The sequence below is a fragment of the Corvus moneduloides genome, chromosome 6 (assembly GCF_009650955.1).
Source record: "Corvus moneduloides isolate bCorMon1 chromosome 6, bCorMon1.pri, whole genome shotgun sequence".
NCBI lineage: Eukaryota > Metazoa > Chordata > Aves > Passeriformes > Corvidae > Corvus > Corvus moneduloides.
The window spans coordinates 13038284-13110372 of record NC_045481.1 but is presented as its reverse complement, the minus strand read 5'-3'; positions in this window follow the sequence as shown (position 1 = coordinate 13110372).

Here is a 72089-nt window from a genome sequence, read left to right as displayed (position 1 = left end):
CAGCTTGAAAATAGTCATATAAAAAAAAGTTTGATATGTATTAATTTCAAGCAAAATAAACTTCTCCTCAATGTCCATATGTGTAAGTTCCATCAGTATTACTCATCCGCATAAACCAAGTGAAGAACAGACTTCTTAGAGTCAATTGTATTTTCACATTTGAAGCCAGAACTACAGTCTTCCATTATTATGTTTATGGCTTACGTCTTTTTTTAGAGAGCAGGCACCACTAAGACCTTCACACAGCATGGGTGGGGTGATCCCTGAGCTGATATTCTGCAATCCACATTCTGCAGAAGGCAGAGGGGGAATGTCTGTCCCTCTGAGTCTCCCTCCCTGAAGAGCTGGGGGGTCTTTTCAAAAGGCTCTCACTCTGAACCGGTTACTTGTTTAAGCACTGGTGGGGCTTCGGATCTCCAATGTATCCAAGAAGGAAACTGCAGTGAGATGGGAGGACAAGGAGTGGAGTCTGGCACAAATGAAGTACTGGGGCTGGGACCAGGAAATTGCTCCCACTAAGGAGTTTTCAAAGGAGTTCACCTGGGTGAAAATGGTCTTTGAGGTACAAATGGTTCACACCCCAACTTGTGGCTATAATCAGTTGTGCCAGAGGAACAGCCAAAACCAGCTGCTCCATGATGTCTCATTAGATCTGCCATTTTACACACAGCAGCCAAAGACAAAACAGGCAGTTGCTTGGCAGAAGCCTGAGGCTGCTTGGCACCACAGCACAAGCATGCTCTTAGCTCCGGCTGTGGCCAACCCCAGGCACAGAGAGAAGGAGAAAGAGAGGAGGAGGAGGAGGAGGCGGCGCCAACAGGCAATGCCAAGCTTCATTATTGCAACAAGATTTACAGGTTGTGGGTTAGCTTTCTAAGCAGGTAACAATGCCTGAAATGATAGAGACGGACACACAGCATATCTGAATCTCTCAGGAATGCTGCAAGGTCTCGAGAGCCATAAGCAAAAGGAATTGTGTCGTATTCGTGCTACTCTCAAGTCTGGCAGTGGGCTCCCATCCCTGCGTGTTTCTGTGAAAACAGAGGCCTAGCAAGCCAGCCTTTCAGTGCTTCACAGCACAGAGAAGGATTTTGAGTGGTTTAATTGAAAGATTAGCGACAATCACCCCAAGCTCCAGTTCAGATTCACACACCCACCATGACTGAGTTCCACAGTAGCTATATATTTCCATTTACTGTTACTCTATCAAAATGCATTTATGCAAAATAACCATTGTAAAGGAAGCAGGCAGTCTAAGAGGGAGGCCTTATTGTATGGGTAGTCTTTCTCTTGCAGTGTATGTTTCAAATGTGAATTTGAAATGGATCTTCCACTTTGAGATGAAGGTTCCAACTTGATGATACACCCTAACTTTAGTAACTATGTCGAAGAAGACAATTCTAATCCCTTCAAAATAATATCTCAGAACTCTCACTTCAGATCCCTGTGGTCCCTCACAGTGAAGTCACAAAAATGCAGATCCTGCTAAAAGAATTAATATATTTCATTTAATAAAGTGAAGTTTGTGGGTTTTTTATACTATACTGCCTTGGCATCTTACCTGCTTTTTCAATACAGCTGGTAATGGTCCTAAGATCACTCACAACTTCTGGACATTCTGGACGGTATCCACCTGCACTAGAATGAAGAGTAAAAATGCTTGTAATTGGAAGCCTCAAATTTATCTTCCCCTGAGACTTTTGCTTGGTTATTGGGCTCCATTGTGGCCCATCTCTGACATGCAAGAGCGGACTGCTCTGTGTAGTAGAGCTGTTGGAATCAGGATGGTGACTCTGCATGCCAGACAATTCCATCAGGAACAGTATGCCTTGTTCAATCCCTTTACCTACACAGGGAACACTTAAATTCTCAAATCTACCCGTTGCTTGCCCAGTCAGTTCACTTTTTCCAGTGAAGATTTTATAAGGGTGATATTATAAATTTAACTGCATGCTCAGCCATTCCCAGTCACCCTTGGACACAAGAGATTTTGGATCACCACTGCCATCTAAGCCTCCCCTTTAGGGCAACAAGCTGAAGCATTTCCGCAGGCCCCAGGAGTAGTCCTATGACCAAACTGAACTGAGCAGACCCTGCAAGTAAACGTTTAACTCTCATCTGTGCTTTAGGAAAAAATCTCTTGGAAAATCTGCCCTACAGCTGCTTGGGACAAACTGCAGAATGCCCACATTGTACCTCTGAGAAGAAAATACAGACCTCTGAGCACTTTGCCAAATAAGTGGTGGCTGTGCTTGTGGAGGACATGTTTATACAAGAAATTATGAAAAGTGCACAATAATGTCTAAAAGAAATAAGCCCTCAAGGGTGCAGCTCTTCTTAGAGGAGAAAAGCTAAAAAAGAATTGTAGTTTGCAGTGTGTATCCTTAGTTTTATGCTGTACCTTTGAATGTGTTGAGGTTTTGGAGGTTCCTTATTCTTACAGGAAAATATATTCAAAACTTAGTCCTCTTAAGGTATTTATTTTTTTTTCTGGTGCTGGGCAGAAAAAAAAACCCAACAAAGTAAAAGAAATGCATTCATGTCTAAACCATAATCCTTGCAGTGAAGGCAAATTGGGCACTCTCCAAACAATGCCAAGTATGAGGAAGCAAAGATGGCTCACCCCCCTCCCCCCCCCCAATGTTTTAAGGTCTTTTTCCCCCTCATAATATTAAACTAAGTCTTACAACTAATCTGATGGGATTTCAGGCTGAGGCAGCATACTCCAAGCACCTCAGCAGCAGTGATGGAAATCTGTATAACCCTTACAGGTACAGAAAGTGACACCATCCCTTCAGAGAGCATGTTAGCCATGCATCATGAACCTGTACTCCAGAAGCACATGCTCTGTATGGAGAGGGAGGATGGATAGGAAGTGAACGCACTTTCAGGGTAGTGTAACACAACCCTCTCCTCTGCCGTTCCCTTCTGCTGGCATCAGGGTGGATGTAATTCTTCTCATGCATTATTGATAGGCCCAAAAGCCTGCCAAGCTTGCCTGCTTTTTTGTGACAGACAAAGGAGGGTACACGGATGGCACCTCTCACTGCTCGGGGCTCTGCTTTCATTAAGAACATTTTCTGCCTGTTCTCCAAGGGCACCCTCTGTCAGAGACTGCCACGCAATAAAAAAAATACGGCTTTGAAGTCCAGTGAATAGAAACAAAATGAATTAGCGTTCAGGTGTTCGTGCAACCTGATTACAAAGGCCCAATTCAGTGGCGTCCTTCACACCTTTTCACATGTCCCTGCATAATCTCTACACATCTTTTAGGCTCTCTGCCTTTCTAGTCCCCCTCCTCCCTGTTCCCCCCCATCCCTTTATTTCCTAATGCTTGCAGGTCCTCCAGGAAGACACAAGCACTTACAGTTGTTGAGTGATTAAATATTTATAATCAGGGCAATGAGTGAGGTGTTGAATAATAAATGCTAAGGTTGAGGCGGCCTTAGATAATTTCTGCAGATTTCTTCATCCACAGCCTCTTTGATTCTAAGGCAAAATCCTTTTAATTAACAATAATTTCTTTTCTTTCTTTACTTTTTCTTTTCTTTCTTTTCTTTTCTTTTCTTTTCTTTTTTCTTTTCTTCTTCTTCTTCTTTCTCCTTTTTTTTTTCCTTTAGCAGCTGTGACAGGCAATAGTCCTTTTTCACTGTTTTTTTCATGAACCTTAACCCTGAGAAAGTGCTAGAGCTGTTATTATAACCTTAGATAGAAATGCATAAAATTTACATTGGTTGTTGCTTGCTCACATGTGGCTTTTATATCATGATGTGACTCTTGGGGATGTCCTGTCCAGGGCTAGGAGTTGGACTCAATACTTGTGGGTCACTCCCAATTCAACATATTCTGTGATTCTGTGATATATATAAGACACGTACATAAAAATATCTATTTACCTATATTCACTCAAACTCCTCTACATCAACTAGTATTTATTTAAGAAATGAAAGTCTGTAATAAATGGTCAGTCAGCTGTTAGGGACAGTTACAACATGTCGTGATGGGGAAGATAAGTGACTTATATAAAGCTTCTTTAAAGAGCTGTCATTGTAGCTAACACCACACTTTACAGAACAGACAGAACAGCTAGTTTATCCAGAGGTTTCTCTTGATTTGAACTAGGAATGAATTTAGTGTTTAACATATTTCTTTCCTCTCTTTAATTTCCCTAACTAACAGCATTGGAGCTTGGGATTTTTTGCATTTTATTTCCTTAGAAAATACACTTTAAAAACAAGAGTGCTGGTTTCTAGTGTCAAGTGATAATTTCAGTTTGAGGGAAGGAAAGTCCTTCTTCTCTAAGAAATATTGCAGACACTTGTGGTATGGAGAAAAAGCCTGTAAAAATGATGTCTCATGAGATCAGAAGTCCTGCAGCAGGTAAGAACCTTTTTCCTTCCCTTCTTTCCTTCCAATTACATTCAGTCTCATGACTATGCAGGAGACTGATTTGTCATTTCTGAATGCTAGATTTGGTGTAGAACTGCTAGTATAGCACAGACAAAGCAAAATACAAAGCAATGACTCTTGTGATCCAGGGTTCACAGAGGCTAATGTGAAATGACCAAAAGTAGGAAAAATGCATTCAGCAATAGGATTTGGAAAAATAGCAAAAAGATATCTGACAGTTAGAAGCTTTGAAGCATTTCAGTGTCAAAGATGACTTAACCTGGAGTATAAAACTAACAAAGAAACATTAGGAACCCCACAGTCTGCCTCCAATCATGTCACTCTGATGTCTATATCACTTAACTCCTCTCAAAATGAATGTTACTGTATTTCTATATGTGATGACACTGTTTTGAAACTTGGTAAACAAACGTTCTATAGTATTCTAAGATCTTAAAAAGGAACTTGAAAACATTCAAAAGGCAAGGCAATGTTAAGGTTTCTGTCTGATACTCCTTCCCTCTCACATTTTTCCCCTGCTCCAAGGTGCACCCTTTTCCACAGCTCACAGCTCCTTCAGGAAACATCCATCTACTCCACCACAGTCCTCCCCACAGGCTGCAGTGTGGCTATCTGCTCCACCATGGAGTACCTCATCTTTGTTCTCTTCCTCCTCCTCCTCCTCCTCCTGACCTTGGTGTTCCCTCTGCTTATTATCGCTCTTTTTGTTCCCTGCTCTTTCTCCCTCTGTGCAACACTTGCTGCCATTTCTTAAACATGCTTTCCCAGAGCACCACTTTGGCTGATGGGTGCAGCTGTGTTCTGTGATGGGGCTGTTGGAACCAGCTCTTTGGCAGAGGGCAGCCCCAGCCTCTTCTCATGGAGGCCACCCTGCCAACCCCTGCTGCTGGCACAGACACCCAAAATAAGATTAAAATTTTAGCAAAAAATTAATTTTTCTGAATGTGTAATCTAACATGCTGTAGGTGGATGCTGATGAGGAATATATCTACTGATGCATTCTGTTGTTTGACTTTTCAGCTATAAATACATATCAAGAGAAATTAAGCTGTCCACTTAAGCTCAGTCACTGAAATACAAAAGGGAATAGGGTTTGAGTTTAAATCAAAACATTTTCACACTGGTGACTCACTCTGTAATGCAAACAATACAGCTGCTCTGGTCATATTATCTCATATTATCATATTATCTATCTTTATATCAAGTAATTTGAAATAATATTACATCCAAAAGAAAGCAGAAGTTGGTATTGATATTTCAAGGAGGAAAATGGGGACATCCTGGCAGTCTAAGAAGGTCACCAGGGATGAAAATATTTGCTCTATTTACATGTGCAGCTTCAAACACAGGTACAGTGCAACAACAGAAGCAGTAAACTGAGCTTTCTGGAGGACTTTTTCCTTGTTCTTGTTTTTGAATACTCTTCATGTTGTAATCTTATCCTCCTACCCAGCTTCATGCTGCATGGCTAATTCATCTTCCTGTTGCACCTCACCAGGCTTCAAGAACTCAGTCTTTAATAAATTCATGTGCTTAGTTATGTGCATGGACCATTTATATCCAGAAGGATGAGAGGAAAATATGGATCCTGTATGAAGAAATTTCCAGAAACCTATTTGGACTGTAAACTCTCCAGAGCAGCATGCATCTTGGTACTGTTCTCTACGGCTTCTGTCCTCATCATATGTTTACAATAGATGCCACAAAATTAATTTTTTTCAAATTAATTTGATTTCTCACACCTTTTTGGTATTTACAGAGGGAGAAAATATCATCCCTAAGTCAATTCTCTTAAGTGAACTCAAGCCTTTAACCTTTGTTTTCTTGGAGTTTTCTATTATTCACTTCTCATAGCATTTTCTGTTTCCAGAACTGGGTGCTTTACTAGAGATACTGCGTCAACTTTTAGTTGTAAAATGCTGCAAACTCACCAGTTTCAGGAGAGTTGCTTGTGATTTTCACTGATCAATAGGGATAAAAAGTGAGTATGAAGAAAAGGTCCCATTTACACTTCAGACCGTTACACCACCTGTTCTTATCTTGGTATGTATAAGGCATTACAGGGTTAAGGCTGTGTTACCATGGTAGAAAGAAAGGAGGCCTCAAGGTGCACAAGATTTATTCCTCCCTCAAAACATAGTCTTTTGCCTCAAGTGACCTATTACTCTTACAAGTGAGCCCAGTTTTGAAACAGATAAAATGCTTACAAGTAATTTTTTCTCCTGAAGAGGACCATTTGGACTGTATATGTTGGATAGCTTCCTGTGCACAGAGTGAGTAATGGGAAAGATTTCATAAAAGTGTTTGGGCTTGTAAGGAGACAGCACAGAACAGACAGGCCTTGTAACTAGACAAGATCTTAGTCCTCTGCCTCATTCAGCCACTGAATTAATAGAAAATTAGAACTACTTCTTCCCTCTCCCCTACACTCATAACTTTCTGGAGTAGAAGCTGCCACTTTACGTGCATCTCCTACCAGCAAGGGTCAGATCTCAGTTAGGGCTTCTTGATGATATCATAACACAAAAATATAATGATGAGGATGATAATAATAATGGTAATGGTAAGAGACAAGAAAGTCATTCAGAACTATGTTGTGAACATCTCAAAGTCAAGAGTGATCTCCAGATTTAAAAATTAGTCCCACTTTATGGAGAGGAAGTGATTCCATGTGAATAAATAAGTTATGTCAGGGTTTGAACACAAATTCTGCATGAATATTTGACTCCTAATAGTGTTCATTCATGTGATACTTCATGCTCCTCAGTTTCCCTTTGTCAGGCTCATCCTTATGTAAGCTTTCAGGCACCCTGAGATGATGCATCATAGAATTAGCAGAAGTGTGCATGCCACAACTAGAGCAATGGATGGGAAAAGGTTGCCTAGCATTGCCTCCTAATTTCGTTTCCTCTCCCCACCAAGGGGTAATTGCCAAACCACCAACAGCTAAATAGATCCATCAACAGATGCCAAGGCTGCTGCTAGGTTTCAGTCTTGTCTTTCCCAGTAGGGGCCACTACAGAGCATCAAATAGCAAGGATGACTGGGAAGAGAAAATGAGTACAGTATTACAGAAGGAACCAGGTAAATATGAAAAATGCTTCACTGGAAGATTAATCCTTCCTGTAGTCCATCGTTAAAGTAATAAAAGGTTTATGATTCATTTCTTACATTATAATGGAGGAGGCAATTAGTAATTACTGGATTTATAGTATTTGTTGTGTTAACTCAGCCAATAAAATACACAGCAAAACTGTTTTTCTGAAGCACATTCATTGCAAAGTAATGTTCTTGAAGCATTAAAAATGCAATCTAGTGCACTGCACTTCATGTATTATTACAGAAAGAAGGATGGTTCTCCAACATACACTGAGATATTAAGAACTCAAATATTTTCATTTTTTTCCTATACTATTTTTTTTTCCCAAAGGGAGTTTAAACAATCTGAGTAATCTCCAGTAATAAGATTTAGCACAAAACCCTACATGTGCTTAATGTCTATTGTTAAAAAACTAAGCTCCCTTTCTCAAACTTCCACATCTTTCCCCTTAATGTACAATCAAGTTTGTGTCTTTTCTTCACATGGGAAAATGGTCAGAATCACACAATCTTCACTGGCTACTGGAATTTCCTTTGTATCTGCCCTAATAATACTTTCTGCTTCCACTAAAGTATTTCCTTAAAGTAGTATTTGCTTCAGTAGTATTTTTGTCCTGCTGTGAATTGGAATTCCCTTATTATGTATTGGTCAGTTGTACAGATTTACATTCTGGAACTGCTACAAAGTAAATCTTATATTAAAACAGCTTTTAATATATAGCAAAAATTTAACCTGAATTAACAAAAAATGAAAGTATTATTTCTGTTACATTCTTGTATCTTACCTATATGTGCCTTGGAGTTCAAGATCTTGGAAAGTGATTGCTTTATAATGTTCCATGTTTAGTTATTGGGCTTCTGTCCATAAGCTAAATTAAACATGTAGAATAATAGAAAACACATGAATTTCCATCCAAAAAACACAATCATCTTTCACTTTAGCCAAAGGAAAGTATACAATAAACACCACTCATCTAGAGGGACCTTACAGCCAGGGATGGAAAGAGGTGAAGTTTGAGGAAACCCTCCAATTTAAGCAAGGCATTTTTCTAAATCTTGACTGTAAGGGTAACCCCCATGAAATTCAGGATTTCCAGTTCCCCTGCTAACACATTTTCCTATACATTCCCTAAATGTTTTCATTTGCAAAAATAGGATTGACTTTCCGTCCACTGAAAAAAGCCTAGCCACATAATCCTCGATCATCAAGGCAGGAACAGCCTTGTAATGCAATTTTCTTCTGAAAGTTTTAAAAACTGAATTCAGAATTAAACTGTCATGCGTAGCACTCCTCAGGGGTTCCTGGAAAACCATTTTCCCAATTGAGTATGCAACTCTGTGAAACCAAAAAGGGAAGCAGTCAATCTTGTCAGCTGTTTCTAGTCAAAAAAGTTTTTGACAAAGCAGAATTATTCTTAGAAATAAGTTTCTGCTATGGAATTAAGTTCACTAGAGTAAAAGCTGTTGGACAATTAAAAATTGTCAAAATTATTGAAATAAAATTTCTTTATTCATCTGAACATTTTTTTAACTTTGTTGTCTCCAGAGTTTTCATCAGTAGTACTGTTTTTCAGATTCTATGTTAATAAAAGCAAACTGTAATCTGAACTTTTTGGGGAAGACAATAAAAGCTTACATCCTCCAATACTAGTGACGGATCTACTGCAAATGCATTATTTGCTATGTTGGAGAAAATCTTATATAAGCAGCATGTAAAAAACCCTGAACAATAATAAGTTATCTAGCATGCTCTTTATCACTGCTTCCTTAACATGAAGAAGAGTCTGTGTGCCTTAAAGCTTGTTGTTTTTTAACCAACCATATCAGTTGATCTAATAAAAGATAATGACTCTACAAACCTTCTCTTAAAAACATTTCACACAGTCTAGCTAGAGACAGAGAGGGGAAAATTAAGTTCACAAGCCTTGCTTGCGAAGTCCCATTGAAAGGACGATGAATTTGTCTGGATGCAATATGTAATAAACAACCCTGTGAAAAAAAAAGGCAGAAGCTTGCACAGCATCTGCTTTGCAAACTTAAATAACTTGGCCATTTAAGTTGTTTTGTTTGGTCTATTACATATGGCAAAATGATCCAATTGATGCACTCAATACCATCAGTATTTCATTTTTAAAAACTAATCTGTTCTCTTCCCTTCCCCTTCTCATGTTGATGGAGGATCGGTTTAATATCTGGATTGCTGGCAGTGCACTTGAGTGCTGGTGAGTCAGATAGATGGGAATGCTCCCTCTGAGTCAGTGTGGAGCCAGCCTCCCAGCATGGTGCTTGGGGACACTCTGGTGCTTGAGCTGCAATCATTTAGATCAGAGAAAACCAAAGCCCTCAACAGTTGCGGTCACTTGAAATCAGATGGAAAAAACAGAGATATTACGCCAGTATCCTCAGCAAACTCAGAAGAAGACAATAAATTGCATGAGGCCAGATCTGCTCACATTCTGCCAAGAACCTTGATGAGATAAAGATAGTGTTTGTTTTCTATCCTTAAATAGTCAAGCTCATTATTTTTATTATTAAAAGAAATTGTAAAAGTTGCTATATTACACACAAGAAGTGATTGCATTTCAGTGCTGCACAAAGTGATTCTGGTACATACGTATAAGCTGTAGGTTTGCATGTGACAAGGAATAAATCAGTCCTAGCTGTGCTTTTGCATAGACTTCAATGGAGTTTAGAGCTGTCCTAGACTTTTTAAATTATCTATAATTCATCTGGAAGAAAAAAAAAAGGAATTTAATCACAAATGAATTCTTTTAGAAAAAAAAAACCACTGTGCTACCAGTTCTTCCCTTGGCCTGTAAGCTCTTTGCAAGCAGGGCCCAGATTCTTATTCTGTGTTCACCCGGTGCATAGCACAGTCAGCTCCTCTGGGTTTTTGAATGATGTATTTCAACAGTGATAACCCTGATGACAATGATGTCCATGATAATAAATTCAACACTTTTCAGTGAATAACACATATAATTATTACACTCCATTTCTGCTTATTATTCAAGTATTTTTAGTTTCCCTTAGCAAAAGTTCATGTCACTGACAATGCATCCAATTAAATATACAAAAATGAACATCTGCAAAATTTCAAGTACCAAGAAAGCTCTGATACTTTCTTGCTTCAAGAAAGAAAGGGGACAGACTGACAGGGAAGATTTTCTCTTTTTTTTATTCTGAAACACTACTACTCTTGTAACCACCATCCCCCTTATTCACATAGTTGCATAGTTAGTTGGCAATTTACTAGGGAATCATCATGTGCACAGAAAACCATCTGAGAAACAAACTCAATTCAGTGAAAGGGAGAACACTAACATTTCAAAGTGATCTGAGTTGCACAGGTCAGGGGAAAAAGATTATGGTACTCAAAGTAAAACAAATAAACTTTTAGCTTCACACTGTTTCAAAATGGAAAGCATGTTTCCTGATACGTGAAGTTCAAATGAAACTATCCATAAAGTAAATGATGAGATCCTGACCTGAGAACTCACGTGACAGGATAGAACTCAATGCAAAATTAAAAGGAATGAGTTCTCCACCCACCAACTTCAGCAGCGCTTCTAGGCACCATAATAATTAATTGAGCCTTGATATTTCATCAGCCGTTGATTACAGAGTGGAGCTGAGTGGAGCATTTCACAAAGAAAGTGAGACAATGTTGCAACAAAGTCAGGAAAAAAATATCACTTTTCACACAGCATTGTTTTGTGAATTTTGACATTCGATTTCACTTAGCTGAATGAAGAATAGAGTGAGAGAAGGTGAGCATGCCAGAGTGAGAGGGAGAGACAAGGCTCAGACAGCACACCATTCTCTAAGTGGTTCACATGTTTAATAGCTGAAGAGATGGGAGCAGATTCTCCATTTGACCAAAATTTTGTTTCATGCAAAGGAGAGACCTTTTGGGGAAACAACCAACACTCCCAGATGTTTTGACTAGACTCAAGACACTGACTCCCAGCCCAGAGCAGTAGGAAGACTGATCCACATCTCTCAGGTTGGTCAAGCCCCCCCAGTGAAATGTTGAACAGCTAAGCATATGTGTTACAAACACTGAAGTATAGCCCTTGAAATCCGGTGACTTGTTTTGGAGAGAAAGCCTTGCCCAAGGGCAGCTGCACCAGGATATGGTGCCAAGATGTCTCTGCTATGGGCAGAGACACACACTTGTGTGGCAGCTCAGAAGCCAGTGGAGAGATGGTTTATAAAGGGAGTTGAGACATAAAAATGTTCATTTTTATGACTGCCAACATTCACCTCAGCACTGCTCAAGTCCCTCAATATCGCATGTCTTTCCAGGAGCAAACCCTCTTCTGGTTGAAGACTTTTGACACTGATTTTAGTGTAAGCTTTAAGGAGTTTTGGAGGGTTTTGTGTGAAGGGCGTTTTTGTCCAGACACTCAATTTAGGAAATTTCTCCATTCCTCAATGGATCCTTTGTGAGGGGGTGTGGGTGTGGGTGTAATTTCCAAGAATCACAGAATATTCTGAGTTGAAAGGGACCCTCAAGGATCATCAAGTCCAATTCTTAAGTGAATGGCCCATACGGGGGTCAAGGCCACAACCTTGGCATTATTAGCACTGGGCTCTAACCAACTTTGTTTATATTTGCTTAAGTATCAGGGAAAAAACAAACATCCATGTTTTAGCTATTTTTGATTGTGTAAATTCTGTATGTACAAATGCAGCGAAATGCATTACCCTCATATAGCAAACTTTTTATTCAACAACATGATGTAAATAGCTATTTTTGTTCTTTTTGCTAGGACTAGGAGTGCTTTGGATGAAAGAGGGTGGGGGGGAGGAAATACTGGCATGTGTGAAATGTAGGAGAGGAAATGTAAGAAGAGAGAGATCAGAACATGACACATAATAGGGCTACAGAAAGAGCAGCTGATAAAAAAAAAGATAAGCATTGAAGAGGAAATTAAAAGACAAGAAGTTATCCACTTGGAATTGATCAAGAAACAAGAGCATGTATGCCTGTAGTAACATCTCCATCTCCCATTGGCAGTTCCTCCAAGATCCAGGGTGTTCCCTGAGTCCTGGCTGACATCCAGCTTGGGTAATTATATTCTACTTACATAAAATTCCCCTTGCAGTTTCAATTGGACACCACTTTGCATCCCAGACTGTTCTGCAGTGTGGTTATGCCTGCTTCACAGCAGAGATGGCTGCATTTCAGCAGGGAGCAAAGTTATCTTTTTATATAGTTCATATACTATGTTATAAAGCACCTGGGACCCTTCTGCATCAAGCATGCTGTACACATTATGTTATCAGTAGTATTCAAGTTATTAGGAGAAATGGTATACAGTCATCATTTATCTACTGAGACAGTAAATTCTCTGTTAAGTAGGGTCTAAGCTAAATCACAGTGCCATAGTAGTGCTCAGATGGAATTGAATGGCACAGTTATAAAAGTAATTGAACAAACCAGTATGGCTACAGCTCGGGAAAGTAAATCAAAGGCCTAGATCCTCAGCTTAAGCAAAATAGATTCATAGAAGGTCAACTATTTACACCAGTGGGGAATTTACCTCAAAAAAACAGGCTGGCAAAGAGACACTGACCATCCCTCCCAAAGTTTTAATGCTTTCCCACTCAGTGGGAGCAAGCAGGGAAGTGCTGATGAACTGTGTTTAAGCAATAGTTGCAGACTTCGGGGAGGTTCTGAGGCCAAAAGATTAGAGAAAGGGGAAAAATGTGCACACACACATGCACACACACACAAGGGAAGAGCCAGTGAAAGACAAAGCAGAGATTCAGAATGTAACCAGGTCATTGCAAAAATGACCCACAAGACTCAGCTGACACAGGTGAAGGAGACAGAAGAGGGGAATTGTGCTGTTGCCCAGTAGCTTGAAAAGAAATCTGACTGCTTATTAGTTTGTTTTTTTGGTGTGTTTGTTTTTGGGTTTTTTATGTTTAGATCAAAAGGGCAGTAAGTAATTCAATCCATGTGTTTACACAGAGAACAGTATTAGCATGAGGATGCGTGGAAGCCACATGGGAATATCTGCTAAATGAGACTACACTCAAAACAGCCATTCAGCAGTCTTGCAAAACCCATTGTATGGAGGAGAGTTGACCACTGCATAATTCAACTAAGTGAAAGACAAAGCCATTGAGTGACTGAGTACAGCAGCTTGTGAGGCACAGACAAGTTTGCTGTGCAACTGGTCTAACCTGTTACTTTTACGATCACCTCCACATCCAGAGTTTGGAGATGAAGCATGATAGGTTCCACAATGAAGAGTGTGACAGAAAAAGGTAATCAATTAGTGTGAAAGGTAATCAATGTACAAAAAGCAGATCATTCAGCTTCCAGAATTTCAGAGAAGTGTATTTAAAATATAAAAAATTGTAAATTGTTTTTTTCTTTATCATGCTTTTGGGCTACTGAAGTGGCACTGGCACTCCATTCACTATGTCTTCTTGTAAAATGTAACATGAAAAGGACTGTATAGTGAGAGACAGACATCTTTCAGAGCATGATTTTTCTGCTGAAGAAAGCTCATTTGAATCTGCAAAGTAGACATATGAGAGGAGCCAAAAATTATCCTTAGTGAAGTTAGAGATAAGGAATTGTTGAGGCACAGCATCACCAGCCAGTCAAGGCAGGTGATTGTCCTGCTCTGCTCTGCATTGGAGTATCCTAACCTTGAATATTGTCTCCCCAGGCTCCCCAGGGCAGTGACCACAACCCGAAGTCTGACAGAGTTCTAGAAGCCTTTGGACAATACTCTCAGGCTCATGAGTGTAAGTCTTGGGGTGTCCTATGTAGGGCCAGGAGTTGGACTTTGATGATCCTGATGGGTCCCTTCCAACTCAACATATTCTATGATTCTGTGGGGTTCTGTGGAATACATTATTATAGACACTGTTTCAAAAACCTTGCCAAGGTACAGGTAAAAATTCTATTCTGCGCCAGTATTTGGCATCTTCTAAAGGAGAAGGAATGTCAGCTGAGAAGGTGATGAGTTTAGCTCCTACTGTCTTTTGATTGACCATCCAGTCCTGCTGCAAACTTCAGAAGATAGCAAGATTATTAAAAAGTCAGGTGAAACAGATTCAAACAACTAAAATCAAAGTGCAGAGAACATACTGAATACCGTCAAAGAGTGATAGATTTAAATGTGAAATACTGCTAGATAGCATAATTTCTTTCAAAATAGGAGAAACTTTAAAGTACAACAGCAGCTACTTCATACTGGGAAAAAAAGAAGACTTTTTCAGAAACAACTAAAGATAATTGGGAATAAAGCTTAAGAAAATGGGTCAAGGAATATTTTTATTATTATTTTGTACATACTGTGAAATATTTTGTTGAATTACAGGACCACATATCTGAAAATCTTACTGAAGCATCAGAGACTAGGTTTAATTCTTTATTGTGGGCCTGCTAATGCTCTTCAGAATTAAGCTAAATTACTGCGTATTTCAAGCCTCATATTTTTGACAAATGTCTAAGACTTCTTGATCTTTACCATGTATTTCACACTGGTTCACAAGTGAACTTTTCAAAAAATTAGCTTTTGATTTTGTGCCTTGCATTTTGTCAATGGGATTCTTGTGAGCTTTGGGTTAGCAACTTTAAGCCTCTGCTTCACAGAGGCTAATTAAATTAAATCAACTGAGTGAAAAGGCAGCCTCTCAGGTCTGCAGTAGAACAGGAGCCAATCCCAGAGGGATGAGGAAGGGTAAGGCAGCAGCATGCAAGCTTTTCCCCTTCCCCCTTCCTATTTGTGGAAGCTGTCCTAAGCACTGTCCAGGAGGCTGTCAGCTGAAACTGGCGTCTGCCATCAGCTAACACTGGGCACATGAAAATGAGCCAAAAAGACAACAGAAGGAGAATGGAAGTGCCAATGTCCTCAAAATTCTGGCGCTGAATGGAAATAAAATCTCCTTTATCTACCTCAATAATTTGTTTGATTAAGGGGATGGGATTTATCCCCATTCATTGGGGACTGGTGAGAAAGCTGCTGGGAGATGACTTTTGAAATCATGTGTGCCATTGATTGCAGCTCCCAGTCTGTGGGCAGCAACTACTGTATTATCCCCCGATTAGTAGAATGGCCTCACTATAGTAAAGTCTGTGAAGCTGGGAAAGCTTAGGGTAATTTCTACTTGTATCTGCCACAAGGTTGCAATCAGCAGACATAATTTGGGGTCATAGTAGTTATCATGTCAGGTACAGGTGGAAGTTTAGAAAACTCACCTTCACAGGACTATTTTTTCATACTGCAATATGAGCCCACAGGTTAAAAGTTTAAGTGTCCAAGTCAGCATTCACAGTTGGAACTGCAAATTATTTACCGTATTGCATAAACATGGCAGTAACCTTTCCTCTCTGAATGTGATGTAGTCTTGTGCTAAGTGGCTGAAAACCTGGATGCATTGAGCTCAAGGAAGGAAATAGCTCTGCAGGGAGAAGTAACGTGTGTTAATAAACTGGTTATTGACATAAAGAGAAGGGGGTGTTTCAAAAATCTTAAATCTTTCCAAGCGCACAGGCTCTTCTTCAGGACCAAATTTCGTGTTCTTGATGCCTTAAGAGGCCTCCCACAAACAATGACTAGACAGGAGTAAAGGATTAAAAGAGGTATTTATTTGAAAGGCCTTCAAAGGTGTACCCTGGGGAGCCTGAAGCTATTCTCAATATGGAACCCAAGATGGACCCCAGGTCACGAGTTCTTCACTCTTTTACAGGTTTGGTTCATTTGCATAGCAGGGTTCATTCTCCAATTAAAGCTTCAGTTTTCCCCTCAGCTTGCCCCCCCCCCTTAGCGGCTCTTTGGTTTATACTTTTGGCCTAGGACAGTCTTGGTGTCCTTGGAAAGCAGGGCCGGAGAGGCTTTGTTATGTCTACCTAGCATGAGAAAGCAGAAATTAACAGGCTATGAGAAACTTCAGTCACACACCAAGCAGTACAGAATTTGAAAAATATAAAAGTTAAAACCTAAGGCATCATTCCTACACTCCTTAAACTCAATGGGAGCTTTAGCATGAGCTCATTCATCTCTCACATTTAAATTGCAAATAGAGAGGATATAAGATTCATCCTAAAGGAAATGAAATTCCCTACCATTAGAGAAATGATGGTGTTGTTCTAAATAAAGCCTCGAGTGCTGAAGCATCTTGACCCAAAGTGGGTGTAGAGTTCAGAGAAGGCAAGTCAGAACACTCTTTAGTATTGGTTTACCCACCTGTTAAACAGGTCTAACAGTCAACCTCAGGAAAACAGAGAGGGTTAATTAACATATCTGATGTTCTCTGAGATTCAAGAGAAGAGAAAGAATACAGTGCAAAACACTATTCTTATTTTTGTCATTTTGGTGATCCATCATCCCGCAGCTCTGTGGGGACAGGAACTACTGTCTGATTCAGCAGGCAAACACATGCAAAAGCCACTGAGATTTGCCTTTGTTGTGGGCTGTCAAATGTGTTTTTATTTTTATTTAATTATTGGCCTTTATTGGGAGTGAGTTCCGATTCAGAGTGCTTTCATGGGACATCATATGATGAGGTGGTACCAAGGGAAGTGCTGCAAAGTAGGTCAGGTACCACAAATGTAACCAGACAAGTCACTCAGGGGAAGTTCAGCTGTTTCAAATAAGTCAGAGACTACAGCCTGGAAGACAGCGATTAAAGCTTAGAAGCCTTTACTGAAGCCACAGCACGATAGGCCTGAATCACTCCAGCATTCAGATAAAGTTGTGCTATTATCAGTTTTCAGCCATCGTGCTAAAATTCTGATCCTGCCAACCTTACTTACATCAGGGACTATCCCTTGCCTGGCAAGGAGACCCATTTCCTGTGTTCACACATCGTAATTGAGGTCTGAGCCTAGAATAAATAAAGGCATATTGAAGACAGTGCTTTCTACGTTGGATAAACTTTGCCTAGGCATTTGAATTTTTATCCAAATTGAGCTCATTCATTGAATCTTTTGTGGTTCTTACACAGGCAGGACTTAAAATATTGTCAACCACCTTACATAACTAAACGACTGTTTGTAATTAAATATCCTCAATATTTGTTGAATTTGAGCTATCTTCCCTCACTCACAAAGGTAAAATAAATCTGGAAGAGATACTTTGATATATGTTTTGTTTAAGTAAAACAAAATTTTAAGTGCTGCCTCATACACACCTGTTCACATCTGCCTAATGTGACAGTCAGTTACAATAATAAATTCCCAATCCAGCCTTTTCAATGTATGCAATCATTGTTCATCTTTAGCAGCGCAATTTCTTAAAAGGGGAAGTGTTTGGTGTTACACTGGTCTGAAAAGGCCCAAATTTCATCAATTTCCTTACCTTATTGCTGATCTTTGCTAGCTTCAGGTTTTGCCTATGCTTAGTTCTAGCGTTCTTATAATATGTTTTCTTCACCCTAGACTGGAAAATCAGAAAAGAAGTTAAGTTTGGGGGTTTTTTTGGTTGGTTGGTTGGGGTTTTTTTTCCCTTAATATACATTTTGATTTAGATATCAAACTGGTCCTATTGCTGATTTTTGACAAAATTAATTGTACCAGCAGTGCCCTATCCTTCAGTGCTTTCCCCTTGACATCCTGGGCTGTTACATGTTCCTAGGCAGGCAAGCCTTACAAGGATGCTGTTACACAGCTCTTGTTTAGTGTTTAGATCTTTAATATTTAGATCTTTAAAGTGTTTTGTGTCTACTTCTAGCAGGCTGTGCGCCAGTTCCCCAACAATGTAGCTGAATCAGTAACTTGGAGCCAATTCCATGATAGTGGGTCCAGCAGTCTGCTCTGGGTATGTATCTTGTGAGTCCTGCAGCCTGCATGCCTCTTTGCCAAACAATGATATAATCAATAAGCTGCCAGCTCTTGGATCAAGGATGTATCCAAGATATTTTAGGCTTATCCAATTACCGAATAATTGTGTTTGCAATAACTAGCTCGTGTTCAGCACATTTGGTTATTAGAAGAAAGTTGATTGCTGCTGACTCTTTCAGTGCCAGTACAGCCAGAAAAGCTCTACTTTATTATGTCTCTACTAAACTTAGAAAAGTTACCTCTGAGTGTTTTCCTATTTTTGGTGTCATGTAATGACATGCAGCTTATTCACATTGCTGTCCTCCAGTGGGGTTAGCGTAAAGGCTTTAAAGATATTGGCAGTATGCCTCCAATTTCCTCTTCTTCCCCTTATACAATTACGGAGCTTTAAATGATAGTCCCTAAATTCACAATCAGCTCCTGAAGCCACCCAGTGAGGCAGCAGGATGTGGAGCTGTTCCCAAGCACCGATTAGCACCAAGTGCTGTGCTCCTGGAGTCCCCTCTCCCTGCAGCTGGCAGCAAATCAGTATAACCCACCTGGCAGGTAAGGGTTCTCTTTGTTATGCAAACTGATGTTTTTCAAGGCTTCTCACTCTGCAGACAAAGAAATAACCTATAGACGTTGTGGAAAGCTAAACCCGTAAGAATTCTGGCTGTTCTGGAACAGTCCTGCTTCAGTGATTTCTTTGAATACAAGTGTAATAACTGCCCAGACATGATAAAAAATATTAATATATTTTCATGGTCATTCTTTTGGACATTTTGCACTTCCAAGGAGATCCCAGGTTGCAACAACTATATAGCATGATTTGGTCCCATGTTGATTTTCAGTCCACAATTCAATAGGACTCCTTTGAGAAATTCTAGGAAAATTTTCTTCAGAAACAATGTTTAAAATAGATTGTTCCACTCATGCATGTAGTAGGTAAGCATAAATAGGTTGCAAATGAAGCTGCATAGATTGAGTTTTTAAAATGTTTTTGCAACTCTTGATTTTCTAGAAGGACTTTAGTCTTGAAAATTGAGGAGGAAATCTAAAAAATTCACAGTGAATATGTTGGACTAACAAAAAAATATTTACATATTGCAGAGCAATACACATTCAGTGTGAAAAGGTAATCAGAGCAGAAGCAAATATCCATGGATCAACAAGTGAGTTTCAGTCTGTATCCAGAGGTGTGTTTCTTTATATAGCACTTAACACAAGCTCCCAGGAAATCGGAGGGTGAACACTGAGCATACCACAGATGAGGGGTTTCAGTGGCATTGGTCGTGGTTCAAAGAAGATACAGATGCCTTTCAGTCAACAGCCAAAGAGAACCACATACACTCTTTCCTGGAAATAGATAAAGTGCTGGGTTAGTAGCAGCTCACTATGCAGAAGCAAACAAAGGAAAGGATTTAAAAAATAAAAAAAAAGGCATACAAAGGCAGTTTTAAACAAGTGGTAACATCACTTAATTTTTTTTTTTTTTCTGTACTGACAGTTTTAAAAATCACTTAAAATCCACATAAAAGTACAGTATGTGGGATTCAAATAAACACAAGTGGCCTACTAATGCACTAACGTGTGTGTAATTATTTTAAAATCTGGTTGCACAACAATGAACTCTGCTTTTCATCTTAATCTCATGGAGGAGACGAGATTTCTGTGGTCTTGGTAAAATGCAATCCACGCCAGGCTTGGACTAGTCTGGCCACCCAGGTTTGCCGTTTCATATATCTGATAGATGTGTTTTGACAAGTTATATTAAGTACAAAGCAGGCCACCAGAGCAGCATGTGGAGTTGATATAGACAGAGACAGAAAGGCAAATAACAGTATGAACACACTTTTGTAGGCAGTATTTGCCATAACTGAGTATCCCCCCATACATCATATTACCACACTTCATGAAGGAGAAAAAAAAGTCAGTGTAAGAAACAGGGTTTAAAGGCTTTCAAAAGGCAATATTTTATGCAGGATTTACAGCCTTTGCATCTCCCTTATCTGTGTCAGGTTTGTTTTACTTTTTATATTTTTTAAGAACTGAATTGTTAGCCTTGGTGTACCTTTCATTTTACACTGATTCAGTTAAGGGGAACATCAGAATTTCCATTCCTACTCCATCCTTCACTTTCTATTAATACACTGGTATGTTTCATTTAGTCACTCCTCTGAAAACTGGTGCAGAAACTTCATAAGGGGAAAAAAAAAAATGCTGGCACATGTACACCTGAATTGATTGCCTTTTTCTTTCACAACCATCTTGAGTACATCACCGTCATCCTCCAGAGCGCTCCTAAACAAGTTTTGGCAAAAGCAAAAACAAACACTATTTTACAACATCTTTGGATGCACTTCCAAAATGCAAAACTAATTAATCAGTAGTCTCTGAGAGACTCAGCTAAATGTGGCTGCCTCTTTGACACTGATCTCAGCTTTGATGTGAATATAGAAAGCATGTGAGCAAACCCCCTAAAAGAGGTAATGGGTTTCAATTATTTATTTGTTTGGAAGACGGGGGAGTAGAAGGTTAGAAATAAGTACACAGCTAATCCTGCTTAGGCCCTCCTAACCGCGAGGGTGTTTAACTCCCTGCTTCCTTACACTGTGCCTGCACAGGATGCAGTAGGATGCCTTTCTTGGGCTGTCATTGTGCCAAGTTCCTTACAAAGCAGAATATACTTAAAGGACATGTATACTGTCAAGCTGCATAGAAAGACTGTTATTTTTAATTATTCATTAGCAACACTAGAGAGCTGCTAGCTCAACATATAGGCCTTTCCCCTTGCTTCATTTCACTGTCATTGGTTTTCTAGTCAAGAGTGTGTGTTCTAAGCGTTAGCTAGTCATTAGCATCATATTCTCCAGACACAATATAATCATCCTAATAATTGATTGTAGTGAAGGTAGTCACTTGTATCCCATACAATTCTCAGCCATGAACTTTGTCTTCTGCAGTTTATTATGCACAGAGAAATATCTTGATGCTATAATCTATCTTCCTCACAAATTTACATCAAAGGGCAACAAGCTACATATTGCTCCTTCAAAACATACCACTTGTATGATGCTGTAAAAAGCACCTGCTTTTTCTGAAAAGCATGTTATTAGCCAATGTGAAATTAAAAAAAAAATGCGCTAAGTGAAAGCCTTCTTTACAGAGATTATGAATGTATGGAGAAAGAAAGTACACACTGGATTTTTCTTTGAAAATAAAACCTATTAAAATAAAGTAGAATGACTTCTGTGTCACAAACAAGGGGCCTGTATTGATACTAGACTGATTAAGAGAAACTGCCTGTAGAAGTAAGAGTAATCTACAATACTTATGTGATAAATACCTTGGGAAAAATGCCTGCTTTCCTTGTTGACTGGACCAATTTAAAATCATTTCATGTTCTTAAATCATTTATAAATTCTACTGGTTTTCTCTCCCCCTACACAGACCTGTCTAGTGCAATATATAGATAGTGAAACTTGGAAGTTTTCAAGATGTCTATTTATAAAAGTTTTAAATCTGATTTGCCACACAAATTCCCTAAGCCTAAATATAGTCCTCAAAAGGTGCAAATGAAAAGGGACAAAAAGAAGTCATTGAAATATTTATAAAGATGAGGAGAAAAAAAAATCTATGATAAACAGCAGCTAATTGTAACCCCTTTCCCATCCTCTCCTGCCTCCAGCTCAAAACCAATATGATAATTGACCTCTGGAATATAAAATGGGAATCTTCTGTATTTACTTGATAGATTAGATCCATGTATAGAACTCTTATTACAACAGTGATTAGGCCCTTATTTATATACCATGAATAACTATCTTAAAAATCTGGGGAGCTTACTCATCTGTACTATGCAGATACATTTTTCACCATTTTCACTAAGAAAAAGGATTGCAGGAGTGTTGGACAACACAGTTGACTGGATTGGAAAGATCTCAAAGAGAAGAACTATCTTCTTGGAAATTTATCCAGCTCTTATCACAAGGAGTAAACTCTATGAAAATCTTCACAAACCAATCAGGTCACATGATGTCTACAAAGCAGGATGAAGAGGGTTTAATAAATCACTGTTGCCAGTTCAGTATAATTCTGAAACCAGGATCTCATCTTAATGTGATGGACACTGAAGCATGAAAGAGGGTATAGTCACAGTTGAGCCAGCATTAACAACTTTCCTGCAAAATAGGAGACAAGGCAGGAAAACTGGTGATGTTTTCTCTGACAGAATGGAAAGAAATTTGAAATACTGATATCATCAAAAGTATTCATTTACTATGTGTCTCATATTACATCCTTAACTGGTTACTCAAAGATCACTCCACCTTTTGCACATGCACAAAGCCTTAATGAGTTTATAAGCTGTATAATTTCTGAGTTAATCACCAGACACTCTTAGCAGAGAAAGCATTGCCTTCTCCTGAGGACACTCAGCAGTAAGAGTTATTTTTTGAAGCTGTCATTCAAACCAGATGTCATTCAAACAGACCCATTCGCAACTATTTAAAATCTCTTTTTCCAATAGTAATGACTAGATTTTTGTTTTAATTTGTTCTTGCAGAAGGGTAAATGCTTCTAATAGTTGTTGCACACAACAATGAGGCTTTGAAAGAGAAGACGGAATGCTAGTGAACTCAATGAGTTGTAACATTCTTTTTTACTGTAGTTTTTGTGGTTGAAGGTGCATACATCTTCCTATTAATAAAATATATACGAAATAATGGTATTAAATAAATCAGCATTTCACAGATAAAGTAGCACTGTGCCTACTATGGGGTTAATTTGCAGTATGGATCTTAAAACACTAGGGTTAGTATTCTGTCTGAGACATTCTAAATAATTATGTATTTTTCTCCTCTTAGTAAAACTTTTGGAAATGTGATCAACTGACATTGTGCAAGAGCCTGGTCTCCATCTCTATTTCATTAGCTCTTACTCAGATAGATGGAATCTTTGACAGTTCTTTAGCCCTTGGTTACTGAAGACACCTGTAAGACAGAGTCAATTTTCTAGACCTGACAATAGAACTAACTTCTACATCTTCTTCTGTACCCTTAGAGTCTCCTCTTTCCTGTGGGAGTTTCATATTAGAAAGTACATTTCCAAATTCCATTTCAAGGAGCTTTTTCAATTCTTTTTCAGTGAACATCTTGTCAACTTTACCAATTCACTGACCCATGTTTCTCATGCAAACCTAGAAAATGCATGCAGCACACTGTACATTCCCCTATGTGACCATGGTTGGGCTTTGTTAACTGGTAAATAGGTTATTATTTACATCTGATGAATGATTAACCGCTCTGTAACAATGTAAGAAATTTGGCTTGTGTGGTCCAGCTCCTAGCTGAATTCAATTGCTTTTACTTGAGCTTGGTATGTGGAATATTTAGTAGTCTTCAGCATAAAAATCTTTGGTCAGGCAGGAAATGTAAATATTTTCTTATTCCTTACAAGAGGAAAAGGTCAAGTTTTACTAAGTTGCCCATATCACATTTCTCAATACTATAAATTTTATCAAAAGCTCAAATTTTTGTTTTAAAAGGAATATTCATTTCTCCACAATAAATATATTTAGTAAGTGACTGTCTAGCGTAATAATCCTCTTGCTTTTTACTTTCGTCACAGTGTATAGTGTTTCACAGTGTGAACAGCAATAATGGTCATGTGTTCATATGAGTAGATTCATTTTGGCAAGTCTTGTTAGTTGACAGGTATGTAATACACTTGCCTTGCGGCTTTGAGACCAGGTTTCAAATACAGCCTTCAGTGAAGTGACTGAAAATCATTCAGATCTCATAACTGTATCAAGTGACAAGTAACGTGAATTCAGTCAGTATGTGTATGGGACCTGATGTACACTAGCCAGTCAAAAGTGCTTCCTTTTATTCAGTGCACTGCTATCTCTGACCATCAGAAGACACTTAAGGCAAGGGATTACGGCCAGCAACACAAATCTATCTTTCTAAATGTATTCATATCTTTCCAACAAGACATTTATGTGCCCAGCAGCTGTTTCCTTAGCTTTTGTACTCAGTGTCCACTAAAGGAACTCGAGTCCCTCACATATACAATAAGGGCACTGTACTAATTGTCAACATTAACTGCCAAAAGCAGAAATTCTATCAAGTTGATGTTGACTCAGACATGGACTTGTCCTGATTGGGTTACTCTTTAACGCTGCTGGACACCTCTCACTGTAATGTTTTCACTGTTCACCAAGGAGTGCCAAATGTTGGCATCTCATTCATGCTTGTCATTGCCATGATATCACACATTAAGCTCCAAGAGGAAACAAGATTTCACCTTATTCTATCACATACAAGGAACACGTCAGTCATGTGAACTCATGGTCAGAAAAGGAAAGTGGAATTTATGTCCAACAGCCAATGATCCTGTAGGCTCTAGGTAAGATATTTCATTCCTCTTTTTGTCCCAGCTTTATCCACTACAAAATAAACTTATGAAGAATAAGAATATGTGTGCTAGACACTTTGAGACGTACAGCTGGTTTACAATGTTTTTATCCATGGGCACAACGTACAGCATGTGCAAGTATGTTTATTTTATTATAAGCATTTCAAAACCCATTTTATTCCCCCAAATGTTTTCTTTTAAGGAAAAAAGCACCATACAGATGGAGTGTCTTTCAACTTAGAAAGGAAACTCATTGCGTTTTAACTTTGTGGCATGATGAGTAGCATGGATGCTCCTAGCTGTAACGTGGTCATACCAACAGTGGTAGAGGATACTGAAATGCATGGAGGGAGAGCTCTCATTACACTAGCAAAGAAGAAGGAGGCCATAGGAAAGGAAGAAGGTGGAATTTGGCTGTTCTCAGAGTTTTATGCTCCTCTCTTTCACTACCTTACTTTAAAGCTTTCTTACTCAGATGGTATATTTCCTCTTTAAATTCAGGTCTGACCTTAGAAGTTTTCAAGCCTTTCTGACTCCTGCCACATCTGTTTCCTTTCTATTTATTACACATATTCTTTCTTTTTTCTTTTTTTTCTCACTCTTGCATCAGTTTTCATATTTACAGAGTGAATCCTTCAAGGTGTTTTCTTCCCTTCCTCTGCCCTAACTCTCTGTGAGCTCACTGAATCCCAAGGAAACATGAGGTCAGGTCATTACTGCTCTGCCACAAGGCTTTCCACTTTATCTCTTGGTATGTCTGTGTTCTCTGTGCTGTTTGCAGCTCCTCCAAATTAATTTTCATATGCTGATGTTGGTTACATAACAGAAGTAGCCACAACATTTGAGGGGGTGTTATTTTTATTCCCCATTACCTTTTAGGCTGTCTCCTCCACAGTCAAAATTACAATCTCAGCTCTTGCTTGACATGTTTCTTAATGAAAAAACTAAATAATCTGTAAAATAAATCATCTAGTGTGATTACATTTTAAGATTACTGAATTGTTGGGGTTGGTATCACTGACATTACTGTTAGGAACTTGACTACCATATCCTTTGGACTAAATCAAGATAAACCAGATTTTCCTCAGAGAAAGCTGAACAGAAGAAGGGAAAAAACATGACTTTCAAGTAAAAATACACTGTAGCACAGTCACCCCCTTTCTGTGCTGTGTCATTCAATCCATAATTTTGGGAAACTGTAGGATGTCTATTCCTCATGCTGATAGCTGTAAGCACATGAGAATTAATTGTATGCGTGATCATTACTACCTGTAAAAAATCTGTTTTAAATTATTTCAATAGTCCTGTCTTTTTTTTTTTCTCTAAAATCATTGCAGTGATAATTACAGAAAAATACTATTCTTCCATAAACCAGTAATGTTAATGAATGCCTCAATGTAGTTGTCTTGAACCTCACCAGCATAAGTCAGGAGAGCTCACTGAAACCCAGTGACATTATTTGCAGCATCTGAAGATTTGGGGGTTTGGGCCAGTGTAATGATCTTGTTCCATTGAGCTAATTACTATGGAAACAAACACAATAAAAATGAATAACATTCATAGTAGTATGAATAGGAACACACTGTAATTTTTAATGCTGAATTATAACTGATTAGGCAGGTAGAAAATATTAGATATTCATGCATCTCAGGCAACCTGCATAGAAGTTTAGTTCCATATAGAAACTGTAAAGAGAATTAATCTCTTTGTATTATTTACAGCATACAGAACTGAATTCATACTCTTGGCCTCATCTGCCTTGAAGCTTCTTTATCAGGATTGTTCTGTGTAGCAGTTTACCCATAAAAGATCCTTTACATACAAGTTTGAGAACTTCATAACTCAAAAAGGTAGAGAAATTAACCTGGCTAAACATCTTGTGAGGTATCTTCAAAATTTCAACATAAGTTCAAATGTTAGAACGTGTGACTTGTCATAGCATCTGTATTAGTAAACAAAATATTTGGGAGAGGCCTTTGATTCTGATGGTGGGTGGAACCTAGGAAAATGTGCAAAGAAAATGTTACTTGGGACATTTTCTTTGTTCTTTATCTTTCACAGATTTTACACCTCTGACATTATAAATCAATAATAGAATAATTGTATAGATCAAGCATAGATTTATACATGAAAGTTTCCCAAAGATTTAATGTCCATTTTTTTTACCAGAAGTACATTTCAATAACAGGCCACTTTAAAAAAATGGCTACCACTTAAATCAAGAATCAATTAGAAACATTAGTAAAAAAAGGCCTGTTAACTTCCATTAGACCCTAAATGAGCTTTTTAATCTCCATTAATCATGCAGTTGTTAATCATTGTTTGTATCAAGATTGTAAAAACAGGGATTTAATTCCTTTCAAATAAATTAAAAATCAGCTTTGTTTAAAAACTACAAGCAAAACTTACCTAACAAAGGAGGAAGGGAATGTAATTCATGTGTTCAGTCACTTCTTGTTCATGGTCTGAGGTAAACACTGGTGGAGAAAAGAGTAAGCTAATTGGTAACTAACGTAACATCTTCATCTATGATGAAGACTCAAAGCACAAAGCTATTTAAAAGGCCCTGACTCAAGACTGGGGCCTAGGGAATGTAGAAAATTACCCTACAGTTTTGTTGAAATATTTTTCTTTTTCATAAGGCATAGCTAAAGCATTGGGAAGTATAGGGTTCTTTCCTGATTATGCCCTACTCTTTGTTTCTAGAAATAATCGTAGAATCAGAGGATCATAGGATGTTGGAAGGCACCCTAAAGATCATCAAAATCTTAATGGTTCAGTGAACTTGTCAGATACAACTTGCACTAGCTGTCATAGAGTGGTCACTGCCCACAGACCTCACAAATGGGGAGAAGGTTGCTGGATTTTTAGGCAGGTTGAGAAACCATCCCCAAACCTTCCTTTTCTGGGAATGGTGTCACCTGTTCTAATTCTATTTTCTTTTTTAAGTGTTATTATTGATGGTAGGCATTATTGCTTAAAAAAAAAAATAGAAAACTGTGATGGGTATAGTAGGCAAGGAATTAAATCTTCTTTAACATTTTCTGCATTCATTTTCTGTGTCTCTGATAGAAGATCTGTATCATCCACTGTGACACTGGCAGACTGAGAAGTAGGTAGGTGGGAATGAAAATACCCCGTGGGATTTTTAGGCTTGGGCAGTACAAAGGGACATAGTACTTCTCTCTGTTAAAATTCTATGCAAAAACTATTCAAATGTCAGTTTAATGTCCAGTCTTTTACAATACTCACCTAAGCCTGCCCTTTAAGGCTACCCCACCCTTAATTAACACCATCAGCAGTTCCCAACAAAATAACTATTTAGCCCAGACGTGAGAATATTCAGTTTAAAAAGCAGGGGTGAACCTTCCCTCTGTGTGAAATGTTCAAACACTCATGAAAACATCAGGCATTTTCTTCTTACTTGGCTTACAAATATTCCCCCTCTTACATACAAAAGAACGGGTACATTCCACAACAGCATTGGAGGGAGCCTGGGGGCAGCAGTGCCGTGCGTTCAAGAATTACCTTGGGGCTCTTCAAGACAGGCCACTGGAGGCGGAGGTGACACAATGAATTCAGAGAAAGTGGAGGAGTGCTGGCTGAATAGATTCTTATGCATTCTCTGTATTTAGTAATACCCACATATTGGCATTGACATGAGTTTCAGAGGCAGAAGGGTTGAGATGCAACATGGCATTCATAACGAAGACTGATAGAAGCAAAATAGGAACAATACTAAATGGGACATCATTAAATATTATTATGAGATAAATTTACTTAGTAGAAAAAAAAATTCTCCTAAGAACTGTGTTTCAAAGACTGACATTTCATTGCTTGGCACATTCCAGCAATGACTGAGAATTGAACAAAGACATTGCAGTCTAAGAAGATCAGGGAGCAGAATATTGCACTTCACTTTTTAATGCGTGTGTGAGTTTAGTGTGGGCCGAAGGTAGGAGCTGATAAAGCAAGGAGGTGCTATGCAACCTTCAGTCAAACACACTCTGTTTCATAACTGCCAGAGGCCTTCTCAGGTGCACCGGGTCTCTCTGGAAAAGAACATGGATATGTGCAGCTGTGTGCAGGAAGGACCAGCTTATTTCTCTGGGGTGCTTACTCTAGCCAGAACAGAGACCTCCACCTAAGAAATGAAAGCTCCTAACAGCAATAACCTGAGCCATCTAGACCTTATTGTATTTTTTAGATTTTATGAGCTCATGAAAGACTTTCAGGATTAATCTTTCAGCCATAGTTAAGACTTGAGGGCAAGGGTGGAGGATGTGCTAAATATAGCAAAACAAAGAGATATTCACTCTCCTGGAGGGAGTATGAAATTATGAAAATCCCTGCAAAGGCTCCACGTTCTCCATAGGGTATGCAACACAGTACGTTTTGGAACACAGACATTCTGGTAGAAGTACTGCTATACAAGTGCTAAGCCACTCAGTAACTAACTCCAAACCTAGGCCTGATTTGCCACACAACACTGGAGCTACCCACTGCCTACATTTATTCAAATGCAGTTGATTTGAGCTACAGAGATTTCCTTAAGCTTCTTCCAATTTGTTACTACTGGAAACTCAATTACCATGTAACACCTGAAGCCCATTCTGAACAAGTCCCTCCTTCCTTTCTGGTCCTTTCCTGTTAGGCCCTTCGGTTATGTTTTCCCAGGTGCAGGCAGTTGGTCTTCCAGCCATACTTGTTTACTCCGGATTTTGAACAGCAGTTGTATCTCAAGGTGGAGAGTGTATCTATGAATATGGTGTTCTCAAAATATTGTTCAAGGCTTTGCTAAGGTAATAGTTGTCCTTCCTTAAGGTAAATTGTGCTATAGTATTAGTAGGGCCTTCTTAACCTGTTCCATCTTGATGCAGCTGTTTCACCCTTCAGTAGCCCGAAGGCTGGAAGAAAACACGTATCACCACTCCTTTTTGATATGTCTTGGTGTGATTTACCCCACCCTGGTGATGTTTTGTTGCGATTGCTTGGCTTCTGCAGGCTGGGCGTTACCAAGCATATTCAACATTCTCTGTCCTATCTGAGTTATAGAGATTTAAATGCTAATTTAATGAGTTCTGCATGAAACAAAGGTTGTCTGGCACCTAGGCAGTCCTTTACCAGCAAGAGGCTAGGATCTCTCTTCCTTTTGTATTTGTCTTTCGTTAGTCTAATTAGAAGACTTATGCTACTTTCCGACAGTGGGGTGACCTATTTAGTCTTCTGCCGAGGACAACTGAGTGTTCAGTGGTTTGCTATTTATTAATATTCAAGAGATGCCATCCTATCTCACAGAAACATTTCCAGTTTGGAATAGGACACTGTTCAGTGAAATTTGGTAGCAGTTTTCTGTGCTCCTTTCTTCACAGTGCTTCAGTGCACTCTTACCTCGCTCTCAGCTGCAGCTCTTTGTACTTGTGCAAAGAACAGGTGGGGGCAAAATGCAGTTTGGGATGGTATGAATTCATATGAGCTTTCTGCTGAGGTAAACAAATGTTGCAAGCAAGGAAGCAAAAGTAAATAGAGCCTTGCCTCTTTCTTAGGAAAGACCCTGGGAAACTAAAACCAGGGGAGCCATACGGGGAGAGCTATTGGCCCTGGGAAAGGCTGGTATTGAGGTTTTCAGCTCTGTCTTCAGACATCTTTGGAAAGCAATATCTGAAAATGAGGTAGTTTATATAAAATGTCGGAAAATCAGAGTTATGGTGTTGTAGAAACAAAATGTGTGTCTTTATTGCAAACCTCTGCTCTTGGTGCAAAAGTGCCAACAAAATAACTACTCATATAGGTCCAACTGAAATGTTTTCTTTTTACACTTGCATTTTATTTCGTACCTTACACAGCCCAGTCTTCTACAATTCATCTGAAATATACCTTTGAGTTTCCCTGTAAGTTACTGCCTTTCAATGTGAGGTATTTGAACTGACTGCAGTATGCGTCCAGCTTGGGTGAAACTCCTTTTGGAGTTATCCTTACTGTCCAAATAGGCAGCTACACCCACAAGCTGCGTGCTTAACATAAAAAGGTAATTATTCCCAGGTTTCTGCGGTTCTGGTTTTATGTTGCTAAAGATAATGAAGTGGCTGGTTTTGGTGATTAAGGTCTTGCACTCAGAAACTACCAACTTTTTGGTGTCCTGAGAAACAGCAGTTCCCAGAAATTTACCTTCCATGAGAGCTACTTGAAATGTTAGATTCAATTCTTTATTCAGTGAAGAAGGAAATTTTTTGAAATTAAATCTTGCATAGATTTTCATTTCATATTTTATCAAATCCAAGTGTTTTTTTACTATTATTTGAAACAAAATATAAAAATATATCCTTCTTCCCTGTGCCTTCTCTCTTCTCCCTGCCTGTCTTATGGAGAAAAAAAAGAGACATAAATAGTATCTAAAAAAGGAGACTTAATTGAAAAGTCACTTTAGGAAAGAATCTTTATCCATTTGCAAAAGACCATTTTTTGATAATCTGCAAAGGCAACTATGGTGACCACTTATTTTTATCCTCTGAAATAAAAGACAACTCTTTCGTCTCCAGTTTCAGCACTGTACCGTGCCCAAACTGTTTAGCCCACTAACAGATTCAGCAATTCACAATGAGTTCTTGCTAAGGGTTTTTTTCTTTCTCATTTATCAATTATTTCCTATTTTCCTGCCAAAATAGAAAAGCCAAATGCATTGTAAAACAAAATGTCAGATGTTCTTGCTCAGACACTGACCTTTGACAAGCAATGTGTTTGTTCTGGTTTTTTTGTGAGACAAAGTTAGAGAGAAGTGGTAACTTGAATAGAGCCAATGTAAATATCTGGCGAAGTCAAACAGCAGTGTTCTGGAATACCTGCACTTATCTGAGCCTCTTATGCTCTGCAAAATAAAAATACATATAGTGAAAACCAATCTTAATATTCAAAAGCAAGAATTGAATTTCTGCGCTCAAGCTACATTGAATTATGAGAAAAACACCTCCAGGCACCTTCCTCAGCTTTCATACCTCTCCCTCTTAAACAGCCTCTACTGAATCGGTGGTCTCTACCGTACAGTTGAGTTGCATGCTTTGAATGGCAGAAGTAGAATGTCTTATAAAGTTATAATCAGGTTAGATCTCACTAATCTGGGTTATAGCTCAACTGTGAAGGCTCTTTTGAGTAAAATCATTTCTTTATTAATGAGATTCAGCCCAATCTTGCTGATAAAAATTACTTTAAAAGATGTCCCTTTGCTGCTATTCAAATGAATGGGAGAAAACGGTGGGTGTTTTAAGAGCTGTCTTCCTGTCATATCAGGATGGATCTCATTAGTGAAGGGAATGATTTTACCAGGAAAGAGCTTCTACAATGAGAAAACATAGCCTACCATAGATGAGCAAAATTCAAGTCTAAAAAAACCCCTTAAAAATCATCTCACTGCTTGCACTCAATAACAGGAGAAAGGAAATTTCTTTCTCTTTCTCTCAAAAAAAAAAAAAAAAAAAAAAAAAAAAAGGAAAGAATTATTTTAAGTTGAACCGGACAGGATCTCATTAATTGAGGAACTATTTTACTTAAAAGAACTACCAGAATTATTGTACTGTTCAACATACATTAATCAAATCAAACAGGATTGTGGGGAGAAGGAAGAAATCGACTTAAGAAATTGACATGGAGGGGTTATAATCCACAGATATTTTTAAAGTAGCTGGCACACATTTGTCAAGGTAAACTTTTAAACCAGTGCCTGGAACCTCAGCTAGATGTGACCAACCACAAGTGACTGACAAAAAAGGCAAATACAGTGTTAGACCACACAGATTTTACAATAGCTTGATTATCCTTCTCTTTGGATGATTAGCAGGACAGGCAAAGGGCCATAGACTTTTTAGCCATACTTGTTTCCCCTTGCTATCAAAAGAAAGACAGTTTCAGCTGGGTCCTGGACTGCAGTCAATGTGGGAGTCTGAGCTTTTTCCTTCTCACCCTTTCACCCTTTATTGGGTTATGAGATTCAGCTAAAATCTTGCAATGAGGTATCTCAATTAGCATTGTTCCGAATGTAAAAGACAGTGTTGATAAAGAAAGGTCCTATGGTGAAGGAGTGGATATGGTTATCTTCATCTCTAAAGCACTTCCAGAAAAGAGAGACTGGGAGGGTGTACTGCAGATGTGCAGTTCAGAGCACCATCTGGACAGGAGCAGAAATCTGGAGAAAACTTCACACCCAGCTCGGAAAATTACCCAAGCCTGGAAGTATCTGTTTTAACAAAAACTAAGCATAAGAGACTGTGTGTCTTTCATGGACTGTGGTTGGCACTGCCATATTAGACAGACAACAACAGTGACTGCAAAATCATATAGATAGACTTGTACAGTATCTCTGGTTTCCTACTACAGGGCTTTTCTAATATTTTGATGCCTTTATTGTTCTCTCATAGCACTCCTCCATGAAGCAATATAGCCAGCTGCAGATACTTATCCGAGCTGCAAGCACAAACCTAGACAGGAATCAGCTTTTGATTTAAATAGCCCTAAATTAATTTGAATCACTCTAAGACTACACACACCTGTGCCCATGGATGCCTTTTGCTGTGTTCTGGCCCTGGAACTTTTGCAGTGATTTCTCAATGGCTCCGTGCAGCAGCAGCTCCAGAGATATGGAAAGATCAGCATGTAAGTTTGTGTTCACCAGAACCAACTTGAGAGGTGTTTTAAGATTAATATTCCCATTATCACCACATAGCAAATATTAATGTAATAAACACTCATGCTTTTTTCAGTGTGCTTAAAATAATTTCTGATCAGCAGATTATTGAACATACTTGGAATTTAGTAAGCTAATTGCAAAGAAAAAAAGAAAATGGATAAACTAGATTTTGTGTAGGGCATGTTTTAATTTTTTTCCATTCAAAGACTGTCAGATTCTTCGACATATCTACAGGCTGTAATTTCTGTACACCTTAATATATATATACAGTATTTATAGATTTACAGTCACAAATTAACTCAATAACATACTTTACAATAATTAAGGTTAAATGTATTTTTATCTCTTTCACATAAATGCATCATTTCAAGCACACAAAAACACACCAGTTCATACATATGTGAAAATCTATAGTGATCTTTTATTTCACCCTACCTCGAGGTGGGCTGGACTTCTATCATTCACATTTTTATATATTCTGAACATGTTAAAACAAATCTGTCCATGTCAAAAAAGTGAATGCCATGGACTTTATCTTTCCAGATGAGAAAGCTGCTCTGAGGTCTGACTGGAGCTATCTGAAATGAAAACACTGTAGGTGTATCCCACATTAAATGTTCAGCTTGAAGCCAGCAGTTAAGCATGTCACATTATTACATGCATAATAATATGATGAGCTGAAATGACAGAATGCCAGCTTCCCACCAAAAATTAAAGCAACAAACACGGATTTCTTCCAAGGGTACCAACGATAACAGTGCACAGTGGCTTTGGGAAATGAAAGCATGTGCTGCACAGGCAAAAGGACATACCAATGGAAATATTTGAGAACCCAGCTGTCTGGGGAATAGACCTGCTTCTCTGGTGTTCTGAAGTGCTACCAGGCCAAGCAAACTATCTGAAATACCATGTTATGGTTAAGGAACACACCAAGTTTTAAATGGTGCAGCAAGTAAAGTAAGAATGGCAAAGTCTGTTTAAAACAATCAGTTTTAGCTCCTTTCACTGAAATAAGATTTAGTGTACTCTTGACTGGGTCTTGATACCTGCTAAGGAAAAACCAGATATGCTTGGTGCATTAGAAGACAACCTTTCGGGGAATCTTAGCACCCATTCCTTCCATGGAATTTTGGATCTGTTTTACACTCGTGTAGGACCTCACAAGGTTGATCAAGTTTTAAAAAGATGCAATTTAATTAGGTTAATATTTTATTTATATTACAATTTCCCCCTAGTCATGTCTAACAGAGGTTCTGCTTACAATCTTGCCAAATACTAAAGAATAAATCAACAGAATCTAAATATACTTTTTAAGAAGATGTTATCTGGATAAAATTTACATTTGAAAGTCTAAATTTGCATTTCTCTCTATCCCCCCAAATATCAGCTTATTAAAAATAAAAGTTTCCAAGAGATCTTTTGGAAGCAAAACTTTTCTTTTATTTTTAGAATGATTTAAATACTTTTGCTGGTGTATGTTTTATATAATTTTGCTGCATTGCATCCTAATTTTAGTTATCATAGAACTGTAATTTTTTTTCTTCTTGAAGTAGAAATGGGACATTGTTTGTAAACAAGCAATCCCAACAAAAGAAATATATTCTTACTAAAAGCTGAAAACAGCCAAATCTCATAAAAAAGGTTAGTCACCAATCAGAGGTCTTTCTGCATCACATACATGACTGTTAATTGGAGCAAAAAATCACCCCCAAAATTCACGTAACTCTACTCTAGTACACAGTTGTAGTACTTGGCGCTGATTCTCAAGTGTGAATCTCAGGTGTTCCAGTCCTGTCACGCTGCCACAGGACTTCATCCTGTGGCTACTGGATGTAACACTTTCAGGAAAGGATTTGCTTTCCAGCAAAAGACAGAAAGTATTCCAGGGCCATTGAAATCTGAGTAAAAGAGGGTAGCAAAATGTTTTCTGTGTTCCTAAGAAACTAACACACATTGGCCCCTTTTTTCCATGTTGTCTATGTATCCATCACTTGTGCAAGTAATAAGGTAGGCATTGTTATAAAATAATGTATTACATTATAGTTTTGGCACTTTATTGGTCAAATATAAATGACAAAACAGTGTTTTATTTTACTCACAGCAAACAAAGAAAATGACATTTGATGTCTTGTGGTTTTGCAACAACTAAAATACACGGTAACCAAAATTCAACAAGAAGACCAAGTGGACAGCCCACATGCTTCTTTATTGCTCTCAGAACAGAGCTCTTTGATATGCCAAACTTCTTTGCTCTTTGTTGTGGGCCCCTAGCTGACCAGGATCCCGTTTTCATCTCACACATCCCTGACTTAAAGCACTGAAAAACTGACATGGCTGGTTTCTGGCAAACCACAGGGAAAAGCGAGCTCCAACCTCAAGCATTTCTTTGGAAAATTCTATGCCAAAGATCAGTCTCTGTCAGCAGAAGCAGTGCAGCTTTCACTTTTTTTTTCTCTGGCACAGAACTGTTGTCATGTAGCAGAATCCTGCACTGTTCAGAAAGTTACGTGCCACAGTGCTCACCACAGGGCTCATGTCCCTGTTAGGTCATTCATAGATGTTGCCCATGAGGGTACCCCAGCCTGGGCACTGTGTGTACACCCACTGCACAGCCAAGTCCAGAAGTAAGCACAGTGCAAAGTGGCACCCTGAGGGGGGCTTTCCTAGCATAATACCAGATTTTTAGTCCTGGCCATGTTCTTTTACCACTCCTCCTTGTGGCGCTGCTGTCTCCTCCTCTTTCTCCCTTTCTGTTCAAAGGACAATCATGGACAGTCACAGCCTGCATGGAGGCTTCTCTGACAAGTACCTTCTTGAACATTTAATAGAACGAGACCAAGAGCAAGCCCTAGAACAAGACTTGCTGTCCTCCTCTAAAGGGATGAGTTGTTGTGAACACTGTGGTTGTCTCCAACTATGCCAGACAGGATACATGAGAGCACATTTTATCCAGAATACACCTGAAAGTAACACAGACACCAGTGCAAAACTTCCAGCATTCCCTTCCACCCTGCTGTACACTAAGGAGATACTCCAGAAGGATTGCCAAGGGAAAAAAGTTTTAACTGTTTGGTAAGCTGATTTCAGATCTGCTGCCAGAAGTACTGTAATGAGACAAATGGGCACAGCTATTTTATCCTCTCTGGCTAATTTTTTAATTTGTGGATTTTCAGATGGGTTGCTAATTTCTGCTCTGGTTTTCAGCTTCTAGGAGCTCTCTAGATACAGCATCATGCACACCTCTTTGCAATATCCTCATTTGTAATGTAATCAGAGCAAGGGTAACTGCAGTGCAGTTCACACATAACAGAAATGCCTGCACCTGTTCTAAATGCAAGTGAAAAAAAATAGCTTGGTTGACAGGAAGCTACACATGACCCAGCAACGTGTGTTTGCAGCCCAGAAAGAAAACTGTGTCCTGGGCTGCATCCCAAGCAATGTGGCCAGCAGGACAAGGGAGGTGACTCTGTCCTTCTACTTTGCTCTGGTGAGACCCCACATGCACTTCTGAGTCCTCAACATAGGAAGGACATGGACCTGTGAAGCAAGTCCAGAGATTAGACAAATCCAGAGATTAGAGGGATGGAGCACCTCTCCAGAGAAGAAAAGCTGAGCGAGTCGGGGTTGCTCATTCTGGAGAAGAGAAGGCTCTGGGGGAACCTTATAGCACTTTCCAGGTTACAAGAGAGCTGGACATGGACTTTGCATGAGTGTGTAGTGATAGGACAAGAGGGGATGGCTTTTACTGAAAGAGAGTAGGTTCAGACTAGAGGTAAGGAAGAAATTCTGTACTATGAGGATGGTGAGGCAATGGGACAGGTTTTTCAGAGAAGTTGTGAATGCCCCATCCCTGGGAGTGTTCAAGACCGTTTGAATGGGGCTTTGTATGGCATTGGAATGAGATGATCTTTAAGGTCCCTTCCCACCGGAACCATTCTATGATTCTATGATTCTATTAACCTGACTGGAGTTGCTATGCAAATCAACAATTCCTGCCTGTGCTCAAGCAAGGCTTTCAAATCAGGAGTATTTCTTCTCATTTCATCCTTTCTGTATCTTAAGATATCATTTATTCTTTGTCTTTATGCATCAGGCTCTGGCTGAGATTTCTTCCTGGACTGTTCTAGCCATCCTCTTGAGCTTCTGCAGGTGTTTTGCAAGCCATGCTGATCTGTAGGGCTAAAGAGAGGGAAAATCTAACTACTTATGTCCTTCTGTCTATGTAAATAAGCCAGGACATGCACTTTACCTTCCTTCTCCTATCCCTACCAATTTGCAATGTCTGGATTCTCCATTAAGTGTCTCATAATTTCCATATGGATAATATTATGCACAAATGAGTTTAGTACTGAAAAATTAAACTGTCACAAAGAAAAGATGAAATTTTGAAAGCAAAGTAGAAAAATAAACTCAGAGTTATAAACTGTGATACTCTCTGGTCCCAAACATAGTGATAAAAAGGCAACTTATCTTTCCCTTCCTCAAGATATGAGATACATTGCTTCCAATTAAGTATGCAGCATATGTAGCAATCCAAATTATGGAGGTGACCAGGTGATTCCTCCCCTCACTCACTCCAACATAAATCTGGTTTTATGTCCTGGAAGGGACTGCTGTGAGTTTGTGCTGGAAAAACTAAGAATAGAGTTTGAACCACTGCCATAAGAAGAAGTAAAGAACCAAACAGAACATTATTAAAATGTCAGTGTTCGTTTCTGTTCTTAATAGCTATGTACAACACCCCTGCTCCTTCACAAAAAGGAGCTGGAAGGTCACTGTCATTTCTGGTCTTGAAGACATGTGTCACTCATTTCCAGCCTCTTCTGATATTTGACAGTATGGACCTGCCTGGAGCACAGCAAGAATAAAGGATGACACAGCTCACTGAGCAAAATTTCATTAACAATTTTCCTCCTACTCAAATAAGAGTTCACCCCTGACCCTAAAATGTAGAGTTTGCTACAGAGGAGGCACTTGCGAGGGCTTCAGTTAATGCAATCCAGCCTTTGAAAAAGCCAAATCTCTGTCTTGGAGGAATGCTTGAATTTATAACAATCTTTGATAAAATACTACATAATCTGTAAGAGAAGAAGTGGGCTGCTTCAGTAGAGTAGGTCATGTATTTCATTGTCTAGTCTGATCTAAGTTTATTGTACCAAGTGAAGCTAAAAGCATGGGTTTTAAGTGAAAACCACTGCATATCTTATCAACTATATTTGTGTGTTCATATTAAAGTCATAATTAATAGTTTACTCAAAATTTGCAGATTAGATTCTATGTTTCCTTTTGGTAAAAGGGGAAACTCCATTAACAGTTTAATTACTAGCTTGTCCAAGATATTCTGTGTTGCAGTAAAAACTGATACTTTTCTTTTTACTGTAACATGACCTCTTCAAATGCTACAGTTGGTACCTGGCTTGACACGTGACACAGATTTTTCTTCATGACAAGCAATGTTGCTTGGGTCAAGCATCTTCTAGATTCATCAATATTGTTTGTATTTTAAGAACAACTATATATGACTGCCTATATAGCCTAATGCACAGTGCATTATCATAACATGACATGATAATTGAGGTTTCATATTTTTATTAAAGACATAGCATGAGGTTTCAGTTGGGTGAAATGATACTTGTCCAAACCCATAAATATTTGATTGCAACAACCTTACAACCTAGTCACTACTTGCAAAGGTATTCTATTCCATTTGGCCAGACACAAACTAAGATGATTTTAAAGCATTGATGTGACAAAGAATGTTGTACCAGCAGACAGTGCTCTTTTGTAAAGTAAAACATGTCCAGAAGACAAAGTCCTGTCACAATAAATTTAGAGTTTCTAATCTGTAAAAAAAGATTAATTTCTGTGATGGCCTAACCTGTTCTATAGAAGCATTTCATAGAATATAGAATATTCTGAGTTGGAACGGACCCATCAAGATTATCCAAGTCCAACTTCTGGCCCTGCACAGAATGATCCTCAAGAGTCACACCATGTATCTGCATTGTTCAAACATTTCTCGAACTCTGTAAGGCTTGGTGCTGTGACCACTGCCCTGGGGAGCCTGTTCCAGTGCCCAACCACCCCCTGGGTGAAGAGCCGTTCTCTAATATCCAACCTAAACCTCCCCTGACACAACTTCAGGCCATTCCCTCAGGTCCTGTCACTGATCACCACAGAGAAGAGATCAGTGCCTGACCCTACTCTTCCCCGTACGAGGAAGTTGTAACTGTAATCAGTTTCCTCCAGGATGAAGAGACCAAGTGACCTCAACCGCTCCTCATACGGCTTCCCCTCGAGGCCCCTTACCCTCTTCGTTGCCCTCCTTTGGATGCACTGTAACAGCTTTATGTCTTTCTTGTATTGTGGTACCCAAAACTGCCCCCAGCACTCAAGGTGAGGCTGCCCCAGAGCAGAGCAGAGCGGGACAATCCCCTCCCTTGCCTGGCTGGTGATGCTGTGCCTGATGCCCCCCAGGACACAGCTGGCCCTCCTGGCTGCCAGGGCACTGCTGACTCATATCCAACTTTCCATCAACAAGGAACCCAGGTCCCTTTCCACAGCACTGGTCTCCAGCCTCTTGTTCCCCAGTCAGTACACACTTCCGTATGTACATATCCTAGGTGCAGAATCTGGCACTTACTTGTCTGTCAAACTTCATACAGTTCATGCAGCTGAAACTTCATACAATTGATGATTGCCCAGTCCTCTGATCTGTCGAAGTCTCTCTGCAGGGTCTCCATGTCTTTGAGGGAGTCAACAACTCCTCTCAATTTTGTAGCATCTGCAAACTTAGTGCACCTTTGAGTTCTGCTTCCAAGTCATTTATGAAGATGTTGAAAAGCACCGGGCTGATGATGAAGCCCTGTGAAAACCACCAGTGACAGGTCACCAATCTGATGTAGCCATTTATGCCCGACCTGTGAGCCAGCTGCTCACCCATAACATGATGTATTTATGCAGCTGTGGGATGTGCATTTTGTCCAGAAGGATACAGTAAGAGACAGTATCGAAAGCTTTACTGAAATCTAAAAAAATTGTATCTACTGGCTTCTATTGATCAGACAGGTGAGTTACCTTGTCATAAAAGGAAATTAGGTTTGACAAGCAAGACTTTCCTCATGAAGCCGTGCTGGCTGTGAGCAATGACTGTGTTGTCCTTCAGATGTTTTTCAATAACTCACAGGTATTCCTCATGGCAGGAAGGGGTAATATCAACCATTTCTTGAGAGAAAAAGTAAAAGAAAGGTTAGTATTACTTTAATATTTGATTTGATTTAAAATACAGTCTAAATATAGTTTTGGTGTGGGAGTGTGGTCATTTTAAGCAAGTACTGTCTTATGTTGTTCTTGTTTGTAACGTTCTTAGTAACTCAGAGGAGAGAGCTGTGACTGATAAATAATCAATATCTGCAAGACCCTATAAATAAAGCAGAATATTAAGATGAAAGAACTCAAGAATCAAAAGAGATTTTGATACAATTCCCAAGGAATTAGATATTTCCTTTGTTGACAGACCTTTTTTAAAAATCTATCATCATCATTCTAACCAATACTTACAGTTATTAAGAACTGCTCCAGCAGCAAGCAACTGAAAGAATCTGACACAAGGTTTGGTTTCTCTTATTTTTATTTCTAAATATTAGAGATGAGGATATTAGTTTAATTTTACATTTCTATTCTTTCAATAAACACTATATTAATGAAGACAGTGAATAGGAGTCTTAAAGCATGAGATAAGGCTGTATGGGGGAGATCTGTTCAATGTGGGCGACCTGTCTCCCAAATTCAGTTCTTATACTTCATCTTTTAATTTATTCAGAACGCCTTTGCAATTCACACCCTCTGATCTTCTCTTGTATAAATCACACTGGCCCTCCTTATTCCTTTGGTAACATCATACTGGTACCTACCATTAGGTGCCCAGAAACGAGACAATAGTGCATCTTCACATTTTATCACCTCAACGCACTGCACAAGATTTGCACTTTGGATTAAAACTTAGTCCAATGAGTGTAAAAGCCAACAGCTGCAGGGCTTATATTTCTCTTGCCCTAGTAAATAGGGCTTAGGAAAGCTTTGAACTCCACAGAGACAGATAAAGAATGTAAAGGAACACATTATGTAAAGCAGATCTCTAAAAAGTTACAAAAAAGGTATCAATACAGTTACACCAAGTCTCTTTTTCCTTAAACAATATTTATAGAGAATATAGAACTCTTCACTTTCCTTCCATTTTTAACTAAAATGGCTACAGTGTTAAAAATAGAAAATGCACATCTATAGTTTCTTTAACCTAGACGAAAAAATTAAATCTGAATCTCTGAATGTGAGTAAAATTCTCGACCACTTCCAAGTAAACAGTGGTTGTGTTCCTCTGGCTGCTGGTCACTTTTTGCTTCTGACCAGAAGGTTGATGAGTACTTCTCAGTGCCTGTCTACAGCCTCCAGTATAGATTTACTGCTCCATTACAGGCTATAACTTCAACATCCATAGCATTTAGGGAGACTGTTAAACTACAGAACTGGCCCTTAATTGCATTAGCTAGCAAAAGGGAGGTCTTTGGAAGAGCGGCTTACAAAGAATTTGGGTCCAGAACACCCTTATATAAGGACTCCATGCCTCCCATATTGTCCTCTGTGTCTTTTCTCCTATTTACTGTGGTTTTTAAAGCTTATTGTTTACCTGGGAAGAAAATTCAGTCAGAAACATGAAATACAAGTAATCATCAATGTTTGCCAATAACCAAAGGGTAGTAAACAAAGTATTAGCTGCAGAACATCAGTTACTAAATGCCTGGAGAGAGGCCTGTCTGGCTGTAAGTATGCATTCCTTTTCTCCCCTGCTGTCATTTATGTCAATCTTGAATAGATTCTGTTTTACTATGCAGTGGATTACACCCAGAGCTTATGGATATGAATATGGGTTGCTTGATTTGCTCTCTCTGATCATGCTCCAGTGGTATTAACACTTGGGGTCAATCTGGATTATCCCATGTTTAAAAGATGGCAATTAAACACTTCAATTCTTAATTTCTGAGAATTTCTTCTTGCTTGTATGAGGAGCTAAAGGAATTGCTCATGCAGACTTACTTTGCCAATTTCTTCTTGCTGGTGGCCTGGGTAGTGGTAAGGGGAAAAAGAAAGATTGTTGCACAAGTATTCTCCCTTGGATCTGAACAAGTTCCAAGGAACCTTTTTAAAGGTTGAATGGGTGATTTCACTTTTCAGAGACATTTTCTCCTTCTGTGTTGAGACTCCACAGTCAAAATTAGATAAGATGCAAACCTAAAGCAAAGTCTGGAGTTCAAATTTTACCAGTTTTGTGTTTAGAAAAAAGCCTAGTTTGTCATCACAGGAGGTAAGGGTGACTGCATGTGAAACCGTCTGGGATACCACCAAGTGAGAAGGAACTTGGGACCCACTTCCAAGCTGGAAGAAAAATGCAAAGAAAAGCAGAAGGCTATCTTTAGCATGCCAAGTACATTAGATGCAAAGATGAGATCATCCGAAAGGTAAAGGAGACTTTCCTCTAAAATATATGTCTCTGATGTCATGAAGTAGCTGGTGTGAAAACTTGCTCGATATGTAGTAGCTCAGATATTTTTGCTCACTATTTATTTTTATCCTCAGTATGTTAACTAGGAAGACAGTGTCAGAACTACACAAAATGAAGACACTTTGAGTAAGAAAAAATATCTTGAAAAAGTATAGAAATTATTGTGAGAAAGACTTTATTTAAAATATTGTTCAATCCCCTTTCTAAATACACTGGTTTAGAACCCAAACAGGTCTAATCGGGACTGAATACAGCAGCTTCAAGGGACGTGACAAAGCGGGTGGAGGACAAATGAAAGCAAAATGCCTGCTTAGATTCACTGTGCATGACCTTTCCTAGGACCAGGCTATGAATTCCAGGTTTGACCATAGTTTTCTGTTCTTTTTTGAATGCTTTTTTTTATCTGTAGAAGGAACTTTATGATATAACTAAGTGGAATAGAGTACATATTTTCTCTGTATTAAGAACAACATAAATCAATGATTTTAAAGACTAAATTATTCTTTTCTCAAGTGGAAAAATGTGTGACCAGATAGCAGCTACATGTGAGTACCATTGTTAAATTTAGCTTTCCAAAATTTGTTTCCCAAAATCTCTGACAGTATGCAAGAAATACAAACTACCCAAGGTTGAAAATAGCCCACATAATCACAGAATTCCAAGAGACCATAATGCCTACAAGTATCCTTAGCCATGAAGGTGCTAATCAGTGTATATACTGTCTCATCTGCATCTAAGGAGCTCTGCAATTAAAATTAGAACTTTTATGTCTGATCCCCAGCTTGCTGCTATTCAAAGCTCCTATCTGCATACACTGGGGATGGAAAAGGCCTTTTGAAAGTAAATAATTGGAAAAATTAGAGGGATTTTCGAAGATTGCAGAGCTTCCCTTTAGGACCAGTCCAGGAGCCCTGTCCTTCTGTCAAAGTACAAATTACCCCCATATGGTGATGTCCGTTCTCTCAACTGTAATTTATTCATTATGCAGAGTGCCGAATACCAAATGGTGAAAGCATGGCAGCAGAACAATGAAACAGGCTTGGGAAGCTAATAAGTGTCCAATCAATGAGAACCTAATGAACTATAACATGTAATACTTTATAAGGCATTCAAATTAAAAAGGGGAAAGAAATCAACAATGATGCAATATCAATTTGCTTATTCCAAGTCTAATCAAACGAAATAAGCATCATTCTCCAAAAATACAGTCATAACTGACATTTGGGGAGGGGAATGAGTGGAAGATAGGATCAAGCCAAAATTCCTTTAAGAACATAATTAGTACTAACCAACTGTCCCTATTTAATGTAAGCTCTTCACAGCAAACTCTTCCGGTGAACTAGTAAAAAGTTGTAGGGATTTTTTCCAGTATACAACCTTTTCCCCTCTGTCCCAAAAGTCTTATTTTACTGTGAGTTCCATTACCACTTTTGGGAAAAAAAAAAAAAAAAAAAAAATCAATATCCTGAATCAGATTCTGTAGAAATAATAATAATTAATAGATCATGAACGAGTTAATCCCAGGAAGGTGTTCTGTCTTTCCTAAGCAGCCAGTAGGCAGAATGTCTTCTGGATAGAGCTGTTTTCATTTAAATGCTGGCAAGGAAGCTATTAACTCCTTTCCCAAAATGAGGAGGTGACAGCAGAGATCCAGGTATCCTGTCTGACAGAGCACTTCACTGGTTTTTGTGTCTGCTGGGCTGCTCAGTCAAGAATCTCTGTTCTTCATTCTTCTTCCACTGAGACACCCACTTTTAAATGAGAAATTTCAATTAATGTGTCTCTGAGTTATTGTTTCTGTGTATTTTTTTTTTTTTAAAGCCTGTTGTGGGCTTCTTTGTGGTCCTTGTTGGTTTAGGTTTTTTTTGTATTTTAAGTACCCTTAATCCATTTTATATTGGCTTCTGTTGCCTTCCCTGGCAGAAAAGGTGCCAGCAAGATGGTTCATTCTTGACTCAGCCAGCTACACATATTAGCAATTCCCACAGCATTTGCCAAGTATAACTGTACATCCTCCTCTTTAAGAGTGGCTGTAGTTTTCTTTTCCCACAGCAGCTGACATTAAGTGTCTTCTGTGTTTCCTGCTGCTCCTGTTCACAAGCGATAGTGGTTAGTGTCAGCTTCACTATCTCTCCATTTCTTCTTCACTGTGAGTCTCTTGCCTCTTATAATTTTCTCTACTAAAAAGAATAAAATAAATCCCTATTTTCTTCTATAATTCTGCGCTTAAATTTGATGAAAGGCATCTTGGTCTCTGGGAATGTGCTACCAGCTCTACCACTGATATTGTGGCTTTTTGCACCAGTCACAAGAATGAAGTCTCTGGGTTGCGTTGCAGGAGCCTTGTCTGTGGCACAGTGCTGTTTATGAAAGCAAAACCCCAAATTTTGTGTGACTTCAAACACATGGTCATAAAAAGTTTTGATGCTGTCCATCCCCAGATGGGCAAACAAGCACTGTTCCTAATAGTCTTGCATTTCTGAGAGTTTTCTTATCCTGTGTTAGTACAAAACCAATAGCAAATGACCCCTGTGCAGTTCTCAGAGTTGCAATGTGTCTGTGTCTTTTCTTCAGGACCACATAACTGGAGTAGAAAACTTCTGGGAACTAGAAATAATCCTCTGTGTTGTAAGACAAACCTCTCTTTTATCAGTGAAAGGAGACAAAATATGGATATTGCCTGCATTCACCTGGACAGCCATTCAAATACAGGGTTCAAAGAAGGGTCTCAGCATATTAGGAACTCTGGACATCACTAAAACCTTCAGATTACTTAAAAGATTGGCTAGGGAGCTCACATCAGTGAAATGTCCAGCAGTCTAAGAAAAACTTTTGAGAAATCTAATCAAGTCTTTCAATCTTTCTAAGTCTGTCTCATATTCATACAGAAGACAAAAGGATGCAAATGCATCAAATTGGACTCTGACTGTAAGAAGTAAGTTATTATTATTTTGATTCTTTGGGTGGTTTTATTTGTTTATTTTGTTTTTTTATATTTCTGTGTCATTTTTTGGCTCACAGATCTTTCTTTTTCTTTCTCACACCTCAAACTTTAGCAGGACAGTCTAAAAGCAGTTGCTACAAAGATTGTATTAACTCTAGTCGTTCAGCAATGCAGGTGCAGCAAAAAAAAAGAAAATGAAACTAACAAAATTCAGAAGAAAAAACCGAAAACATGACAGAACTGCTTTGTTTCCCTAATTACCATCACGCAGCACAGATATGGAAAAGCAATGAACAGCTATTGCAGTGCAGATAATACAGAAAAGCTCTCCTTAGAACAATGTAAGCAGTACTCCCATACTCAGAACATGAGCTGTCGGTGGGAATTAATGTCCATCAGATCTTCCTCATCGCCTGGTGTTTCACTACTGGCCTGACCCAGAAGGTGCACACATGAGGTCAAGGGGGAAGGCAAAGCACAGAAGATTGTAACACATCCAGTTTAAAGAGAGCATTATCAAAAGAAGTTGTCATTTTTAACTGCCCTTCAGGGACTGTAGTGGAATCTCACTCCCTTTTTAGTGAATGGAAGCTTTGCCTGTAACATTAAAAACAGAAGTACTTTTGACTGTTTGACTGGGCTCTTTTTTTTCTCTATTACTATTATTACTGTTTTAAAGTGTGCCACAGCATACAGGGTTAATGACATAAAATCTCTACATAATGCAAGAAAACTGATACTGAAATAGTGCCCCTTTCCTGTAGGAGGAATCTGCAATCAGGACTTCCAAGCACATGCGAAAAATAACTCTTGGATCAGTCTTCTTGTCTTCCAGTAGACTTGGCAAGAAAGACAAGCCATATGTGAAGCCAGCCATATATCAGTTATGTGGTCTTAGACATTTGCAATAAAACAAAGGACTTTGCTGTCAGCCCTCCTGATTTCATGAAGCCTTTACAGCTCACAGCAATGTCCTTTATCAAAAGCCACAAAGTTATCCTTAGACATGTGCATTTCTTAGCGAAAATATTCTCTGAAATAGCTATTTATGATTAATTCCATCAGGGAAAGGGGAAGACATGAAAAGACCTAATACAGTCAGTTTCAGCCATGCTGAATGCATCTAGATATAATGAGTGTAAAAACAATTAATAAGAAAAGCAGTAATACTGAGGGGCTGGGGGAGAGTGGAGGAATTAAAGTACACATGCACAAGACAGTAAGACCAAGAAGAAAATCTTTGTGACAGTGATGTGGATGCCCTGGTAAATTAAGTGAAACTAAGACTTCATCCCCGAATTCCTCCTGGCCATTTATTTAGACATTATTAACTGGCAGTTTCATACAGAGATTGTGTTAGGAGTGAGTTCAAAGAAAGAATTTTATAACAGTGCTTCTTTTCCCAGCTAATTCTGGGTGGACAGTCGGCACACGAGGAACCAAAAGGAAGGCTGGGGAATAGATCAGGGTGAGCCATGAAGTGAGGTCAGGAGCTAATGAATAGCTCACACCCCAGACGTGCAAAACCACGTGGATGTGACTGGCCCTATGTGTGTGATTACTCGCATATGTGGAGTGTGTGCTCAGGCTCAGGAAGAGAACTAGTAGTTTTATTTGATGTAGTGGTAAAAGGAGTCAAGGAAGGGATTTTAAAGTTAAGTGAGGTGATTATAGCAGTGTTTTTCCAAACTAGCCTTAAAGAAAAGGCTTAAGGGAAAGGAATTGTTACAAAAATAAAAGGGTTTATTACACAAAGTTTGTGTGAATTTCAAGACTATAATGACAAATGCTGATTTTTTTAGTCAAGTATTATTAACTTTTACATTATAAACAACAGTGAAGCCCAAGTGGACAGTTTAACATTTCTGTTCACTTTGAATTACTTTTTCATAGTGCACTTTTTGTGCACACCCTAAATTTTTAAATTGCTTGAGCTTTCTAGGTCCAATTCAACGAGGCTGTTCAGCTTATTCTGTGATTTGTCTCACTGGAATTAGTGGCTTACAATGAAGTATGTCATGCAGGTTGGCTATTTTTTTTCTTTATAAAATCTGAGAAGGCAAAAGCCCTAAAATGGCCTCCCATCCCATCCTATTTTTTTTATCCCTCTGTATGATGTCTTTGAAAATAATCTCTTTAATCAGATTATGGATTCAAATACCGATGAGATATTTGGTTTACAATGAGTATCTCTTACTAATGTGCTGCTCAATATTATGCTGTTTCTGTGGACTCAGTGCATAAAACCTAAGGGCTCTTATTCAGGGATACTGCTATAGCTAAGTTTAAAATTTATATCTCTAGACAGGGTAACAAATTCTATTATACAAATATTTGAAGCTATCACAAGGAGAGGAATACTATAAATTAATCCTTCACTCAGAGGTTTCACTTGCAGCTCTTTTCAGTTAATTTTCATTATTTTACCACCGGGGAACAGTTTCAAGGAATTATTACACTAACCATAATATTAAAAATGAGCCCTTGAAGCCCACCCCCACCCCAATAAATATCATTTAACATTCATTGTTGTAGAAATATGTAACAGAAAAGACAAGAGAGTTTTTCTTTTTTATTTCTCATGAAGGTATGAAAATATTAGCAAATGTTCAGATCTCCGCTACTCAAAATATTATGGGTCAGATCCAAGCAGAGTGGAGAGGTCAGTGCTCCATCATCACAGCTTTAAATCATTACGGGCTGTAGGGCATAATAGCCTGTGAGGATGCTTGGTTAAAACATAGGAAGGAAACCTGGAAAAGGTTAATTATGGCACACACACCACTTGACAGTTCCTTTTCAATCTGATTCAGCTCAGCTGTGAATGCCGTTGTGTCCTCAGCACAAAAATCCTGCTCGCTGCCACACTACTTTCCACCACCCCAAGGCTGGGGCATGGTTTGCCCACAAGAATGCATCCCAAATCCAAGTGCTGCGTGTTTTCCAAAGGGTGCACCTGTTTTGCTGTGGACCTGGTCCTTAGAGCTTCCTGTCTGAAAGCTTAACACCCAGCAACTTGTTTTGACAGCTTGAGTTGTGTTCGTTTGGAAGCCCAAGGACTTTTTTCTTGGCTGGGGGTGAGGTAGGATAGGGGAAGAAGCACAAACAAAACAAAAACTTCAGCCTGTGACTAATTGGCGGAAAGGATGTGAGCAATTCTGATCCACTTAACTGAATGTGGGCTCAAATTAAAAAGTAATTGCCTTCAAAACTTTGCATTGCAGATTGCTGGCCTCTTCTAAACATTAAGTGAAATTCTTCAAGCACATGTGTCAGTGGTGTTGCTTTCAGGAACTCAAATACCCTGTTGTATACATTTACATTCAGAGGACTTAATTCTAGAAGAGATTAGTTTGCATTATACTGATGGTTTTATTTACAAGATGAATTTTCTTGAAAAAGGTGTCCTGATTCTGGCTGGAAATTTCAAATCATGACCATGCCTTCTAACTGCAGGCAGCTTTCCAAACATTTCCTGATCAGAAGACCTGAAAATAGTACTTTATTTTTTGATGTAAAAATAACTAGGTTTTGTATTTGAAGACAAGGCTGTATATTTTTACACAAATTTTCCACTTATTTTGGGAAGAGCTTTAGTCGAGCAAAGCCATACCTGCATTAAAAATGAATAACTAAGGAGTTGAGAGTCAAGGAATTCACCCATGAAAATACAGAGCTCAGTTATGGGGCCTTTTTTAATAAAAATCTTGAATTAACTTGTTTTGTCTACACACTGACATTGCCATTTATTCTTTACATCAAAGAAACATCCACAACTTCTAACCTCATTGTTCTATGCACAAAAACACAGAACAAAAGAATTGTCCTACCTCTCAAAATACTTTGCTGCAATAGCAACAAAGACCCTTTGTTTGCTATTTAAGCAAGATTGGTGGACATCATCTCTGAGCAGAAGCTCTGAGAATCAGCCTTTTCTATCCTTTTCCAAATATGTAAATTGCAGTGGTTTGGTCCAAAATATTCATTACTGTTTACCTTCTGTGAGATAAGAATTAGGAGAAAAACAAAGCAGGCACTAAACTTGAAAGAATATAAAGAAGTTTATTAACAGACCTAAAAGAGGGAAAAAGGAAAAAAAAATAAAATCATACCACACCTTCAGAACTCTTCCCCTCCCCCCCCCCCCCCTTTCTCCCTTCTCCCACTGACAATGTAAAAAGACAGCCCTTGAGATGTTCAGTCTGTTTACCACTTCCATAATAACTTTGTTCAGTCCATTTAGGAAGAGGAGTCTCTCTTGCCCATGCCATGAAAACATTATCACAATGAGACAGCTGCCTGGGTTGGTTCTCTGCTCACATCATGTGAGAGTCCCTTCCCCCAACTTGCAGCTTTTCCCACAACTGCTTTCGAAGGTCCACTCTTGAATTACTGGGGTACAGTTTTAAGGTTGAGCCATTCAGAAACAAAAGTTCTCTTCACCCATCTCTGGGAGCATTTCATCTCTAAGAACAGAGGCCCTTCTCCTTCCCTGGGAGCAAAGGGTCCTCCTCATCTTCATCTCTAGGACTATCTCTGGGAGCATCTGTAGGAACAGAGGTCTTCTCCTTTCCATGTGGAGTAAGAGTCCTCATCGCTTCCATCTCTCCCTGTCCAAACTTCTCATGAAATTACAGCTGTGTCAGCATCTGCCTATCTCAGTGCAGGTGCTTTTGCTCACAAGTACAAGTTGAATGCTCCACCCCCCATGCCTTCATGAAATTACAATGGGTACTCTGATATAGCATAGCTTTACGACAGACTTTCAGCTTTAAGCATTTCCTGTTTCTCTTCCCTCAGGTTTTCAGCTCTTCACAGGACTAAAAGGGTTAATCTCACCTAGGCCTGGCAGCTGGAATGTTGCTTATCGCTGTTGGTCACATGATCTCTGCCGGACATCGGTGCAGCTTCAGCTGAATCTTGGCCGCCCTGGAGGCGGGGGGATGCCGAGCTGCTCTGTCTGCACAGAGCAGGGCTGGGGGGGGGGGGGGGGGGTTCCACAGGTGGAACAGGTCCATCGGCTCCAGGATGGCCGTGGCCCGGCCCGGCCTGGCCCAAGCAGGGCCTGGGCTGGACCCGCTGGCCCCAGCACGGGGCCCGCAGCCGCCTGTCCCAGCACCGGAAACGAGAGAGAGCTCTGCCCGGAGTGAGTCTATTCTTAAGTGTGGACCACAGAGGCAGTCGCAATTTTAAGTGGCTTAAAAAATTGTCCATATTCAAACTGGCCAGCTGATAGGTTCTGTCAGGTCATAGAGGAGCGGTAAGAACCCCTTTGCAAGAACATCACTTCCGAGACTATGCTTTGCTAACCTATGACATAAATGCATATTTTCACTCGAGTCTGCTACAGCAAAAGGACTCTTAAAGAAAAGAATCAAGCAGATCAAAAGGAAAATATTACTTTATATTAATAACAAATGGAGTGCACAATGCATTCCACATACAAAGGTTACCCATTTGTGGAGCTGGAAGCCAAGGGCATTTTAAAACTTAAAGATCCCTTAAATAAACATATTGGTTTAAGTGCAAGGCAAATATTCTTAGCTCAGCAGGTAGTTGGTATCTAAATCACATTTAGACTTCACATAAATACACACGTCAAAGCATTTATCTAGTAATAAAAAAACAACTCTTAAGGAATGCAGTTCAGATAGGGAAGTGTCAGTTATTTTGCACATTTCCTATTTCCAGCTCATTAGTTTCAGCTTTTGACAGGGGTGGAGCTGAAAGAAATCCTGTAGAGGTTTTTCTCTCCTCCCAATTTCACATGAATAAACAGAGGGAGGGAGTCCCCTGCCTGTCTGCCAGGCTCTTATCTATCATATTTAGATGCTAGATGCTGTCAGATTTTAGATAGTGATGCCTGTAGGTATTGCCAGTTACTGAGAAATTAAATCTGGAATAGAAGGTAGTCCTTTCCTTTCCCGAACTGACTTTGCTTTAGGAGCAGGTTTGGACATCCTTCAAAAATGTTGATGTCCAGACAAAGGTGACAGGATTATATTTCTGTCATTCATTACTTGCACCTGATTTTCTGTTTCCTCACTCTGTCCTTGGTGTCTTAGCAGCACTCCATCTGCATATTTTCTTTCAGCAACATTACATTCCTCTCAAATCCAGATTCTCCCACTCCAGAAGCAGTAGGTGTAGATTTACACTGCTGATTTTTGTTTAAATTCTCCTCAAGTAAGATACCTCCTTGAGCATTAGAAATTCTTAGAAATTGTATGTTTTCATTATTAGACCAATTTTTCCTTCATTTCCCCCAAAATATATTTCAGAAAATGAAGATGTTCCTCTAGGAACAAGAGGCAGTGAACATAGGAGAGATTTCTATACAATTCTAATTCTTAGAAACTATCCCTATGATAAGTAACAATCGGGTTAGCAATTATCGCCCTTGGGCTAGAAGTGACACCTCTGTAAGCTGACATAAAATAACAACGTGGACACACTTTTCCCTCCCAGAGGTAAAGCACACCCAGCCACCAGGAACTGCAAAATGGAAGTATGTGTGCACCCAGGTGCTGTGTTTCAGCTGAAGGTTGGTAGCTTCCATCTGATGGAGGTAACTCCTTAAGATGATCTGACTGCCATTACCCCAGCACACAGTCTAAACACTTTGGTGTAGTCTTTAAGTGATGTAGCTCAAAATCATACCCACCTGGTTTATTCTTCCTTTCCTAATCTTACCTGCATAGGTTCTGTCCTGATTTGTTTTTAATAGAATTCTTTAACAAAACCCCTAAAACGAAAATAAAATATATGTACATATTTATGTGTAGGCATCTGTGTGTTTGGGTTACAGATGGTAAAGACAAAATATGTTCAAAGATGTCCCTTTTAATCTGAGAGATCTCAAATGTTACTGTACACAAGTGAGAACATCCACACCTTTGGAAAAACCTGATGCAGATCTTGAGGCGCTTTTACTGCACTATACATGAAATACTGCAGCAAAAGGACTTTCATTTGAGGATCAGCTGGAGCTTCAGTTTAGTTCCTACTGCCTTCCAGACTTGTTCATGTAATTCTGCTCCTAAAGTTTGCACGTTTCTGAAAAGAAGATTTATGACTTCTTTTAAAACCACTCACCACATAGGGATTTAGGTGTAACAAATTACGTCACTAATTTGTAGGATGAGACTTCAGTCTGCATTACGTTGTAAAAAGCAGCAACAAAGGCGACAGCCTGCATCATTTTTCTATCAGGCTCAAATCTCAAATTTGTTGTGTGGCACCATCATAAAGGGGTGTAACTTCCAACCAGTTTTTTGAGCAATTAATAAGTATGGCAGCGCTGCAGATCTGGGGATGCTCTATGACTTGACTTTTTCACATACTCAGGAGATTGGGAGTCTGCCCATTGTGGCTGATGAGGCATTTTAGTGTGCATGAATGCAGAAATAGACCCAAAAGTAGATCTATTCTTAAGAAAGAAAAGTTATGGTGATGTAAATTTCTCTGTACTTTAGAGTAAAGCATAGACAGAAGCTCATCAGTCATACAAGATTATCATTAGGGACTTTTCACAAGGTCATGCAGTGATAGGACAAGGAGAAATGGCTTTGAACTGAAAGAGAGTAGATTTGGGTTAGATATAAGAAAGAAATCCTTCACCATGAGAGTGGTGAGGCAACAGCACAAGTTTCCCAGAGAAGCTGTGGATGTCCCATCTCCGGAAATGTTGAAGGCCAGCCAGGATGGGCCTTTGAGCAACCTGGGCTAGTGGAAGGTGTTCCTGTCTCTGGCATGGGAATTGGAATGAGATGATGAATACTAAAAGCGAAGTTGGATACTTAAATTATTTGGTGCCTTTCTCGTTTTGAGTTTTCAACTGTACTGCTCAGATTGGGAAACTAACAGAAGCTAATAGGAGAGTAAGTCACCCACACATGACTAAAATTTAGTTTAGAGCCCATGAGACGGCAAGATGAGCCATGTCTCTTAGGTGTTTGAATACTGAGCTGGATGAAGATGCTGACCTAACAGTAGTAGAAATATAATCCTGCCACTGTTGATCATTTTCACAAATTCCCAGTTGGTTATTTGACATTGAACTGGAAAGAATTATTGTTTTTCTCTATTTTTTTCCTTCTCTGTTAGCCAAAATAGTGAAACCATAGCATCAGTGTTGTTTGAAAATATATTTATGTTTGTTTTCCCTATAAACAGAGATAATAATGTTATGTTCCAATAATATTAAGTTGCAATGTTATTTGCAAGATTGCAGAGCTTTTAATTTTCTGATTATTTCCACAGTGGGAGTTTCAGCTCAATTTCTACCAAGACACTTCTATCTGTTTCAGTTATTTTTTTATTACAGCTAGAAGCAACAATAATTGCCTTTAGTGTATGAAAACATGACTGAGGAGACAATTGTTGTCCCTAAAGAGTAAAATCATCAGCATACATTTTTGATGTAAAATTTTTGTAAATTAATTGCAAGATCCTATAAATATTATATTTACAAAAATTGTGTTGTCTGCTGTCTTCAAAGAAACAATCTTTTTTCTATTTTTTTTTTTTTTTGGTAAGCTATGCTTCATACACAGTGCATTTCCTGAGGCAGAAAACAAAAACATGGAACAAAATATTAGTCTTCTACTTTTGTAATTTTACATTCTACTACTTTTCTTTTCCAGGTTTGGGGTTTTTTTCATATAATTCTGGAAGCATACAGGAAAAAAAAAATAACATTCTCAGTAATCAAGCCCCATTTTCAATGTTTTACTATTCTATTACTTTATGGGGTGATAAAAAAACCCCATAAATATACATCTCAAATGTTAAGGCACTAGATTTGAATATAATTTGGTCATAAATCAAGAATATAATTCAAAGTATTGAACATTTTGTGGAATTTCTTTTCCACAATTTCTATTTTAAAATGATAACATGAAATCTTTTAGATTTTCTCTGAAAATTTGAAAAGAATTCAACCTGAAGTACTCCAATCCACATTTATATCTTGGAAAAATTGTCTATCAAGACTTCTAACAGAATTATCCTTTACAGCCACTCCATACAGGAACCTGACAGACTGTCCGAGAACAGGAACTACAGTTGTTAAAAGCCTCTGAAATAATTTGGATTGATGCCAATATTAATAAATGCAATTAAAATTACATTACTTTGTTTCCATTTTTCCTGTTAGAAAATTAAATGTCATCTTTTTGCTGTGGAAAAAAATCCAAAAAAACAAACAAAAAAAAAAAACCAGACAAGCAAACAAACAAAACCCCAAACAAACAGAAACAACTGGATTTTGGGTTTTAATCAGACTAGCATCTTTTCAGTTGTATTAGCTCTCAATGTGGTATATCCTGTATAACCCACATGTACAGAAATTTCACGATTTATGAGTATACAGGACAGCACTCAAGGCACACATATTATGTCCTTCTCCTGTTGCTGCATTTGAATGCAGGAGCCACAGGATATTTTGGATAAATAAGCTCAGAGGCTTTTTTGAAGAAGATGGGCAGTGTTACAACTAACATCAAGAACAGTGATCAGTTCCAATACATATTTCATCAGATTAACTCCAGTCAGAATGGTGGTATTTGCTTTTGAGCAGGCAGCCCATTGCACTTATATCAAATAGTGCTAGTAAATTTTCTGCTAGAAGAAGACGTAGAAAACCTAGGAAAAATCATTATTTGGAAATCATACTTTCATAAGAAGATCTGATCTCCAGAGATGATTAGGGATCAGATTGCACAAACAACCAGAAATATCTGAGGACATAATTTCATATGTCTTTGACAACTTCAGAGCATGTCAGCCTGTGATTATTTACTTATTTGTTTATTTTTGAAGCCACAATAGCAGAAGATGCCTTTCTGATCTAGTGATAGCAACACATTTTCTTACACACCATGGAGATTGGTGTGATAGAAGGACTCCAGCTCACCTGCCAGCACCAGAGGGAAGGTGGGTGTCCTCTGGGGCATGGAAAATCATCTCCAAGTAATACAAAGGAGTAACAGTGCTCTTCCCTGACACAATATCATTGCAAGCAAGCTCTCAACATATTTACCAATTCTATGGGATTAACCAAGAATATGCTGATTAGCCAATAAGTATTGAATCATCTTTTGCTTCAGAAAAAGATCATTGTGTCCGACTTGGAAAATACTGCTGGCTTTCAACCACATCTGCCATAAACAAAGCATGGTACTCCAGTGCCGATAAAATCTGTATGGAATTTTAGCCCCAGAAGTAGTTCATATCTGTATCTGTGTCAGCTGTATCTATATATATATAGATCTATGAAAGTAACTAGGAATAGGAATAGTAATTGAACCTTACATGATTGCGCATCATCTGTCTGCATTGTTATTTCAGGATTTAAACATGTTTCACCATCAAGAGTATGAAAGGGTTAAACAGCAGCAGATTTGCTGTGCTAGATAACTCAATGAAAAACATTCAGGGTACTTTTTAAGAACAACAGACTCGTGCTGTTGGATGGCAATCTTTAGTATATTTTTTCTTTTCTTTTTTTTTGTTTTTCGCAAGGAAAACATAGGCAACACAGACTTTGCTGTAATTCTTCCTAATTGCTCTAATGCATTTTATTTTATTTTATTTTATTTTATTTTAGTGTTCTCAGTTTATAAAAACAGTTAGCACCAGTTTGTTTCCAGTTCTAATGGAGATAAACTCATCCTTTTCCTCCTGAAAAACTTCACAATATGTTTGGAAATATCAGCAATAATTAGACAAAATGCTTGTGAAAACATAAAATAGAAACAATACATCTTTTTATAATGGAATCAGTTTGTCTGATTATCTCAAACAATGTACATTTCCAACTGCCCAGGAGAGTCATTAGAGCTTATGAAAATCAAACTCTCTTTTTTCTGCTTCATACATCATGGACAACAATATTGTCTCCAGGATCATTATATATTGCCTGGCTTTATAAATATACGTTAGGCTTTCTTGAGCTACAGTGAACCTGGAGCATGAAATGCATTCAAAAATAAAAACAACAGGGGGAAAGAGAAAAGAAAATCATGTTATTAACTAAATAACCGTTACATAGAAATTATAAAAGGAAAGATAACCTCACTGAACACAGTACTCAAGGGACCTTGGTTCAATTCTGTCTTCAGTCACAGGTTTTCAATATAACCTCAGGAAAGTCATTTCTACCCTATGCACAATGGGGGCTATTTGTCCTTTAAAGAAATGGTTGTGACAGCACTCCCTTCTGAGCTCCTGTCAAGGTGTGAAGCCTAATTCAGAAGTTTTTGTTATTCCTTTGAGATACACTCAGAGAATAGACAAGAGTATCACTTACCTTTTTTCCCATTCGTAGAAATGGGGCTAATACTCCCCTACCCTCACTGGAGATCTTATGGATGCAATTCATTAGTGTGTAAGAGGCATTCAGATATCATGGTGACAAGGGTCATTTAGTGAGTAAATATCTGGATGGAGTAGAAGGAATTAAGGTACTGTTACCATTTTACATCAAAAATAATTTAGTATGAAAAACAATGGAAGTCTGAAAAGTTTGCCATATGATAAATTATTATCCTGCACTCTAGGAAGCTGGAAAGCCATTTCAAAGATGACCTTTACACCTGTTTAGTTGGTTTTCCTGTAAAGTGTTGCAATATATTTGCTCTGCCCTGTTGTTTAAGCACCTTGCTTGTTCTCAGTGATCATGGGTTCGCAGTCTTCACTTGTCTCCTTCAGATTCAGCAACAATGTCACCCAGCAGGATGGAGTTCTAGGAATGATGCTGCTTTCTTTTGAACAGGGTCCCATTATATCAGCTGCCAAAGTTCCCAAGGGAAAACTGAAACTTACAGCAAAAGTGCAAAATCATGCAACACTTTCATTAAAAATTTTATGTTAGAACCTTTTAATTTTTGAAGAGCTTTACCTATATCTGGAAAATGTGGTTAAAAAAGCAAAAGCATTACAGGAGTAATCTGTTATAACCAAATCTAGCATTTCTCTTCTGTAGCAGTAGTGCACGTATGCTCTTGTAAATACAAGCAAATGCTTAGCAATAACGAACTCTGTATTGGCTGCAATGTTCTAGCCCAAAGTAGACATGAGGCTTAAAACTATTTTTGAATCACATGAAGGAATTAATAAATAAAACCCTTCTGGTACTTCAAATCTGCAATGAAGCAATTCCTTTCAGCCAAGACTTCAGTACAATACATTTTCATTACTGGTGAATGCAGCATATCTTCCCTGTCTCTCCTGGTATTCTGTTGCTGCTGGGGGTTAAATCTACCCTATCAGAGTAGGTTTATCAGAAGGAGGGGGAGGCTAAGGGACCAAGGTCTCTCCATCATGCTCACACTGACTACTGGCCTAGGCCTTCCATGGCATGAGAGAAGGAAGTAGCTGCTCAGCCTCCCAGTTGCAGTATGGTCTCGTACACTCCAGAATAAAATGCTAAAGCTCCATCATCATCCTAAGACAAGGGGTTTGTTTTTAATTATTGGAAAACAAAGCAAAGAAACACTTCTAATATAGAATCAGAATCACAGAATTCTGGGAAGCCTGTTCTACAGCCCAGCCTTCTCTAGGTAATGAACCTTTTTCTAATATGCAAATAAACCCTCCCCTGACACAACTTCAGGCCATTCCCTCGGGTCCTGTCACTGATCACCACAGTGAAGAGATCAGTGCCTGACCCTCCTCTTCCTCTCACAGGAAGTGGTAACTGCAATGAGGTTTCCCCCCATCCTTCTCTCCTCCAGGCTGAAGAGACCAAGTGGCCTCTGCCACTCCTCATATGGCTTCCCCTCAAGGCCCTTGCCCTCCTTTGGATACTCTCCAGTAGTTTAATGTCCTTCTTATATTGCGATGACCAAAACTGCACACAATATTCAAGGTGAAGCCATGAACATATTTATGTTTAGCTTCTTTTTTTTTTCATGTCATTTTTCCCCTCCAGAAATTGCTGAGGACTTCTTTTAGTCCAGTAATTCTTAGACAGTGACACAGCTCCATAAGGTCACAGGTCCAAACTTTATTTCACCTCTATGCTCATATATTTCTAATCCAGTGAAATGGAGATTCATTGCCAGAATAAGAACAGATTTTGCAGACTGGAACAGCAGAGAAGTCACACTTCTCTCTCTTATGTCTCCTACAACACAACACAGCACAGAAAGCAAAGCCCAGGGGAAAAAAAAGCAGACTGAGACCCAAAGGTTCTGTAAAAAGCAGTTGCAGACTTCATCCTCGAAATAAAGATCTGATAAATAATCAATCAACAGCTCAAATGCATCAGAAACAAAAGGGCAAAATTGGGCCAAGACACAGATCCACACATGAGGTTTCCACATGATAAATAGCCAATGTTTGCAGATGCATACAAGAGCAAATGTTGGAAAGAATATCAGCAGGGAGAGCTGGCCAGTTGTCATCGGTCTCTGGGACAGACTGAAAAAATAATGAATGACACAGAGAGATGGGAAATGAATTTTCACTTTGTGTTGGTACCACAGTGTAAAGGACATGTTATAAAATCCCGAGAAGCTGATTTTCCTCAGGCCCCTTCTGAAATCTCTAACTGCGTCAGCACTCCTTGGTCAGCGTTCTCTGCTATAAACACCAGCCTGTCTCAGCTCACCAGCCTGCTGCTCTGTATCTCTGTTTTTTGAGAGGGTGAACCTCAAGAAGCTCAACTGTAACACTTTCTCATCAGCCTAATTTTTCCATGTCATGTACTTGCTTTTGATATTTTCCCACTTATGTTATTTGCTTGCTGAAGCTTCTCTATTGATGGAGTTCAATAAATGGTGTTTGCCATCAGAGCAATTTGGTTCTAGTTCTAATTATAGCAACAAGCTGCTTCCTTAAAACATGTTATGGGTGTTTCATTATTTTAAATTGTTATCTTCTGTAATAATTACAGAAAGAGTTGATCTTTTCTGAGAAGCCAACAGCTGCAAATTCTCCCCTTTTCAAATGTCTCATTTTAATAGGTGAAACATCAGGTAAAAATCAGATCAAGTGGTAATATAATTCTCCAGAAGAAGATATGTAAGTTACAACACATTGCCTCCAGATTCCATAGGGTTACACTATTCAGAGGTACTGAACCATATCCCTTAGTATAGATCATAACAAGCTGTATGCTGCACAGCTCAATTGTGAACACAAAGCCCCTAAATAAATCACACAGCAATGGCAACATTACTAATAGGACTATCAGAATCAAAGGAAGCAGGGTGATGCATATGAGAAGAGCCTATATTATTATTCTGCATGATTTCTTTATGATATTGTTGGAGAGATTGTTTCTCCCTCCTCCTTTCCCTAGTCCCTCCAGATTAAGAACGGGAATGAAAAGGGCAGCAGAACTCCAGGAGCAGCCTGTACGCTGTAATCCTACAATCATAAGAAGTGGTGGTCTGGTACTCTCTGCAAGGCATTTCACTAAACTAACTCAGTCTTCATCTTTATTCTGACACAATTCAACATTTGAACTCCTTTCAGTTTTCTGCTGTCATGTATTTCTAGCCCCTCTTAACTGTGATCCCTGAATAGAACACAGCACAGCACACAGAGCAGTTACTAAGACTGCTAACACACATAGCATCATGCTTTTGGACATATTTGCTCAAAGACCTCTGCCTGTTTTAGGCAGTAATGGAAAATTACTCTTATTTATAAAATGCACAGGAGTGTTTCCAATAGGGGTTAAGACTTTTTCTCCCCACTAGAACAGTTGTTAAGAATCAAAGAGGAAAAATTTATGTTGGTGGTGACAAATATTTTATCAGCAATGGGAAGTTCCTTAGTGTTTCTATAATATTTAAAATTAGTTCAAAGAAAATATTAGGATTTTATTTATCTATTGATTTATTCCTTTATTTGGAAATAGTTCTCTAAGGATGGGAGATAAGTTGTATGACTTTGTGGATCTCTTCTGATCTAAACCACTGAAGTTTTGTCAAATCCTTTCCACTTTAAGGCAGATACATTTATCTTGTCTAAGCATGGAGCTAACTTTTTTTAAACATGGAGTTACCTCTTTGCAGTGATGAGAACTTAGCCCAATATAATTTAGAAGATACTCAGATTCTCAAATAAATTATTGACTGCAGATTAAAACTTTCCTTTTTAAGAAATAAAAGCTAGACAACATTGAGCTACTTTTGAATAGGAGCTTTCAAAATCCCTTAATTGATCACATCAGCCAAATAAGACAGGGAAAAAGAAAAGAAAAAAAAGAAGACGACAAAAGAAAAAGGAAAAAAAAATGCCTAAAAGAAGAGTGAGGAAAAAAAGGAAAAAAACCCCAAACTACAAACACCCAAAAGCTAAAACTCAACCAATCAATTCAACACTCTCCCCCAGGAACCAATGTATCAAGGGTAGTATAAATCAGGAGTTTATACTAAAACACTAATGCTCCTTTTCCAAAAAAAAATCAATAGCAATCCTAAACACTTTTCAACCAATAAAGTAAGATTTTGCAATTATGAAAAGTTTAAAGTGTTGCTCAGATCAACCAGATAGTTACAACTGTGGTTTTCTATACACCTCTTTCATTTTCCCTTTCTTATATGTCCCTCCCATTTTGCATCAGACCAATTAATATCTTTCCTTCCCTAACAGCTCTCTAGATAATTCACAGAAACATTTGTCTGTGTGGCCTAGAATTAAAAAGAAACTATTAAACAGTCAACTCCTATCTCTTCTGTAGAATTAATGTCATTTTAACTCCTACCATGCCTTGTTGGTTTGTGGTATGTAAATGTAAATTCTTTAAGGTATCTTAAAGAATTTGTAAGGTTTTCCTCTCACACCCTCAGCACAGTCTTACGATTTTATCCAGGATGCAGTAAGCTTGTTTTAGTTACAATATGGGAACTCATCTTTAATCACTAATTTTAGCGTCAGTAATCTAAGTAGAAACCATAAGGAAAATCCAACACTCTTCATATTACAGCAACTGAGTTGAATTTTTGTTATTTTTGATACATGTACCACATTTTATGATTTGCTTTTAAAAACATGCATGAAAAAGACCTGAGGAAAAGTTAGCTGTGAAATGGAGGAGGACAGGATCAAACAGTGTGACTGAGGCTTATGAGCATACTTTGGAGTAATGTCTTACTCCATCCTGTCAACATTACTAGAACAATGTGCTCTTATTCTTGGAGGCCTAAGCACATGAGCACTCACTCACCTCTCTAAGTAACCGTGTTCAGGGTCCCATTATATTCCATTATGATGATTAACAGCCTGCAATGCATTTGTACAAAAGCAGTCCAATGCATTGGGAACACTTTGATCATCATCAGCACACGGCTCATCTCCTGTGGTCACATTAACGACATGACTCCAGCTACCATGCAAAATTGCAGTGCTGGATCAGTGCAGATGTCATCAGGTCCCCGTTCATCTCAGGGACTTCATTTTCTCCCTAAAACACAGAGGTGACATCAGAAATGAGCCTTTTGACATTGCTTTATCAGACAGAGTCAACCTGCTAAGGGGGTCAGGTGTGTCATCCCTCCTGAAGTGTCCCGCAAGCTGTGACCACACAGATGCGCGCTGCAACTTCAGCCATACTCAGAAACAAGATGCTTCAGCACCTCAACAGGACAAAGATGGGACAATGTTTAATTCCATTCTGGTCTGATCAGATTTTAAAGGACCATGGGATGCCAGAAGCTGTGTGTCACAGTGCTTGTGCAGTATCTATGCTGTAACACTAATACGGCTTCTCTTTTCCATCCCAGGGCACTAGGCTTTATACAACTCCCTTCTACAAAAATGTATGAATTTCTGCTCCTTCTCAGGCAATCAAATTAATAAATCTACTGTGTGCAGAAGACCATGATTTCCTCTTCGTGTGCTACACTCCTTTTCCAGAGCTTCCTCTGGAAAAGATTAAGCATTTTCCACTTCTCTTCCCAAGACACAGCCAACACCTCTGTGGCCCATGGTGACCAAGCATGGTATAGGGTAGGCAGGAGTGAAAAGTGGAAGAGGGAAGATTCCTTTCAACTCAATCACTTCTAACTGCTGTTGTGTGTAGATAAAAGGTCAGCAGGGCATTTACCACTATTACTGGGTTCCCTGCCGGCTCTGTGGCTCACATGCATGATCGCACAGACACAGGGATGGCATCAGTAATATTAAGCCGACAGCAAGGAGTTGAGAAGGGTCCTTGCTTAGAGTTACACAGCAAGCAGTTTATTGCTACAACTTGTGAAAGTTTCCAGAGGCAAATGACTCTGAGCACATGACAGCTCAACCTTAAGTACAGGGCTGTGGCTAACACCAGGAGCCAGACGAGGAAGCAGAACTGGGGTACATTACCATAACCAAACAAGGCATCCTGGGAAAGGCTCCTTTCCCTCACCATAACCAAAGTCTTTGGCACCACAGACTGTCTCACTAAGAACTCTCTCTGTCTCTTGTACCACAGGTCAATTGGCCACCACATTCCACCCCACTGCTTTATGAGAAGAAAATCTGAGGTCCTTGTGCACAAGTTGTCTTTATAAAACAAGAAGGCAGGATGTAACTGTCCAAATAATCTGCTGATCTGGAGGATATCAACCTCTATCTGACAACGAACTTGGAGAAATACACAGCTCTCACATTACAGAAACACAGAATCAATTAGGCTGGAAAAGAGCTCTGAGATCATTGAGTCCAGCCCTTGACCGAACACCATCATGTAAAATAGACCATGGCACTATGTATCATGTCCGAAGTTTTCTTAAACACCTCCAGGAATGATGACTCCACCACCTTCCTGGGCAGTCCATTCCAATGTTTAACCACCCTTCTGTGAAGAAATTCTTCCTACTGTCCAGCCTGAACCTCCCCTGGGGCAGCTTGAGGCCATTTCCTCTCATCTTGTCGCTTGTTGCCTGGAAGAGACCAACCTCCAGCTGGCTACAATCTCCTTTTAGGCAGTTGTAGAGAATGATAAGGTCACTTCTGAGTCTTATCCTGGATAAACAACCCCAGTTCCCTCAGCTGCTCCTCTTACGACTTACCCCCTAGACATTTCACCAGCTTTTTTGCCCTTCTCTGAACTCCCTCCAGCACTTCAATGTCCTTCCTCAACTGAGGGGCCCAGAACTGGGCCTAATTTTTTATCAAAGTCTTACTTGTGAGAGAATCAAAATTTGTCATCATTGTTCCACAGATAGTGGACCAGGACAGGAAAATAAAGCAGCTTGACAGAGACCAAAGATGGCATCACTGTCAGAGCCTAGATGAGAAGGATTCCGTTTTTTTGGTGCATAGTTTATTCCAAGCCTTTGTGCACTCTTATGCACACCGTGAAGTCACTGAGCTGCGGGCAGCCAGATTGCAGGAAAGCGACCATGCATTCAAGCCTATGGAGACAAGTTAGTGCCTCTCAAAAGCCATATTTTGCTGCAAAGAGCACAGAGAGCCAACAGCAGCCGTGGCGTCTTTTACTCTGGTAATAAATGAGCAGAACAAACCATGTAGAAGTTATCTGTTAGCACTGAAAGTTGTTAGAGACCATGTTACAGTCTGTAATGCATATAAAATTATTGACATCATATGTGTTTATATTTAGGTTAAACAACTATATTGCTTTTATAAGAGAAAACTGTTTCTGGAAACAATAGGCCAAATTGCTTTTCCTTGCTAAGAACAATGATGCAATGCTGCCAGTACCAACAGTTGTTATTACAGAATCAGCTAACTGAAAACACAAGGTCTTAAATGACTTGTATCTTACAAAGCACTCCAAGGCGTGCCGATGCTGTTTGGCTTTGTTTGCTAGTCAGGATGGGTAAAAGCAATTTGTAATTTGCATCTTGCTCATTATTGCAGTTTTCCCTGTGTATGTTTCCTCCTGTTTTCATTTCTCTTTCATGAAGGCAAGCATACAAAGCCCCAGTTCTTGTGAATTTTTCACTATCAGAACTAGTTGATGAAATCAGAGTCAGATGAACAGAGGAAGGCTACTCTTTCTGGGATATACAAGGGGTCCAAAGAAAAACAGAAGGGAAATGAGATGGAAAATACACCCCTGTCAACAGAAATAAGCTAGACTTCCCAAAAATTTGGAGATTACTCAATCATGGTCACCACAGCAAACATATTCTGAACAGTGACTTGGAACATCCCATTAAAAAAATTTTAAATATACAACTGTAGTACAGTTTGCAGCAGATCTGCATATTTAAGATGTTTTTTGATAGTCACCATTATGATGATCACAATCAATTCATATATTCTGAAAGTGGCACTATAAAACAGAGCTAGACAAAGGAGTCTTGCCATTTGCTACTTAGATGCAATTAAAACAAAGTCTTCAACTTTTCATCATAGCTGAGAGGTTAGAGATTCACCAGATGTGGACAAGATGCAGCATACCGAGAGCATAAATTGATTTTATATTTAGGTTTAAAATGGATCTCATTGTCACTGAAATGTTAACCCCTCAATAGAAAAATCCACTGGATTTTACAAATGCAAATTTTAAGCTCCCATGCTTGGCACAATAATGAAATATACAGCATTCCTTGTTGTCCTTACCTTTGAACTGCAGGTAACTATACAGCAGTGTTACAGGACAAAGATACACTTGTGAAATATTCACAAGCTGATGTCTTTGCAGCCCCATGGGACCCGTGAAGAGCTCTTTTTTCCCCCACATCTCTCTCTCAGACTTTGAATAATGAGGAGCAGAAAAGGTATGAGACAACATATCTGTGTGTCTCCTTTGAAATCTTTTCTTACATTACCTTGTTATCTGTGCTCAAGAGCAGCAGGTATTCCAGCAGTTCAGAGTGTATCCACAGCAAAAACACCCAGCAAAATAGAGTGCCAGTAGACACAGCTTTCAGTTCCAGGTCCAGTCAGCAAAACACAAATAAAAAAAACAAAACAGATACATGGAGGGAGTGGTGGCACAGCTGAGTGGGGGGATGTGTGTGTGAAGGGGTGGAAAGGCAGAATTTTGCCAAGCCAGTTAGTTAAGAAGATAGATATTTATTATCCATCCTGAAAAGCCATCTCTCTTTCCTAATCTGAGCTCACAAAGTACCATTGTACAGAAAGTTATTCAACTTCCTTTGTATTACAGCCTGGATCAAAGCCTGACCACTCCAGAAAGATAGGAGGGCTGGTCACTGGGCTGGTCATTGGATAATAATTGGATAATTCTTTTCAATTTAGTCCTCGTTGATAACTGCTCAGAAACGCTGGTACAGGTAAGGATTTGGAGGTTTTACTATAGTTTTTTATTGTGCATCAGGAAAGACCACTCTGAACTTGGTATGAGGTATGAGGGATTTCACTTGTTTCCATACATCTGAGTCTGTCTTGCGTATGTACAAGACCAAAGTCAGACAAGTTTTATCAAATGAATCCACCCCAGCATCCATGAATGCAAGTATCGTCCTTTTCCAGAAGAGGCATTGCTTTTTTAATTTCCAGTTCTCTAAGACTTCTAACTATTTTTTTATCCCCTCTGCATTTCAAAGATGCTTATATAACAGGTACTTTCCCACACTGGCCTTAAAAGCCCTTATTCTCTTTCTTTCATTATTTCAACAGACTAATAGTTGTTGCAACACAGGTGACGGTAAATCAAATCAAGTTGAAATGTGGGCCTGACTCATTCTCAGAGGATATATGATTTGTTTGCATTACATTATCTTGGAAACCCATAAGCAATGTGCGCTAACTACATGTCCGCACATGGCAAGAAGATAAATGCTCTTAGTCAGTAATATAAAATCTAAATAAAATTACAATCAGGTTTGGATATTAGGATAGCTTTGCAACACCCTTGGGGCATTGCTCCTATCATTAGCATTATTTGCATTAGAGTAGTGTCCAGAGATCCTGCCTATGATCAGTTTCAAATTGTGCTAGGCTCCAGAAAACGTGGGAAGAGACAAAAGTTTTGAATGCTAAATAGATAATTACAGGCAAAGAGTGGGAGAAATAAAGGATTGTTATCACCGCTACATAGAGCTCTGAGGTGTGGAGATTAAATTTTTGTTATAGTCTAAGCACAGGCACAGAGCATTGTTGGAGTCCAAGTTCACCTTGCATCCAAAGATTTTGCACACAAGCCCGTGTTTAGGTTCCCATTGGCTTTGTGGGAGTGCTGATAACAGTAGGAAAGATAGCTTGAGCTTGCCTTTCCCCAGCTACATCCCTACCTGCAGCATGGGCAGCTGGGAACAAGGTTGGCTTGGCTTTCTCGGCCTGAGGCAACCTCCACATATGCTGTCATGCTGTCCTGTGACACCTTCCCAGTGCTGATCCGGCAAGTTTCCCCAAGTCCTTCCCATACAGGATTATAGCCCTGCAGTGTAGGATGGATGGGCAGGTGAGCACAGGAATAGCAAGCTCAAACATCTGAATGACTGCTCAGACAACATGGGGGTGTTTTTTGTTCGGTTGATTTGTTTGTTTGGGGTTTTTTTTGTTTGTTTGTGGGGTTTTATGTGGGTTTAGTTTTTCTCTCCTCTCTGGGAAGACTCTATGTCTTCCCTAAGGTCATCAGAAAGTCAGAGTGCAGCTAAAAACCAGACACCTGACTCCAGCATCCAGAAGTTCATCATTCAACTCTAAAGATCTACTGGAAATATAGAAGTAATCTGGTAAAAAAATAGGACAAGTGATCTTTCAATCAGTAGTGGAAGGACTCTGTTGACCTCCAGGAAGTTTCTTTTCAAGTAACATTTCAAGGTGTCCTCCATACACACTTACAAAATTTTTACAGCGATTACACAAACACCCATCACAATGCTGGGCTGATGAAAGAGGGGGTGGATGTTTATGTGCTGCTGTTTCACCCCATGTTGGCAGGGATAAGAAAATTGCAAAGTGATATGGAGAGATGCAGGTGGGAGGAGTAGACATGAATGCTTGACTATGTACTTAATTAAGCAACGCTGGCCACATCAAATTGTAATGAAATATGTGTCTATCTCCAGTATGTTTCTGGTCCCAGGCAGTACATTGGGTACCTACCTCTGAATGGACTGTGAGGAAGATATTTTCAAACACAGAAATGTTGACTATCCAGAAGAGCTGGATGGTTACCTGGTTTTGCCTTTGAAGACTATATATGATCAGTTAAGATCACAATCTCACCAAGTGATCCTGTCACTCGCAGAAGTAATTGTGCTTAGATGAATGAGGCAGCAGGCAGGAGTAAGGCTTGTAGACCTAGACCTAAAATAAAACCCTTGGCACTCCAGGAGAGCAAGTTATTTCATCCTGTTTAAGTGCTTTAACAAGAATGTAAACATTTTTTTTTTTCTTAAACATGATAGGAACTTTAGTTATTATTTTTCAAAACTAATATTATTGTTTTTCTATAACTTCTATTTTTCTGTAATTCTAGGGGCTCATGTCTAATCCCATATGTAACGTTTATTAGATGTAATATTTTATCTCTTGGATTCAGTGTCTGACACTATCATTTTGTTCTTATTTCAATAAAAGTCTTTTCCTCCTCCTCACTTTGTCGGAATCTACCAGTTTTCTTTATCACAGTAGAAAGTTAGAAAGATTCCTCCCTAAAAGACAAAAATGGACCGTATGTGTCTTCTCCTTAATTCAATTTGTATCATAAAATCCAGACTAAATAAAGTAACTTCATAACTTCAAACTGCTAGAGTTGAGCTGGGATTGTTTTGTTTGTTGCTTATTTTTAATATATGGGCATGAAGTCTCAGTAAATCTGTAGCTCATTGGCTTCTACCTTTAGCCTTGTGAACACAGAATGAACAATACCGAATGCTCATGTGATTTCTGGTTTTCTTTGGGAATTCACTGTCTGTGTACTTTAATCAAGTGGAAATACATAGAAACCATTCCAATTTTCAGCTGACAAAAGGACAGTATTAGTTATTTGGTGAGAACTCTATGGATAAAAATTCCACGTGGATTTTCCTGGGTTTTGTAAATTTATTAAAAAATAATATATTCTATACACAATTAGACCATGAAAGTTAAAAGAGCTAGTAAAGTACTTTATTGGGTATGTGAAATCATCTAGGAAATACAAACGTTTTCATATAATTTTAACTATTGTATAATATGTAAGACACTGAAGGCATCTGAAACCTTGGTAGCCAGACCCAGAAAAGGCTCCCCCTAGAAATGTGTTCCTTGCATACCATCGTCTGAACAAAGGACTTCTTTACCTCCTTTATCATATTTGTGTAGCTTTTTGCTGAATGGTCAGTCATTGTCATATGGTCATATTGTCAAATATAGAGGTTGGAAAATCCTAATCTTCTTTCGTATTAATTTTCCACATCTTGTCAACATCTGCATAGCTCACCAGTGAAGCTGCTTTTCATGCAATCCACCCAAAGGTTACAACTTATAGGTCAGGGATGGGAATTCACTTTGAAATCACCAGGCAGCTGAGCCTACATACATTACTGAGGTGACAGGTATAGCACACAATGATGAACCTTCTGTCAGTCACGGAGAGGTCACATTGGTATCAGTTGCCAACATGTCTTTCTCCCATCTTTAAAAAAAAAGGAAATTAAAAAAAGACTGTGTTTTTTATTTCTTGTGGCAAATGGAAACAGAGTTGATGCTGCTCACCATTGTCAAGTGGCTGAAGATTTAGGGCCCCAGAGCTCAGGAGGTCTCCTTTAACTGTTCTGGCTGTACTCTCAGCAACAACATAAATTGCTGCCTGAACTGAGCCCCTCATAAGCTATTCCAGGAGCAACAATGACAGCCACGTTAACGTGAACTGTACTGGAAACAAACATCTCCAGCCCAGTGTCAGGAAAGCCAAAATAAGAGCATGGTATTCTCCTGTTTCATACCTACTTTTTTCCATTATAAAACCTGTAAAACAGGTCTAGTTTAAAAATTATCACTTTAACAGACTGAAATATTTTTAGTTTTGTGAATGAGGTGCCTGACTGACATGCAAGAAAGAGTAAGTTGTAACAAGAATAAAAAGAAGTATCTGAGTTCGCTAAAAGTTCACCTACAACTCTAAATTTATCATTATCATGAACAGATCAGAATACCAAATCTAAGATCAGTACTCATATCTCATTATGCCTTCTTTGTCTACTGTGTTAAAGAAATGCCAGAGCTCATCAGATAACAACAGAATATTAATATTGCAGAGGTTAAAGAATCATGGTCTCTGCAGTTATCTCAAAGTGTTTGGGCTAGTTGCTGTAAAATCTTGTTTCAAGGTCCTTAGAGGTTAATAAGATCAGTACTCTCCAGTCTTTCTGTGAGACCCCAGAAGAATCTTCCTATACTCTTCCATTTTCTCAACCTACTGAGGTACTTGAATGTTCTATGTATTTGCTCTGAACAGACAAAGACCAGCTTTTCTAAACAAGGTGGTTTGGATGACATTTTTTTGGTGTCAAAATGAAGTCCTTCTTCCACTCAAGTAAACCCCCTCAGAACAAAACAAAAAAATCATCCCTAGCATAAAGCAGTGTTAATACACATAAAATAAATTGATTTTGCCAAGGCTAAATTTTTCCAGTGAAGCCTATACTTGAGAACATTCGAGTGCTCTCTTGAGTTATCTCATTGTATCAGTGTTTGCAGGACAGTACCTTGAATTTGTTTCTATCATACAAAATTGATATATAAGGAGACAGGATTTAATTGAAACAACTCTGAGGAATCTTCAATAAATCCTGTATATTTTATCAGAAAAAAAAAAAAAACATTTATAAAAGGAGAATCAAAGAGTAAAAGGAACCTTTAGGAGAGATTCTGGAATGAAATGCAACTGTAGTCTGTAATAAATATGGTTTCAGTCTATAATAAATGTTTTTTTATTTTTGTATGTGAAGTTTTTAGAGGTGGAAGGACTGGCTCATTAAAAATGTTTTTCTTTTACTTTGCATATTGGATTTTAGAAATCCATTCATACCACGGATTTGATGAAGACAAGCCATAAGTTTATGCAAAGTCTTTAGCTGCAGAAGACCCTGACCTTACAGAGGATCAACTCCTCCAGAGTGCTATTACCAAATTAATACACTTGCTTAAATAATGTAGGGCGTATGAACGCAAACTATGGAGATCTGCCTGAGGTTGTTAGCCTTCTCTCTGTGTCCCCATCTCTCCTTCAATATATATGCAGCTGTCTTACTTGTCCCAGTATTTCAGCAGGGGAATGTATATAACAGGGATTGAATCCAAAGTTTCCATATAGAAAAGTCTGATGTTCAGGGTCTTCCCACCTAACTTGAGGTACTAAACTGAGAATTATCTATATTAATAATGGAAACACTGTTTAAAAACAGGGATATTCATGCCTTTGTACAGATAGACACTTTTTTTTGTTTTTAATGGAAGAGATTTAGAAATTCTAAGTGAATTAAACTCTTTCAGGTGCTGATAGTACCATGTTGCCTGAAAAGTTGTCTTTTATCTTCATGTAGTGGGAAGTCCAAGTAGCCAAGTTACTTTGGGTTATCACTGCCAGGAATGGGTGATTGAGAGTATGAATTCACCCCAACAGGCTAGAAAAAGTAACAATAAATAGGTTGTCCACATCCCCATTTCAGTGGTCCTTCCCTGGGTTGTAGAATTTTCTTTTACTGTGGGGAGGTGACTTCAGCACCCTTGTCATCCACAAAGGTGATAGACAAGGATGCACACAAGGGCATAACTGTCAATACCAGTTACAGTGATGTACATCAGGAACAACACCGTTAAAGTCAAAGGGGTATAGAGGTGTAACGCTGGGGAGAACAAGCCTGTAGTTAGATCTCAGTAGGTAGGACTGCAAAAATTACTCATGTTTTCAGACAGCTAATTCATCCGTCACGTGACAATAAAAATTGCATTTAGAAAAATGAAATATTACCTTTCCTTTGTTAATTGTTGAGAAAATGTAACTCAAGAAGCAAAGCTTTAAGCTTTTATTTCAAGCTCAGTGTCCAGTCCTGTGTTGCAGATTTTGCCATGATTAAATATGAATAAAGTCCATCATATCCTTAGAATTTAGCCTTATTAAACTGACTCTCTCCTCCCATCTCAGCATCCATTAAATTATTGTTTTTCTCCTCCTCCTCGTCAGTTCCCCTAAAGATGCTATTCATTAAAATGTAGAGAATAAAATCTCTATATGTGCATTTTTGCTTATTAGCTGTGCTCGCTGCCTCATCATTTGCCAAAATCATATTTCTTGGACAAGGAGGGCAGAAACAATGTG